Source organism: Mustela putorius, unplaced genomic scaffold (genome assembly GCF_011764305.1).
Source record: "Mustela putorius furo isolate JIRA1106 unplaced genomic scaffold, ASM1176430v1.1 tig00000253_pilon_pilon_pilon, whole genome shotgun sequence".
NCBI classification, from domain to species: Eukaryota; Metazoa; Chordata; class Mammalia; order Carnivora; family Mustelidae; genus Mustela; species Mustela putorius.
In genome coordinates, this window is record NW_025421329.1 from 4,628,189 (window position 1) to 4,699,010 (window position 70,822).

General features: G+C 43.8%; 2 protein-coding genes and 1 non-coding gene across 8 annotated transcripts; 1 reads left to right on the forward strand and 2 right to left on the reverse strand.

The window, feature by feature from the left end:
• Nucleotides 1-5,275: 5,275 nt before the first annotated feature.
• SNX5 (sorting nexin 5) lies at nt 5,276-33,920 on the reverse strand. Of its 4 annotated transcripts, none has more exons than XM_004754180.2 (14): nt 33,781-33,920; nt 33,459-33,537; nt 21,315-21,419; nt 19,344-19,454; nt 17,489-17,610; nt 16,038-16,161; nt 14,416-14,511; nt 12,961-13,066; nt 12,800-12,875; nt 11,782-11,821; nt 11,604-11,690; nt 9,915-10,074; nt 6,641-6,726; nt 5,276-5,476 (listed from the first exon to the last, which is right to left on the reverse strand). In XM_004754180.2, exons 2-14 carry the CDS (start codon nt 33,507-33,509, stop codon nt 5,426-5,428), a joined length of 1,215 nt encoding a protein of 404 aa, XP_004754237.1. In that variant the 5' UTR covers nt 33,510-33,537; nt 33,781-33,920; the 3' UTR covers nt 5,276-5,425. The 4 variants fall into 4 exon arrangements, 3 of the variants coding, with proteins under 3 accessions (XP_004754237.1, XP_004754236.1, XP_004754238.1); XM_004754179.2 differs by having other exon boundaries at nt 33,459-33,541; nt 33,781-33,918; XR_006606300.1 differs by lacking the exon at nt 5,276-5,476 and adding an exon at nt 8,010-8,148 and having other exon boundaries at nt 6,689-6,726; nt 33,459-33,541; nt 33,781-33,918.
• On the reverse strand, nt 26,671-26,908 carry LOC123391616. The gene has a single exon (XR_006606311.1). It is a non-coding gene; the product is annotated as a small nucleolar RNA SNORD17 (small nucleolar RNA).
• Nucleotides 33,826-50,619, forward strand: MGME1 (mitochondrial genome maintenance exonuclease 1). Of its 3 annotated transcripts, none has more exons than XM_013057075.2 (5): nt 33,826-33,961; nt 34,889-35,468; nt 38,264-38,480; nt 48,953-49,085; nt 49,470-50,619. In XM_013057075.2, exons 2-5 carry the CDS (start codon nt 34,955-34,957, stop codon nt 49,629-49,631), a joined length of 1,026 nt encoding a protein of 341 aa, XP_012912529.1. In that variant the 5' UTR covers nt 33,826-33,961; nt 34,889-34,954; the 3' UTR covers nt 49,632-50,619. The 3 variants fall into 3 exon arrangements, with proteins under 3 accessions (XP_012912529.1, XP_012912527.1, XP_012912530.1); XM_013057073.2 differs by lacking the exon at nt 33,826-33,961 and adding an exon at nt 33,998-34,203; XM_013057076.2 differs by lacking the exon at nt 33,826-33,961 and adding an exon at nt 34,336-34,795.
• Nucleotides 50,620-70,822: the final 20,203 nt, after the last annotated feature.

Below are 70,822 nucleotides of genomic sequence, written 5' to 3' on the forward strand. Positions count from 1 at the left end.
ATCAAATGGAGAATCATAGAAGGTAGAGAAGGGTCACAATCAGACTTGGGTTTTAAAATGAAGCGTTAAGGGGTGAAGGTAGGAGGAGGGGCTTATCTGGGATGGAGCTAGGCTGCCTGTCCCAGACCTGAACCCCCACCCCCTCCCCCCACAAGGACCCTTGCAGCCCACCACAGGGCATCTCCACCTCCTGTCCCCAACTCTGAGGCAAGTCCCATCTGGCCAGCTCTGTGTCCCCTGCTCCTCCTAGTGGGAGCAGCGCTTTAACAGACAGTGCAAGAGGAGTCCAAAGCACTACAGACACAAACCAGACTTAAGAAAAACACTCTGAGCAGGCCCCGTGGGGACCCAGGGTGTTTCCAGCGTTTCCCTCAGGACTGCCCGGACGGGATTTCCTGTCTTCTGGGGCATTCGCTGAGCAGGCCAAGATCAGCTTCACGGAAGGAAGGAAGGAGTGGGGCTTTATCCATCGCCTATCTGCACACGGTCCCTGGCTCCTTCTCCTCTGCTCCCCTGAGGGTCCTTTCCCTGTATCCTTCCGCCTCCTCCTGCCTGTTTTTCAGCCTCTAAACACAGGCTCGCCCACCTGCCTCCCAGCACAACTGAATTACAGGCTTGTGTGATACAATCAGCAGCTCCGAGGAGCAGAGGCCCTGAGAGCCACAGCTGGAGCCAGCTGGAATCTGGAAGGCTGCCTCTGGCTTGAAGTTTCCACACTGAGCAAAGCGCTCTGAAGAAACCTCCCTTACGCTGGCAGGACAAGGCAAGGGGAAGCTGCAGCTTTCAACTATGCCAAGAATGACTGTGTGTATCAGGCTGGAATCAGGGTCATCCCCAGCAGCAGTTTCTATTCGCTATTCTGGAATCTTGCCTTGTCTTGGGTTCATCACCAAGGGCATGAAAAGTTCCTTCTGTGGCTTTGCCATGTGGAGGGGACATGGCAAAGGAAGGACAAACAATCTCCGTTCCATCTGCAAACAACTCTACAGTGACAGGGGAGATCTGCAACGTGGCGGCTAGAAAAGTAAGACCAGTATCGGACGGTTCCTGAAACAGGAGCAGCCCACCAGCCACCACCCCGCCACGTAATCCCTGCAGCAAAGTTCAGGAGGAATCCCATGCCTGGAGGGCCCAGATCCCTCCCAGCTGATTGAGGCTAAAAAACCCTTCGGTGGCTGAGGGTACTCCCAGTGAATTAATGCAAGGGCTGGAAGGCAACCGTTAGAAAAATGGCTGTGGGCTGGGATGATGCATCTCCTTTTCCTGAATGTTTTGAGTATTACAGGTCCCACAGTTTAACAAGCTTTAAAGGAGTTTTCTAACTCATAAAAGATCGAGTCAGTGGGGGGATTTGGCTCAGTGGGTTAAGCCTCTGCCTTTGGCTCAGGTCATGATCTCAGGATCCTGGGATGGAGCCCTACATTGGGCTCTCTGCTCAGCAGGGAGCCTGCTTTCCCCCCTCTCTCTGCCTGCTCTCTGCGTACTTGGGATCTGCCAAATAAGTAAAATCTTAAAAAAAAAAACAAGTGAGTCGATTAATATTAAAACCCTCCTAGAATGACAACAGACTTGTTTTATGAAACCTTGCGGGAAGGGGGGGATGTTGGCTGACAGAGGGCTGGGGAGTGGGGGGATGGGCAGTGGAAGCACAAGATGCCAGAGATGTTCAGGAGACAGGGCCATAGAGACCCGTTCCAGAGAGATACCCAACAGCTAGGAACTTCCAAACTCCACCCCAACTCTGGCATCCCTAAAATTCCTGTCTGTAAACCACACTACACATATGGCTAGGTGGAAAAGAAAATCAGGCTATTTAATAACTTTTGAAAGTTTTTTTTAATCAATGTGTTAGTAACTTTTTTTTTTTTTTTTGACAGAGATCACAAGTAGGCAGAGAGGCAGGAGAAAGCAGGCTCCCTGCTGAGCAGAGAGCCCAATGCGGGGCTCGATCCCAGGACCCCGAGATCATGACCTGAGCCGAAGGCAGAGTCCTGGGATCAGCCCTGCATCAGGCTCTCTGCTCAGCAGGGAGCCTGCTTCCTCCTCTCTCTCTCTGCCTACTTGTGACCTCTGTCAAATAAATAAATAAAATCTTAAAAAAAAAAATATGAAGATTAAAGAAATAAGTAAATGCCCTTTAAATGGCAACAAAACCAACTTCTAATAGGGAACCTTTGCTCTGCCCATCCAGGCAAGGGGAGCCATGTGTCCAGGGGATGGGATGGGGAAGGGTTCTCCTGGCCATCCTTCCAGGCTTGTCACTTGGCCCAGCTCTGAACCAGTTCCCTTCCCATTACCTCACAGCTGTCTGACACCAGTCCCAGAGGGAGCAGCCTCAGCAACAGACACTGTGTTTTGGGTTAGCAGGGATCAGACGCCCACCTGAATCCTGGAGAGGACTGCTGGTCTGGAACACCCCACCCAGAACTTCAAATCTCAGGTCCCATAACATTTCTCTTCCTGCCTCAAAATGATCCTTTGAGGAGCATCTGGGTGGATCAGTTAAGCATCTGCTTTATGATCAGGTCAAGATCTCCCACCCTGGGACTGAGCCCCACACCCGGCACCCTGCTCAGCAGGGAGCCTGCCTCTCTCTCCCTGCTTCTTCAAAGGAGTGGCTCAGCCAGTTGAGTGCTAGCCTTTGGCTCAGGTCATGATCCCAGGGTCCTGGAATTGAGCCTCATGTTGGGCTCCCAGCTCAGAAGGAAGCCTGCTTCTTCCTCTCCCCTATAAGTATTTTTAAAAAACAAATTAAAAAAAAAAAAAAGGGCGCCTTGATAGCTCAGTGGGTTAAGCCGCTGCCTTCGGCTCAGGTCATGATCTCAGGGTCCTGGGATCCGAGTCCCACATCGGGCTCTCTGCTCAGCGGGGAGCCTGCTTCCCTCTCTCTGCCTGCCTCTCTGCTTGTGATCTCTGTCAAATAAATAAAATCTTAAAAAAAAAAAAAAAAATGAACCTTGGAGCAACTGCAGGACTACCAGGCTTCCCTGCTTGGTTGCACCCGGAGAGGGCCCACAAGGGGGCGTGTGGCTGCCCTGGGAGACTCTGCCGCCTATAGGCAGGCAGAAAGCTGATGCTGCAATGCACTCTCCTATCTGCAGGAAAAAGCTTCGAAGTAAAATCCACCCCTTAAAGGGCTGAGTCTAGCATGCTTTCAGTGAACCTCAAAAGGTGGGCAAGGCAAACGGTGACACCCCAAAAGATGAGGGCGGGCCAAGTGGGGAGGTAGCTGACCCATAGCTTGCTCTGGTTTTACATACCACGGTGGTCTTCCCTTGTCCGTCACCTGGCAACCATGGCTGTGCAAGCTACAATGCAACATCCCTAGGATCACCAGGGCTCGCTCACTTTACTGACACCCCTACAAATCATTCCAAAGTGACCCCAATTCAACCAAAGGCCTTAAAACACTTCAGAAAGTTCTAAGTCCACCTCCACACTCAGAAGGTTCCTTAGCAGCTAGTTTGCAGCTTGCCTTTCCCCGGCAGAGGTACACATATAGGTCACCTTTGCTCTGCTCCCCCACCCACACAGGTTCTGCAGCGTGTAGGACAGACATGCCAGCATCTAGCACAATGACTCACCTTCATGTTCCAGGACGTTGGCTACCTCTCTACGGTCCACCTGGTTCCTCGGGAATACTGAGTCTAAGATAGCCCAAAGACAGGCATGGCTCTGTTGATGGACACCGGTGGGAAAGGGCTGGAAACACTCCTCACCCACACAGATCCCCATGGTTTCCTGGAAATGACCAACAGGCCCAGTCATGACTAAAAGACAGTTAAGCCTTGAAGCATGCTGTGCCAGCAGCTGGAGTTCCTTAGACCAGTTGTGACCCAGGGATACTAAGTCACCTACCCCAACAACACTTAACATTTGTGCTATGAACAGTATAGTGTGGGGCTTGTCAGGTTAAGCAGAAGATAAATATGGTCAGAAACCAGACTGGAGTTAAAACTGCTTAAATTCATTTTGTGCACTATGCTTCCTAAATATCTGACATGGAGAAGCAAGCTTCTGTGTCTGACCCATTTATAAATTTAGGTGTGCAAGCTAGACTTCAGTCACGGTTTAATAGAAGAAAAACAGCTCCCAGTGATGTTCAGACATCAATATTCTGCAACCTTTGTACCAGTTACAGCTAATCGAAGAACAGGGTAGAGCACCTGGGTAGCTCAGTCGTTAAGTGTCTCCTTTGGCTCAGGTTGTGATCCCAGGGTTCTGATTTTGAGCCCCACATTGAGCTCCCTCAGTGGGAAGCCTACTTCTCCCACTCCTACTCCCTCTGCTTGTGCTCCCTCTTTCTGCCAAATAAATGAATTGAAAAATCTTTAAAAACAAAAAAACAAGAAACAAAAAAATCACCAACTTTATATATAGGGAAACTCCTAACAGGTACTACCTTAAATGCTGAGTTATCACCAACAACATGAGCTATGTGGCCTGAGAACACTGTATCACTTACGCTAAGCCTATAAGAAGTGCAAACCCAAATTGAACCCATGAGCAAGCCAGGCAAATCCAGATAGGGACCTTTAGTCATGATAGGGACCTTCTAAAACACTGGCCACCAGTAGCCTCAAGAACAGAGACTAGGACGGTGGGCAGAGACTAGGACGGTGGGCAGAGACCTTGAAGCCCTAGGGCACACTTGAGCTTTCTTTTCCACAAAAACACTCCGTATGGTAACATGATTTATTATTTTATTATACACTTTATAAAAAGTCCACACACACACACACACACACACACACCCCTCCCCCTATGGTCAGGAAGAGGGCTCACATCTTAACATAAGCAGGCCGTATTACTTCTTACACCCTAAGTTATTTCTTGCCCCTCAAATATACCCCAACTACAAAATATGGAGCTGCAAAGGGTATATAAAGACAAATGAAATTTTTTTGTTCTTGTTATAATAAAATCACTTAAGGTGACTAAAGAACCATGAGTGTAGGGGAGGGGGATCACAGTAAGGAATGGAATGTGTATACTACCTGCAACAAGCAGCTGACTTCTCTGTCATCAGTGGCACCTACTCTAAATTAACTGGTTTGTAGGGATATGGGCACATGAAACCATGAGAAAACATGCACCAGGCCATTGCTTATACTTGGTTCCAGAAGGCACGTTTCCTGCACTCTTTAATAACTAAAGGCAAATTACAGGAAGACCCAGTATGTAGATTCTGACCATTCTGAGGTATTAAATACATAAGGAAAAGATTAGTTATGTCCAAGTAGCATGCAATAGAAATATTTTTAAACCAACATGGTTAAGTGTTAAGATTTTTAGAAATCAAAATATTTATTCACATAATTTTAAATTGAAGTCAAAGGTACTAAATCTTCTGTGGTAATGATTTAAGTGCAAGTGATGCTGGCTTTCTTTCACATTCGCCTCCTTCATTCAGAGAAAAGGCAGATCAGTTGTTCTTGAACAAGTCAATGCAGCTCTGCAGGAGGGAGACATTGTTCTGGAAGACAAAAATCAAGGTAGACCAATGCATCTCTCTAGAGTCCAGACCTCCTACGTATCTGTAAGAATTTGACTCAAACCCACCAACTTAAAGCTTTTCATAAGAGATTTAAAGCCAACCAAACTGGGTTATCTTTTTCTTCATTAAATCACAACTGCACCTCATGCTACAACGTGCACCCCAATTTCATGTTGGTGAGTTCGTCACCCTCTGAGAGTCTGGGGCTGCCACCTGGAGAGGCTCACAGCTGCCACTCCAGGTCTGCTCTCAATTCAATCCTGCCAATTTCGCTGTGAACTAAACTAAACACTACAGAAGAGTTATTCTTGAAACTGAAGGCCTTGGAAAGACCAGATAAAAAGGTGTAAAAATTAATTATGAGTGAGATTATAAATTATGAATACTCATAAAGGTCTAGCACAAATTCCTTTACAAAGTTCTCACTTAAAAGAAATTGAGAAAACTCTGAACACCCTGAACACCATGGGTATGATTTACATATACAGGACACTCTAAAACCCCAATTTAAAAGGTCATACACAACAAGACTTGAACTTAATCAAAAAGTAAATAAACAGTGTGGTCAAAATAAAGAAACTCAAAATACACACGTATGTTCAAAGTCTTCCTGCTTAACCAATGCTGACTGGCCAGCGGCAGTTCCCTCCTACTGTGGCTCCCTGCTGATCCTGTAGCCCTGGGCCAGACAGCACTGCCGGACTCACATGCAGCTGCACCCAGGAGCTGCGTGAAAAGCCATGCCCAGAAACAGCCAACTGCTCCGGGTAACACTTTAAAGGCTCTTTAAGGAGATTCTAAAGCATACCCAACACTGAGAACCATTTTTCTCCACCTGTTCTGTACCAAATTAAGCTACAAACCTTAAATATACAAGGAAGTTCTTCCTTTCTAAACAAAAAAAAAAATTAAATATCCTGACACTAATATGCTCTTCTCAAAAACACTATTTCATCATATTTTACAGAATTTTGGTTTGCAGAAGAAAAAATAATCTAACAAGTAACTCCTGCCTATATCACAAGAGATTAATACCAGAAAGCAAACCTCATCTGTCAATGATACTGGGATGGTGAGCTGGGAAAATAACTGGGGCGGGGTCTGGCCTAAAAAGCTGGCTTAATTTAAAGGAAAAACACTTACCCTGGCATGCTTTATTTCCAGTTCAGACATTTCAATTAAATTCTTTCTAAATGCTGCCACTCTCTTTCGTTTGAAATTGACTAGTTCTAGAAAAGAAAAAAGTTACCAACAAAAGCTGAACAATTTTAATCTTTAATTTCCAAACATCATTCTTACATATAATCTCCAACACTTTGATACACACATTTTCTCCTATTTTTTATTATCTCTGCAAACTGGGACACGTACCTGACATTTTATGGACAATATAGTGATGTGCCTGCCTTTGTCTTTATGTATTCAAAGATTTTATTTATTTGAGTGAGAGAGAGAATATGAGCAGAGAGGGAGTGAGAGGGAGAAACAGACTCCTCTGCTGAGCAGGGAACCCAACTCGCCGCTGGATCCCAGGACCCTGGGATCATGACCTGAGCTGAAGGCAGATGCTTTACCAACTGAGCTACCCAGGCGCCTGCCTTTGTTTAAGATTTTATTTTATTTATTTATTTTTTAAATTTTTATTTATTATTTGACAGGCAGATCACAGAGAAGCAGGCAGAGAGAGAGGAGGAAGCAGGCTCCCTGATGAGCAGAGAGCCCAATGTGAGGATTGATCCCAGGACTCTGGGATTGTGACCCGAGCCGAAGGCAGAGGCTTTAACCCACTGAGCCACCCAAGCGCCCCTAAGATTTTATTTTTAAGTTATATCTACACCCAACGTGGGGCTCGAACTTATAACCCTGAGATCGAGTCGCATGCTCTTACCTACTGAGCCAGCCAGGAGCCCCTGTCACTGCCTTTAAAATGAGCACTGCACCCAATTACTGAACATCAAAATTTAGAGAATGCCACGGACTACTTGGGAGAATCTACGAAATGAGCAGTCTTGCCCTAAACCTCTAGCTACCAGTACTTATGGAAAGAAGGCTGGGGAGGTGGTGAGCCACACATACATAACCTGCACCTACACCCATTTCTTTAAATTATTTTTAAACTTTGAAACTACTGCTTACGCTCAGACAGCTTCTCTGTAGACAGAGCTATACAATGTGCCCTTTACATCTGTTGTTTCCTATCACCAAACACTATTCGGGATTAATGCCCCATTAGAAATTAGGGTAAGTCAATAAGTACTTTCTCCCCTGGATTCCTTCCATAAACCCAGTTCTGCCCATCACTCCTTTGGTCAAAATCCTCTCCAGCTTCAGCTGGGGGTCCAGTCCTCAGGAGCAAACTTACCCACCTGTACCAGGTCTAATGTAGCACTGGCCAAAACAAAGATCAAGCAGCCAACATTTAAAAGTAAAAACTTGCAAAACATATTATCATGATGGGTTAATTACCTTGGATATACTAAATAGGTCTTCGCAGAGGCCAAGATAAACTCACCTTTCCTCTAGGCCTGCACCCAGGACCAGGACTCAACGCTAACCTGTCTCATCTCCCGTTGATGCCTGTTCACACCACCTTCATTTGTACTATGCTCGTTCAACTGACTATCAGTTCAGTCATGAATTTCAGGAAGAACCTGGACCAGAGGCAGACAAGACCCATTCACTGCAGTATTCTACATAATACTGTACTTTTAAATACAGTATAACCAGACTTACATTTTGAATAAAGGGGATAAAATTTAATACAGGAACAAACCTTAGGCAAGGACAGGCCTAAACTGGCACCGCTATAAAGACTTGTGGTTTTTCTTTAATCTATTCTGAAGCTGTCAGAGCTAGTAAATTCTGGCCTATGTAATATCGTAAGATTTCAACCCAGTAGTTTTTTAAATTAGCTAATTAAACAAAGGGCAAGATTTATTTTACTATGCTAGTAAGGAGGTTCCTTTGAAAAATAATCCAAAAGCCATGTGCACATATCTGCATGCCCTTTTCAAGATTTTTGTACAGAGCAGCTCTGACTCTTACAGTTAAGAAATTACAGTACTGAAAACAATGAGCCAAGACAATGGAACTCTACTGCTCACTGCTGGTTATCAGGACATTATCAGATAATGTCCCGGGGGGGGGGGTAGAAATGTTCTCAGAAAACAAAGTCCTAAAATGAGACAGGGATTTTTCAAAGAAACCCAAGTTTGGGATGAATCAGGTACAGAGTATCACTACAATTACATTCACATCAGGAAAATAACATTCTTGGGTGCCTGGGTGGCTCAGTCAGTTAAGCATCTGCTTTCGGCTCAGGTCATGATCCCATGGTCCTCATCAGGCTTCCTACTACTCTGTGGGAAGCCTGCTTCTCCCTCTCCCTCAGCTGCTCTCCCTGCTTGTGCTCACTCATGTGCTCTGTCAAATAAATAACAACTTAAAAAAAAATGACTCTAATAATGACAAGGAAGGAATTGCGGAAAAGGGAAGGCTTGTGTTTAAAGGGTAATGATGCCAAGGGTGTAGGAAGAGAATGCTAGAACTGGGGAAAAGGAATCACTTTTCTGCAACCATCACAGTAAAGGCTGGCTCAGACAAGAATCAACACAGACTAAATTTAGGGAGAAAGTATGATGAAGAGCAGGCTATCTGCAAGGTCTTAAATTGTCTCCCCACACACTGCTGATTAGCAGCACAGGGAAAAAAATTAACTATACAGTGAAGAAATTGGGTAACACCTTGATTGGATAATCAAAATCAACACCACAAATGAGCAGAAAATGGAACATAAAGTGCCCTCAGATGCGACACCTGAAAGACACAGAACTCAGTATTCTGCTGGAAATGCACAAACAGAACCTATTCATGACAGAACAGATATTCCGAAAATGAGGAACACTATTCACTATTTAACAGAGCCTGTGGTCCCCAAAAAGGCAAATGTCCTTTTAAAAAAAAAGGCGGGGGCAGGGATCCCTTCCAAATTACAGGAGACATAAGAGCTATGGTAGCCTAATGGCAACCCTAGACAGGAATATGTTGTTGGGACAAACAACAAACTGAGACTAAGACAACAGGCTGGAGTGTATTTTATCTAAGTTAACCAAAGTCAGTAAGTATACTGTAGCGATATAAGAGAAATACACAACAAAAAGGTTTTTTTTTAGGGATGAAAGGACAACAGACAGAACTTAATCTCAAATGACTGAAAAGGGAAAACAAAAACAAAAAACAAAAAAACCCACCCCATGTGCATGTGCAAGTAAGGAAGCAGAAGAGGCAAACTGGACAACTAGGGGACTCCTGGAAAAGAATGCAGAGGTGTTCTCTGCATTATCTGTGCAACTTTTCTCTACAAGTTTGAAATTACTTCCAAATAAAAAGCAAGAAGTAAAAAGTAGGCATGTTCAACCTTCTTTTGCAGATTCAGAAAGCTGTTCAAATTTCTGGCAGCATTCCTGCTGGTGCGCCTCAGCCAATTTGACATCTTTGCTTTTCAACCGGGCCTTATCCAAGGCTTTGTTTGAGTTCTCATAGTCAGTGAGGGCTTTGGTGCGTCTGTATAAGAGATCCTGAGAAAAAAATTAACAGACAGGACATGGTAGTTAAACTTATCCTGAAAGATTGCTAGAGACCAAAATAGGAAAACTAAGTATCTAAACTACTCTAAAATTAAAAAATAAAAAAAAAGTGGGGGGGGGGGAGGCAGAGGCAATGCAAGGCCTAAAATGTCAAAAGACAACAATCTAGTCCACTTCTACCTCCCCCTTTCTATTGTGTGTTTTGTTTTTCATTTCAAGATTAGCCTGGGGGCAATAATCCTTGCAGCACTGTTGAGGGCTTTTTGAAATTCTTTGTATGGATTAAAAACACCCCCCCCCAACAAAACAAAAACCCCAACAGTGAAAACTAAAGGATCAAATCATTTCCATGATTCAATCATGGAAAGCAGTTTCAGAAAATTAACCACCTTCTACCAGAACAGAAAGCACTGTTGGGCGTGTCAAGTGATACGACTAAACAGTGAGGCAGCAGAAGAAAGTTGTTCTAACCTCACCCCACTACAAGGCCTGCCTCAAGTCCATCAGAGGCTCTCATCTGAAATAAAGACTATTTGCAATCTCCAGCCAAGTACAAGTTACTTCCTTATTTAAAACAGAACAGGTATGGGAGGTTCAACATACATGTGTTTTAAAAACCTGGGTTTATCATCATTTCAAGTCCATTAAAAAAGGAAATAAGAAATATAGTCTAATGTATATAAAAATATAAAACTAAGGAAATATGTCAAAAGACAAATTAACTACATATGAAACTATGAGTAAAATAATGAATTTCTACTTCCTAATGACACTCACGGCAGTGTTATGCCCAGTGAACGCATGTTTCATTCCCAAAGGTCATTTTGCTTACCACTTCGTCTTGTTTTTAGTAAGTAATTATTGGTTTATAGACTCAAAACTGCAATTCAATAAAAACTCACAAAATCCCCAAACCTTTTCTCCCTCAGAAACACTTGTGTTCAGTTTTACCACATCCAATAGCCTATAATCCCCCAAATTTCTATCTGTTCACTTGGCACCACCCCAACTGCTCCTGATACAAACTAAGGATACAATGCCACAAAAAGGTATGATACTGCAGAAAAATTTCAATCTAAAATGGAACCAGAAGCTATGAAATGGAGAATCTCACATGTGCCCTCAAAAGAACTAAGAGACTGATTTCAAATGCCCAATTTACAGAAGACCACAAGATACTTGTCTCCTGAGTTATCAACTCACTTCTTGGCAGAAATATCCTCCAGCCAAATGAACTTACTGTTTGGATGTCCCTCTCTTCACACTCCTACTAAACACAAGCCCAGCCCAAACCCTTAATGCACTTGCCTGTAGCTTGCTACAGCATCTGTTTCCTGAACTGCAATTCCCAAATCAGCTCGATTTCTGGCCAAACTATCTCAGTTTACTGAATTTATTATTTACACAAACAATCCTGACAAATACCCATCTCTTTTCATTTTCAACAACGAAATACATCTCTAACATGAAACCTCTTCTGGGTAATGCAACGTGGTCTTGTATTATAACTGTTGCCTTACCTTAGCAGCCTCTATGTTGAGCATGTAGTATCGGAGAAGCTCTGTCAGCTTTAAGTCTTCATCGGAGGAGACTCGACTTTCTACTTTCTAATAAAAAAAAGTAAAGGTCACCATCATCTAAGCAGAAATCTACAGATGATTAAATCTGTATTATGAAGACCAACATAGAAATCCTTACCCTAAGTTTTTCAAATAGCTCAGCAACCTTCAATAGGTACCTGAAAAAATATACATGATTTTGGCTTACGGTCTTAAATCATGTATGAAATAGGACCTTATCAGTTAAGACATGAATGAGTAAATGCAGGAATCTGAGCCACTGGTGCTTTAGAATTAATTTATCAAAGCAGTACTTTCATCACCAACTGGCTCAATCTAGCAGAGAAGATGGGTTACAGAACTAAACACATATACAGTGCCACACTTGTGGCTATCAACCTCTCAGTGCCCCTAGGCCACCCTGCCATGCAGAAACTGTATTCCAAGATAGTCTTTAATCAATGTCAAAGCTGAGTTAACCAAGGGCAGGTTCTAATGAGCTGCCACCATGGGTATCCCAAAGACAGAAATACGTTATTTAAATAAATAAATAAAAATTTTTAAAAAGCCATGGTTTCATGTGACAGTAGCCAGACTTCCACCTTCAAATCAGAAATACCACCACCTGCTATACCAAGCAAGCCCTAGGTGTTAAGTAGAATGCAGCCTCACACCAGAAAGGCCCAGGATGAAGAAACTGAAAAATTCATATAAAAAAGCTCAAAACCAGACTGGGGTCACTGTACTCGCCTTAAGACCACCTTAACCAAAACCAATCTCTTAAGACTTATAAGGGCCCTGGACTTAAGTCCGTCTAGGTGAAACACCATTTGCCAGAGAATATATAAGGCAAACTTCATTCAGACACAAATCCAGAATTAAATCAATATAAAAAGGAGACAGTTTGACAAAAAATAAAATCTTTGACAAGAGCTACCACATTTGGTATAGAAGTGCCCGCTGAGTACACTACAAATATCTTAAATGTGTCTATGTTCACAGGGTGTGTCAAGATTTGAGTCCTAAAGACCATACTATCCTCTATCTTGATGAGCTGGTACTCAAAAGCAGAAGTGAAACCATACAGTCATTCTTCATTATACCACTCACGAGTTGTCAACTGGGAGTAGGTAAAATGCTTTTCCAACAAAACTTACTTTTTGATGACCGTGGGCTCTTCTAAAGCCAAGCTATGCAGGCAGGCTGCAGTGTGGATATAGTCATCTGCAACATCTGCAAAAACAAGGACAGCCCTTTTTATATGAACAGAGCTAGTATATCAGCAAAGCTAAGCATCTAGTGGGTAAATGGTATTTACTTTTATGAGATCGGGTCATTTTGTCAGCTTTTGCACACGAATCCTTGATCCTATTATAATAGTTAATGAGGAAATTCTTCTCTTGCTCAAAGAAGTCATCTACCTCCTAAAGGGGAAAAAAGAAATTTAAGAAGCAAAACTCTGAATAATATGAATGTATTTTTCATAAGAAACATTAAGGAAATAAGCTCAAGCGTAAGAACTTTAACCTCTATGGACCAGAAAAACCCAAACTAACAAGACAGCATTTCATACCCAAGATTAGCAAAACTCAAGTGCTAGCAGGAAATGTCAACAGAAAAAACCATTTTCAATAGCCATTCAACAACACCCAGGAAAAATGTGGTATCCTTTCTAACATCCAACAATCCTGCAAGAGAAGTGGTTCTGCCTGGCAGGTTGCAACCTAGCAGTAGATACCTACATATTTGTATGGGCGGGGGAAGCGAGGGGGTGTATATTTGGTGGGCACCTATCAGGGATGCCAAACATTCCATGTTATATGAGGACAGGACAGCCCCATTCACCTTAAAATGCACCAAGGAGAATTTCCTAGAGCTTCCAAATTCCTGACAATGCCCTCTACTCAGCACCTATACCCTGGGCTTGTTGCTCATGCCCTCAACAGGTGGCAATGTTAGACACAAGCTGGTAACTCAGTTAAAAAGTAGAAGGGGCTGAGAAGAGCTAAATATCAATTTAGTCTTTTAAGACAGTTTTGTCCAACAGAAATATGTGAATGACATACACTATTTAAAAATTTTCTAGTAGCCACATTATAAAATAAAACAAAAAAACAGGTGAAACTACTTTTAATATTTTACAGTCTTGGGCGCCTGGGTGGCTCAGGTCATGATCCCGGACTTCCAGGATCGAGTCCCGCATCGGGCTCCCAGCTCCTTGGGGAGTCTGCTTCTCCCTCTGACCTTCTCTCTCATGCTCTTTCTCACTCATTCTCCCTCAAATAAATAAATAAAATCTTAAAAAAAAAAAAAATTTACAGTCTTTTACAGTCTTTTCTTCACATCACACAAATAAAATTAAAAATTTGGTGAGGCTGGGACTACCGAAGTGGACAGTGTAGTTCTGCAGAATGTCATGAAATACTATAATCTTGTTGCTTATTTTCTTTTTAAAAAATAGTAACTGGGGTTCCTGGGTGGCTCAGTGGGTTAAGCCTCTGCCTTCGGCTCAGGTCATGGTCCCAGGGTCCTGGGATCAAGTCCCACATCGGGCTCCCTGCTCAGCAGGGAGCCTGTTTCTCTGTCTCTCTCTGACTGCCTCTCTGCCTACTTGTGATCTCTGTCTGTCAAATAAATAAAATCTTTACCCAAGATTTTTAAATTACTTACATTTCTGTGAAGTTAATACATTTGTTTCACAAATATCTCTTGTGAAGAAATAAAAAGTCAGCTATTCACAAGAGTTTTCTGCAACAGCTAAAAAAGCCCTTACCTTAACTCCAGAAAAAAGGACCTCATCAGCACTTTTCACCACACTTTTGAAAAAGCCACCAAACACCTCTTTGGTATTTTTCCGCCGAACACTTAGCTGGGGGGAAAAAAAAATAAAGAAAAAAAAAAAGAAAAAGAAGAAAATTATGTAATAGTTTATGGTATACATGTTTTTCTAAGTGCTTTTGACTTTAAATATCTTCCAAGTGATACTGTGTCCTAGTACAGGAACACACATACAATATCTTTCATTCCATCTTAGCCACCAGGTCTAAATAGGAATAAATAGCAAAATTTAAACACTGGTCATAGTTCTAAAAAATGTATAACCCAAGATATTCTGGAAAAATACATGGCACTAAGTCTCAATGGCTTTTATTTTATGTTGTATTTATTTATTTATTAAGAAGGTTTTACACCCAACATGGGGTCTGAACTCATGCACCCAAGATCAAGAGTTGCATGCTCTTCCAACGAACCCAGCCAGGCATGAGATAGTGGCCTTTAGAAATCTTTCCTTGAATTATTGTAATGTCCTATGCTGCTGACTGAACTTTACTGGTTTGAAGATGCTGAAGAAATTTTAAGTAAGGGCCTACCTCACACATATCAAGAAGTAATTAAAAAAAAAAAAATTAAAGGAGGGAGAAAACAAAAAAGGTCAATGGGAGCTCCTGGATGGCAGAGATGGTGAAGTGTCTGCCTTCAGCTCAGGTCATCATCTCCAGGTCCTGGGATGAAGCCCCAGGTCCAACTCCCAGCTCAGCAGGGAGTCTGCTTCTCCCCCTCCTTCTCCCCCAGCTTGTGTGTACACACACCCACTCTCAAATAAAAATCTTTCAAAAAGGGGGGAGGGGTGCAAAACATATAATTCCTTCCAACAAACAGGTAACCAAAAGCAAACGTGAACTGAAAATTCCTCTCAATCCCCAAATTGGGGAGCCTGTGTGGCTCAGTAAGTTGGGTGTCTGACTTCCCACATCAGGCTCCCTGCACAGTGAGCAGTCTGTGGGAAGTCTCCTTCATTAAAAAGGGGTAAAAGTAATCTTCAAGCACCATTTTATAAAAGTATCTTGAAATGGGGAGGTGGAGAGAGTATCTAAAAAAGGATTTCACTGTGCCATTAAAAAACTCAGTACTTTATTAAAAAACAAAACAAAACAACAACAACAAAAAAACTCAGTACTTTAAAGTCAATTTTCCAGAAAATTTATCAGGACATCAAGTATATTTCTATTAATTTTTATTTTTTTAAAGCAATCTCTATACCCACTGTGGGGCTCAAACTCATCACCCCAAGGATCAAGAGGTGCATGCTCTTCTGATAGGCAGCATGGTGCCCCTCAAACATTTAAAAAAAAAAAAAATCAGGTGGGGGTGCTGGGTGGCTCAGTCACTTAAGCATCCACATCCAGCTCTTGATTTCAGCTCAGGTCATGATCTCAGGGCTACGGAACAAGCTCCACATCGGGGTTCTATGCTGGGTATAAAGCCTATTCTGGATTCTCTCACTCTCCCTCTTCTTCCTTTCCTAAGGGGGTAGGGGAGAGAAGAGAGAATAGAAAAAAAAAATTGTCATGTGCATTTTCACTGGATCATGGAAATGGAACAAAAATGCCTTACATCCTGATCATATTCCAGGAACACATGGAAGTTGCGATCCTTACTGAGAACAGGGTGAGAAGAAAGCCGCTGTAGAAAAACCTCATGAGAGGATACAGTCTTCTTAAAGACCGCGAGATACTCACTGGAAGAGAAACACACAAGGCATTAGGCTGGGACCACTTGACTAAATAACCAGTATTGGTCCCAGTTATCACCACTGTTCTGCTCATACCACTTAAGGAAAACACTCAAACTAGACCAAAACATTCTGGTACAACCTTTTATGTAGTTAATAATTAGGCATTTGCCATTTGGGAACCTGTGGGGAAATAAAAAAGGAAGGAGAAAGTAATACTACAACAGGAGCTGAGAGAGCAAGCCTACAAAGCCCCAATCTACATGCAATGACTGCTAGTATTTAGCAGCCACCGAACACTAGCTTTGGTCAAACAATCAAAATGCCTTAGTCCTGCAGCCACATAGAGAGCACTCAAGTCTAATAAGGCTTGAAATTATCACACGTTATAAAGTTATCTCAACCTAGGCATTACAGATCACTCTAAACTTCTTAGTGGTAGGACTTTAGTCTTTTGTGCTCAGTACCTTATCCTCAGAACAGGCCATGACAGGTACTCCAGCATGTGTGGAAGGACTTAGTACCTGGAGCCATGTGATCACCAGCCCCAGAGAATATGGACACTGGGCAGAGCATGGAGGACAACTGCTGAAATGGGAGCCACACTGGTAGTGTGAGCGGGGAGAGAGGGTCAAGAGAAAGAAGTGCAAGGATAATTTCATGATTAACTTTAATATAAATCCCCAACTGTGATACATTTTTGTTTGAAATACTTATAAGCAAGTTAAAAGATGCTTTCTGTGAACTAGGACTTCTTTCAAACCATCCATGTGATTGTTATTCAGAGTGCTTCTCGTAACCACATCATTGCAATCTAGTTTCAGCTATACCCTAGTCACCGAACTTCAGGAAATGAAACTTAGTTCATTATCAGCAGCCTGAGGAGTTCTTTATCTATACAGACAAAGGCTTTCTTCTTCACCTTGCCAGACCAGCATTCCAAAACAAGCAGTCCACCTGGGGGAAAACAATCACTCTATCCAGTGTCCATAGGGAATCAACTGCAAAATGCAGTTCTACAAGACCACGCATTAGAGAATTAATTAACTCCATACTTAAAGAGAACTGCCAGCTTCTTCTGATTTCTATATACATCATCACTTTGGTCCTTTTCAAAAGAACAGAGTCCTGGGGGTGCCTGGGTGGCTCAGTGGGTTAAGCCTCTGCCTTCAGCTCAGGTCATGATCCCAGGGTCCTGGGATCAAGCCCCACATCAGGTTCTCTGCTCAGCACGGAGACTGCTTCCCCGCCTCTGCCTACTTGTGATCTCTGTCAAATAAATAAATAAAATACAAAATAAAAGAACAGAGTCCTATCAAAAAACCCCACTTACGCTTCCAGCTCTTGCTTCATCTTAGCAAATTCTTCTTTGGTCATAGACCCTTCACCCTCTCCCAATTTCTGCATTTTTTCTCGAGGGCCATCAAAGTCAGGCTTCGTAGGAGCAGGTGGAATCTGTAGGAAAAGCAGGTTAAACTCAAGAGCAGTCTTATCCCGGCAGTGGCAGTGATATTCTACTCAGTGCCTACGCACAAGGAGGCAGCCAGCCCAGTGGGGCTAACAGGTCAGCCTGTTCTTCTCTTAACCTTATTATTCCTCTTGGCCATATAAAAGAAGTCTCCTCCCCACAACTGGACACTCAGACTGTCATTTTTTCAGGTTACCCAGTATGGATGATTTATAGGGGATAATAGTGTTTAGCCTGCTTCAATGTCCGTTTAAAGTGTATATATTACAACCAGTGCTAAAATGAAGTCAATGAAGCACCATCAAGATTAGACTCTAGGGGCGCCTGGGTGGCTCAGTGGGTTAAAGCCTCTGCCTTTGGTTCAGTTCATGATCCCAGGGTCCTGGGATTGAGCCCCACATCCGGGAGCCTGCATACTCCCCCCACCCCAACCACCTGCCTCTCCACCTACTTGGGATCTCTGTCAAATAAATAAATAAAATCTTAAAAAAAAAAATCTTTAAAAATAAAATTAGGCTCTAACATTAAAGGCAATTTTTTAATTCCAGTGGATAATAAAAAGATTCCAATTTTAGGTGAACAGAATATTCTCAGGCACAAGCTTCAATACTACTTTTATTAGCACAAAGACAACTGCTTCTCCTACTTCTTGAGTGGACCACAACACTTTTGAGAAATCTACTATACACCATCATCACATCACTACTGAGGTTTACCTAGAAATCAATTCTACTTGATGCCCAAAAGTACTAGAGAAAATACCAAACCCAAAAGGTAGAGAAGATTCAAGCCATGAACTAATTAGCCTATTATACAGGTCTTAATGATGAAGTTCTAGAACCTAGGTGAGGTTCGGTGGGCTGGGGTCCGGAGCCGATGACCGAGATAGAATTCTTGAGACATCTTTGGTGCAAAATGGTGGTTTATTAAAGCACGGGGACAGGACCCGTGGGCAGGAAGAGCTGCTGCCCCGGGTTGTGAGGGTCGGCATGTTATATACCTTGCGGTTGGGGGAAGGTGAGGGGAAGGGAAGGGAGGTTTCAACAGAGTTTTCACATATTAAGGAGGGCCTACAAGGTGCCGGGGGGGGAGGCATTGCCCTTGTGGCTTGATCAATGTTGTATTTAGGTCAGGCATTAACATCAAGATAATTGGGAGATTCTTGGTGGGGTATTATGATCCTGCTATCATTTACATTCCCTTCTACCTCAGCCTCCTCCAGTTTATGGTGGGAGGGAGACATTAGGGCTTCAGGAACTGAGAGTTATTTGCCTCTGGAAATTTGTGCTATTGATAAGGTAACCTCCCTGTTTAGGTCTCTAGGACATCTGCAGAGCAAGGGAGATTCCTGTTCTGCAGGACTGCGATCCCTGCAAGTTAACTATTTATCGTTTTATGGCAGTCATGGGTGCCTGAGGAATGCTACACATATCTCCTCTCCGGATGAAGAGGGGGTGCAAGGCGCCAGCTTTTGCTTTGTCCTCAGCCAGCCTCCTGCTCCCTCATCATTAAGACTGTATGCTTCACCTCATAGCTATAACACAACTCTTCTGTAGTTTAGCCATTACCAATAGCACGTGCTCTACTTGATAGATGAAATCAGACAGTTTTCACAACCCATTATAAAAAAAATGGGTAAAAGTCTCTTTAAACAAAACAAATACGAGAAGGTAGAAGAAACTGGCTTCAGAAATTATCTGCTTTTCCAAAATGCACTTACGATAAGCCCAGCATAGTCTGCAGTTTCAATAAGAGTGTCATGTAACCACACAAAGTCTTCATGTTGCCTTGTAACAGAGAACTCCGGATTCTGAAACGTGGACAGCGTGGTCTGTGAAAAACAGTAAGAAATTAACTGTAACCACCACTTTTTGATAGAGTGTTTCGGGTTTCCTGGGCTGGTGCTATGGGAAAATTCTGCATGACAAAACATCTCAGTGAGACCCAGTCAAGAACAAAAGCAGAAACACTGAGAACAAAAGCAGCAACATGTGATCTCCTTACTATAATAAAAGTCACCCCTGAAGGGGCGCCTGGGGGGGTTCAGTGGGTTAAAGACTGTGTCTTCAGCTCAGGTCATGATCCCAGGGTCCTGGGATCACCCCATCTCTCTGCTCAGCGGGAAGCCTACATCCCCCCCCTGCCCACCCCCACCCGCCTCTCTGCCTACTTGCGATCTGTCAAATAAATAAAATCTTAAAAAAAAAAAAAAAAAAGTCACCCCTAAAGATTCAACATGTTCTTTAAGGAATTCTTTTCACAAAACTACCTCTCAGGTCAAGTCAGGCAGATATAATCATATAGTTGTCACACTGCCTCCTGAGTGAGGTATGCTAATCAAGCCACCAAGGTATTAAGAGAAATCAACAGGGGGAAGGACCATAAGCATAGCATGTCTCTATGCTAGAGATGTGCTATAACCCAAAAGCTCTATCATCTTCAGTCTTGATTTCATAGTGCCCAACGATGGCACTGCTTTGCACTATACAGCTATTTTGCCCCAATTTAAGTTTAGAAATTAATCAATTTCAATAATAGTTGAGTCACTGGTTTTCTCAACAGCTCTTCAAAATGTTAATAAAAGTTTTGTCGCATGGTAGCAAAGGGGGGAGTGCAGTTTGCCCAAGTCAAATTGTGCCTTAGCTATTTATTTTACTTAAACCTGTGGCAGTTTCCTCACCTGTGATAATACAATAATACCATAAGGTTATTATAAAGAGAAAATTAAATACATGTCAACTCTTTACAACAATGCCTGGCATAAGACAAGCATTCAGTGCATTTTAACTAGTATGGAAGGAGAAAATGTTCCTGAAAGGATGGATTCTGAAACATTTTATTTACTCTCCACATTTTTTAGACTGGCATATTGCCTTTGTCAAATTAAAAATCTGTATATAAGGCGCTTGGATAGCTCAGATGGACTCTTGATTTTCAGCTCAGATCATGTTCTCAGGGTTGGAGATAGAGCCCTGCATTGGGCTTCAGGCTCCATGGGGAGTCTGCCACAAATTATCTTTCCCTCTCTCTCGGCCCACCCCCCACCACCCCCGCATTGTGCTCTCTTTCTTTAAAATAAAATCTTTTTAAAAAACTGGATGAGGGGCACTTGGGTGGCTCAGTGGCTTAAGCCACTGCCTTCCACTCAGGTCATGATCTCAGGGTCCTGGAATCAAGTCCTGCATCAGGCTCTCTGCTTTGCAGGGGGCCTATTCCCTGCCCCCTGCCTGCCTCTATGCTTACTTGTAATCTCTGTCAAATAAATAAATAAAATCTTTTAAAAAGTGGATGAGGAAAAAAGTGTTCTGAATCACAGTAAACAGAAGAGGCAAAGACCAGTAACTTATTAAATACCAGAAAAAGCAAGCACTTCTCCCTCATGCAAAGAAAAACAAAGGGGGAAGATCTAAGCTGTGCAGATAGTGGCTCCACACATCACTGCCTGGTCGGCTTCCTCATGAAGCAGAGTACAAGCCACCCAACATTAGCAATACCCACGCACTGGGGCTCCCCAACAGTGGAAAATGCTGAAGCGAGAACACTTATCTGATGCTCACTACAAGCAAGATGAGGTATGTTCTCCCTCAGCAGTAGTGTTACACAGCAAACCAACAATCCTTTCAGTTCAGGACATCTCTTCTTGCCCACTGTGAATCACAAAGCTACAACACAGCATTACTTTGTCACTTACCTTGGTGTGCACGGTAAATTTGACCTTCTCTCTCTCACTGAGTGCATCAGGTATGTCAATCTGAAGTGAGGGATCAACATTCAGGTCCACAGATACAGATCTCAGCTGAAAGACAGTTTTTGGCTATTAGTCTCAACTTCACTGTAGTGTTAAAAGTATCCCTCCAAAAATGCAAGCTAGGAATTAAAAAGTATTCTATACAAGATCATTTATAACAATAGCTCTTACATTTATTTGAAATTGTAGGGAAACCTGCTCTTTAAATGAATAGGTAGGTCGAAAATATTCCTGTATTTCTGAATAAAGGAACAAGATGATTTTATACCTATGTGAAAAATACACTTAACCAAATACTTCAACTATAGTGACTTGGAACTAGACAGAATAAATGCCCCAACTACAAAGAACATTCAAGAGGCATTACCAGATAGTACACAGAACTGAAGTAACTTAGAAACAAAACAAAACAAAACAAAAAAAACCCACAACCACACAAAACGGCCATGTGGTATGGGATTCCTAAGTATAAAAGAAAAATTAGCTCAAGAGAACCAATTAATAGTCAGAGATTGTTTCAAAATGATGAAAAATCTAGACACAAGATGTAGATTACAAAAACAAAGGCCTCAATTAGGAAAATAAAGATTTTATTTATTTAGTTGACAGAGATCATTAAGTAGGTACCCAGGCAGCAGGCAGGCAGAGGGAAGCAGGCTTCCTGCTGAGCAGAAAGCCAATGCAGGGCTCAATCTGATCCTTACTGATCTGATCCTTACCGGGAACTGAAGGCAGAGGCTTTAACCCACTGAGCCACCCAGGCCCCCAAAATACCACATTCTTGACACATGAGAACAAGTGTGAACACTGCCCCGGAAGCAAAGTAACGGATTTTGTTATCTAGAAATTCAGAGGAAAGAAATACCCAATTTCTTTTCCCAGTTTAAGAAGAATTTTGGAAGAACTAGACTGTTGGGGGAATGTGGTTAAAATAGCTTTCCTACTAAATCTAAAACATGATAAATGTCCTAATTCTGAAAGCAGACAAGCTGAGGGTCAATCTGAAGATGTGATACAAACACAGCATGACATTGCATGCAGAATAAGCAGCTCAGGGACGCCTGGGTGGCTCAGTGGGTTAAGCCGCTGCCTTCAGCTCAGGTCATGATCTCAGGGTCCTGGGATTGCATCTGGCTCCTTGCTCAGCGGGGAGCCTGCTTCTCTCTGCCTCTGCCTGCTTGTGATCTTGTCTCTCTCTCTGTGTCAAATAAATAAATAAAACCTTTAAAAAAAAAAAAGAGTAAGCAACTCATCCCCCTCTCACCCAACTAGGAAACTAGTGCCAAAGCATCACACTCTAGATTACTGAATCCGGGGAATGCCAAGTGAAGACTGGCATTAAGAGAATAGCAGAGCAGGGAATACGAAGTTACTTCCCTCTGAATTTCCCTTTGGAATTTTTCCCTTCAAAATTTGAAGTTTAACACCAAGTGAAGCTTAACTTCAGAAACTAGGAAATCTGGTTCAATCAGTTCTATAAAGATTAAATATATTCACATACCAAAAATGATTATTTCTCTCTCCTCTCTATCTTAGAAGAGATCATCAGTACCCTCTTTTCCTTATGAGCACTGCAAACTAAAAAATTTTAAGCTGCAAAAATCAGTCAGCCCTTGAACAATGCCTCTCCTCTAAGAAAAAGAAGCTTCAAATAATAAAGAATAAATAGTTCCTACTCAAAGCCTTCAGTATTAACAAGAACACAGTATACTTAATAGTCCCTGACATCTCAACCTCAATATTTCTCCCAAATGGATTCTTAATTACACCTATGAAATATTTGCTTGTTTGGCTTAATTTTCACATGTCCATTTATGAGATCTCTGCAAACAAGAGATAAGGCTTCAAGGTCAGGAATACTTCCTTTTATCACAACTTGACTGGAGCTGACATAGTTCTGATAAAAGCTTCCTTCCTTCTGTTCATTTGTCACTGGCAAATACAGTGTTGGAAAAGACCTCGAAAGACACACAAAATCTGATTGCAGAGAATACTGGCCATCCCACCTATCGTATATTTCTGGTAGTCCAGGAAATAAAGTAGGCCAGGTGTAAAAAAGAGGCAAGAGATACTGCTGGAAAGACAGGGTAGCCCATAGGACAGGTCTAATGTACATTCAAGCAGCTGCTCTTTCCTAAGATTCCAGCTCCCAAGAAGTCACAAATCCTGGTTCCTAGTCAGCTCTCAATTTCTGAACACCAAAGATTCAATTTTAGCCCACTGCAAGTGAAGCAAACTCCATGAGCCTACCAACTCCACATGGACTACATTTTGAATTAAGATTGAAGGACCCAAAGGAAACTTAATCTAGTAAATGGGGTTCATTTAAGCACCTCAGTCAAAGCTACAATCGAATTTCCCAACTGCTTTTTGTTCCACGCAACAAATTATTCTGGTTTCCTCTCTTCCCATAGGTTCAACCATACAGAGGTAAAACCCCAGACTACTTACTATATTACTACCTTCTTTTCTCGTCAGCACAGAAGTATCGGGTTTTGTGGGGGGTTTTTTTTACAACAAGGGCACAAAGAAATCACAAAAACCACTGGAGGCTTCAAAAGACTTTCCATCATAGGATACCAAGCATCCAAGGTTCTCCAACATATAATCATTTTTGCTGGGACACATCACCTTAGAATTCAAACAAAAATCCGACCACCTGACATGATAGTCTTATCCTCCAAAAAAAAAAACCCCAGATAACACAGTAAGTCTGCATTTGAGGCTTAAAGAATTGTCTGAAAAAGAAGATACTAACAAAATTCCACACATTCAGGCCATCACCAACTGAGAGTCCTCATTTACAAGCTAAATGAACCTTCTTGTTCTGAAAAAGCATATACCCCTCCAGATAATGAAGCAGATAGATCATCAAGGAGTAAAAAGTTGTGAAATGTTCAAGGCTTCGAAGTCAGCACTGTATCCTGAGTTACAGAAGCACAAGTGTGATTAAAAGGTCAGCATTCCTCCTGCTTAGTCAACAAAAACCCGACTGCCCCATGCCACAATGCTTGCTAAATAAATCACCAGGATGGAGAGTATAAGGATTGGCACCCCTCCATAAACATTCCCCATTCACCCACCTCCATCCCCTTTCCTAAAGGAGTATTCAGAGTACTGCTTAGCACTGCAGGCCAACACTGTCCGTCTTTGACTTGGGCCACAGATGCCAAAATGCCTAGAAGGAGGCAGACTTCAGAACTATCTGACCTTAGGCATATTAATTTTTCTGTTTCCCAGTTCCTTAGGTACCTCCTCAGTATCCAACTTAAAACGTTACCTATTCTCAAACAATGGAAGTTTTAAAACTTTCTTTCGTAGATTTCTATAGAAACCACTGCATCACATACCCAAAGTTTCAGATAGTGTTTCAGACCCAAAGTACTCCCCTACCAGATTAATTCTTACGAAGATTACAATAATCTTTAAAAAGAGAGGAGGGGTAGGAAACAAGCACTGTTCCATTTAAAATGCAAATTTTTAACGGTTTAAAAAAAAAACCTGAATGCTATGGGGCCTGGGTGGCTCAGTTGGTTAGGCATCTGCCTTCAGCTAGAGTCAGCTTGGATCTGGTCCTGGGGTCCTGGGATAGAGCCCCATGCTCAGTAGGGAGACTGCTTCACCCTCTCTCTGCTTCTTCCCTACACTCGTGCTCTCTCAAATAAAAATCCTTTTCAAAAAATCTGAATGCTTGCTAAAAGAACCTGAAAAAGAGAAAAACTGATACAGAATCCCTGTGCACTTCCTTACCTATTCATCACCTTTACAGCTGGGGTACCTGATACTACTACACAACAATTCTGCAGACCTCTGAGCTGCTAAGGACCAATTCTGATCCAAATCTTACTTATAACTCACCCTGGTACAAGATACCACCATCTGCAAAGCTCCCTTTACAAATGGTTTAATGGCTTACAGTGGCAAAGGGTACCCACCTATGTGACTGAAGAACATTAAAAAATACTTACATCGGAAGTAGTAAACGTTATGGTGACAAAAGACTCCAGTTTACACTAGCAACATACAACCAAAATGACAAGATAACACAGTGAGAAGAAATTATCTCACAGCAATTCTGTTCTGCTAAAATGAGGGCTAGCTGAAGAGCCATTTACACTAACTACTTTGGATGAGGGGGTGGATGAAATGATGGGTATTAAGGAGGGCACTATTATTGAGCACTGGGTATTATACTAAGTGATGAATCACTAGACTCTGTTCCTGAAACCAATGTTACACTGTAGGTTAACTAACTGCAACTTAAATAAAAATTTGAAAATAAAAAACAAAACCAGTTTTGGGACACCTGGGTGGCTCAGTGGGTTAAGCCTCTGCCTTCAGCTCATGTCATGATCTCAGGATCCTGGGATCGAGCCCTGGATCGGGCTCTCTGCTCAGCGGAGAGCCTGTCCCCGCCGCCCTCCCCCCTTGCTCTCTCTTTAGAATTAAGATAAAATAAAATAAAACCAGTTTGGTACACAGGAGGAAGCTGGATATGCTAGCACATGCAACAACAATGTGTCTTCCCTTCAAACTGTTTCTTTCTCCTAAGGCTTTTGCTTTGTAATCCCTCCCACTGCCTAGGAACTAAGACCACTATCAGGGAGGGAGGCAACATGACACATTATCCACTAATGGTGTGTTAACAGCATGGAGCCAAAACAGCGGCCATGAAGCCTGCTCTGTAAACCAGATTTTCGTTCTGATCACAAGAACCAAGAAACAGGCTATTTCAGCTAGAAAGGCATGCACACCTTGCCTAGCCCAATGTTCATTAGTGCGGAAATAAATTTTAAAAAATGCTCAGCTGCAGACTTACTGTACATTTGTAGTTCTGAAAACAAGACTCACATGATCATACTTGTGAAACACACTCTGCTACTATTTCAATTCATAAGAAGTGCTCTAATACCATATCCTCCTCCAAAGCCCTCTTCATGGTTCAAGTAATTGCTTACTCCAAGCGTTTGTTACAGTGTTCCTCCATCCTGAAAAGTAACCAAAACCTATTTGTTATCTGTATTCAATTCCAGCTTTTCATCATAGCACTGGTGCATGAAAAGCAATTCAATCAACTCTAAGCAATATATGAGCTCTGCTTTTACAGGTATTTGTCACATCTCCTGCCTCCTTCTCCCCACACCAACTGGGTCTCCCCTTCTGCAATTCAGTCCTGCCGTTATCATCTTAGTCCTCAAAGATAACAGAACCAAAGGCTTCTGGAAAACTTCAGTCTACAAACACAGGTAATAGTTATGAAGTCATACACTTTTAAAACTAGATAAAGGGCTGCAGCCAAGTGATCAGATTTCTACCACTCATCTTGGTGAGATGGGACCCAGAGGGACTCATCCCTGCTGACACCATACCATTCTAACCAGTAGTCTACCAACACACAAGCTGCCCACGGTAGAACACCGCAGACTGCAGGGCATTTGGAGGCTACATAGCCCCAAGTTCCTAGAACAGGAACTGAGACTTGGAAGAAGGTCAGTGCAGCGCACTCAGCGAATGGATAAACTGAATCATCACTTCACAAAGCTGCAAGCCTATCTATGAACTAGTCAAATTCCAACAATAACCAGAAAGAGGTTAAGTTCAATTACTGGCTTAAATACCTTAATTCAAGAAATCCATCTATGTGCCAGATGCCTAAATTATTTTCAAATGAATTCACAAAACAAATGGGTTAAACTGTATGATCTGTAATGATCTTGCAGCACAGAAGTTCTACTAGGAAGCAATAAACCAACACTACAGAGGAAGTAGTTCCAACAAATCCATTCAGAACTCCAAGTCCTCTGCCTCTCCACCAAGGAAAGGCTGCTCCCAGCAGTTTCTTGGTCTACCAAGTCCAGGGCCCTCTGAAACAAACCTGACATTTTACACATTAGTCACCTTGATGAGGGTGTTTAGAAATATTAACCACCATGGGGGCTTAGGTAGCACATATACTGCAAACATTCACTGCCTGATCCTCATGAACTTACTTTATGATCAACCCAAGATGAAAAAGACACAGATTTGAGATTAAAAAGAATTTACCTTACCACCAATGATGTGGTTCAGCAACATGGGCAGAGAACTATCTGAGGTTAAGCTGTGTCATCTATATTTGAGACACAAATCATAGCATACAAAAAGAGAAGGCTCAGGGTGGTATTTCTTCTGCTTTGAGTCAGAGGTAAGGCACATTTCCCAGATCATTCAGATACAAAGACTGCAACACCAGCTTTTCAAAATTTTATCATTTAACAGCTCCCTGTATCCATTTGCACAATGTTCAAGCTTTGTAGTGCTCTCCATGAAAGGTTAAGTGAAAGCCTTGGAAATTGGTGACATCTGCATTTGTACTCTTCACAATTTACACGGACCCCAACAAAAGTTGTAAACCATAAACTCTTCAGGCAGAAAATGCACACTGCAGCAACTATCTTGAGAAAATTACCCTTTCTCTCCAGACCATAGTAGTACCTTAAAGTTACACCATATTTGCAAAAAGACAAGCAGGAGGGAATCAAGCCAAGGACCCAATTTCTGAAGCGAAGAAGTTCAGTTATTTCTCTGCTCCTCCAACTACAACTTAACACACTCCCTGCTGTGTATTTATGGTTTGCATTTGGGGTGTGAAACAGCTGATGATTTCTACATTCCTCTTTTAGGGTGAAGATCTCTTTTAAGAGTTAACTCATTGGCCAATTATAAATAGGTGTTAAGAGGTAAAGAAATAGCTTTTTGGAAAGCTAAATCATGCAGAGAAACTTCAATTTATACTTGTGAGAAGTTTGCCACATTCATGTGAGACAAGATGTCCTGCAGCGGTCTTCCTGCCGTTTCAAAAAGTAAAGGCAGAATTTTACAAAGCTCTGAAATACTTTCCTCAAAAGAACTGGGTTCATTAGAAGTTAGGCTGTTTCCTTAAAATACTATCTAACTTCACTGCATGAGCCTTTCACATTGGTTATTTGAAGAATTCGGAGTACTAACCTACAGAACTACTCTTGCCTAATTTCTTCAAGCATTCAGGCCCTGACAAACAAACCAAGATGTTCAAAAAGCAGGGTATATTGCACCAGTTCTAAACACAGCACACTTCTCAGTGAGCGTACATGGCCCTCAACGCTCTGCGAGTGCGGTGTCAAGAGCCCCCAGCATCCTCAGGTTTCCACAGTGGCAGTGAACTCCACCATGGTAAACACAGCTGCCCCTGAAACCTTCAACTGCCCTGAACCTGCTGAAGAAATCCACCTTTTTCCATTTTTTTTTTTTTTAAGATTTTACTTATTTGACAGACAGAGATCACAAGGAGGCAGAAAGGCAAGCAGAGAGCCCGATGTGGGGCTCAATCCCAGGACCCTGAGATCATGACCCGAGCCAAAGGCAGAGGCTTTAACCCACTGAGCCACCCAGGCGCCCCTTTTTCCATCTTTTGATAGATTCCTCAATACTGGTGAGAAAGCTATTTCCAAAGTTGGTCAACAATGCTTACGTTTTTATACAGCATTATTATTTTCTTAGAATTTATCAATCCTAGATCTAACAAAATTTGAAATGGACTTACTAAGTATTGGTCTTAACACAACCTGACCCACACATCTCATACCATCTTAGGGAGAAAGTGATTCTAAAGGGACATTTGAGGGTGCCTGGGTGGCTCAGTGGGTTAAGCCGCTGCCTTCAGCTCAGGTCATGATCTCAGGGTCCTGGGATCGAGTCCCGCATCGGGCTCTCTGCTCAACAGGGAGCCTGCTTCCTCCTCTCTCTCTCTGCCTGCCTCTCTGCCTACTTGTGACCTCTCTTTGTCAAGTAAATAAATAAAATCTAAAAAAAATAAATAAATAAAAAATAAAGGGACATTTGACAATTCATAATTTTACTCTCACTACTGGAGGGAAGGGAATCATCACCCAATAGAGGCCAGGGATACTGAACCCCTACAATGCACAGTACAGTTTACCACAACAAAAAATTATCAAGCAAAAAATGTGCACAGTATTTAGGCTGAGAAGTCCTGCTTTAAACCAAAGGTCTGGGGCACTTGGTTAAGCATCTAACTTAGGTCATGATCCCAGGGTCCTGGGACTCAGTGCCACATCAGGCTCCTGGCTCAGTGAGGAGTCTGCTTCTCCCTCTCCCCTACTTATGCTCCCTCCCTCTGTCTCAAAATGAATTAAAAAAAAAAAAAAAAAAAAAAAAAAAACCTCTGTATTAGATGTTTAGGTTTCATCAAAGGAGAATCTCGATACAGAAAATTCTCCCTTGACCATTTCTCCTCACAGCCAAAAAAAGGAGAGATTATGACTTCTAAAGTAGTAGTCACAAATAAGGATCCCAAGACACACTGTACAAGTTACTGATCCAGAACTAAGGTGTGGGCAGCTCCAATTAAGTCATACTTCTGGCGTGCAGTAAACTAAGAGAAAAATGAAGTCAGGCATTTGGTATAAACTTCAGTCCACAAAAATTAGTAAATTTGGACTTGCTATAGTATTTTTAAAAGTTCAGTATTGTTCCTATAACAAACTGTAGGTCACTCCTCACCCAAGCTGAAGAGAACAGTGTCCCTACAACTTCCACACCAGTTTAAAAAGACACAGGGCAGGATTAAGCATCTGGGATTGAGCCCCACATAGGGCTCTCTGCTCAGAGGGGAGTCTGTTTCTTCCTCTCCCTGCTGCTTCCCCTGCTTGTGTTTTTTTGTCAAATAAAATCTTTATGCACAGGACACCTGGGTAGCAGTCTGTTAAGCATCTGACTCGGTTTCAGCTCAGGTCATGATCTCAGGGTCCTGGGATTGCACCCTGCAGTCAGGCTCCAAGCTCACTTAACAATTCTCTCTCTCCTCCCGCTCTGCCCCTCCTATTCATGATGTCTCTCAGATAAATAAATAAAACTTTAAATAAAATAAAAACAACTAGCTGCAAACCTGAGTAGCACTATAAACATTAATGACGGGCGGAGGAGACACCACTCAACCAAAATTCACAAAACCAACTACTGAAGGGCCAAGCTGTAATAGCTGTACACAGAGAAGAGTATCACCTCATAGCTTTCCTTATGTGTTAAAACTTAACTGGACTCTGGTAGCAATTTATTATTTAAAAAAAGGTCCAGGGGCGCATGGGTGGCTCAGTGGGTTAAAGCCTCTGCCTTTGGCTCAGGTCATGATCCCGGGGTCCTAGGATCGAGCCCCACAGCAATCAGGCTCTCTGCGGAGAGCCTGCTTCCTCCTCTCTCTGCCTACTCGTGATCTGTCAAATAAATAAAAGTAAATTCTTAAAAAAAAAAAAAAAAAAAGTCCAACAGGCAATCAGGACCCACATTCAACTTACCATAGGTTTGCTAGACTACAGGAATGAGACTCATCAACTTAAAAAGATAGACACTGACTCACTAAGCAGAAACTCACACATACTGCCCACCTATTTTAATGACTTTTTTACAAAGGGAAGGCCCAGAAAGCCTAAAAAAATACATAATGACCGAAGACCAGGATAACTATTTTTGCAGGAACAAGGTTCTGCATAAAACTCCAATTTTTTTCTCCTACCCACAAAAAACTCCAAGACACTACAAGACACTACAGAACTCTGGAAGAATGGGGTATCTCAGTACTAGTTTATCATGATGATAACGCCTAAAATGCTGTCAACGCTTTAACCTTTTCAAGAGCGACTTAGTGGGCGCCTGGGCGGCTCAGTGGGTTTAGCCTCTGCCTTCCGCTCGGGTCATGATCTCAGGGTCCTGGGATCGAGGCCCGCATGGGGCTCCCTGCTCGTCAGGGAGCCTGCTTCCCTCTCTCTCTGCCTGTCTCTCTACATACTTGTGATCTCTGTGTCAATAAATAAAATCTTTTAAAAAAAAAAAAAGAGCGACCTGGTAAAACCTTACTTTTCTAAAAATCAAAATACAATCTTTCCTATCAGTAGAGGATGAGTTAAAAAAAAACAAAATTTATCATGTATCTCTTTTCCTCAACTGCTTTCTGGGAAAGGAGACAAATCCTAACACCCCCAACTAACGGATGTAACTAAGCGGAAGGCTACCAGATACAAACCAATACCCCTTTTGGTTTTGCTGAACAAGCTGAAAAGAGTACTTAACTGCATGAGCATTCAAAATCCTCAAGTCAATTATGTTCCCTACTTTACTAGTGATCTAAACCCCATCCTTATCCTCATGTAAATTCCAAAGTGAGAAGTTCACATTTAAGACATTTGCTGTAAAAACGTAAAATACTTCACTTGGCTAACAAAACTGTATTATGGCAAGAAAACAGTTTGCCCAAGATCTGACTTCCTGTTCTCATTTTTCCCAAACTCCCTTTTCCTGAATAGTGAAAAACACTTATACTTGATCTGCAGCACAGGGCTGGCTGTGGATCACAGATTAAGCAAGCAAAATAAGGGAGCCTCCTTTTGAGGCTCAGTTGGTTAAGCATCTGCCTCCAGCTCAAGTCCTGATCCCAGGGTCCAGCTCACTGCTCAGGAGAAGTCCCTTCACCTTTTCCCTCCGCCCCTCTCCACTATGTGTGGCTGTATTTCAAATAAATAAAATCTTAAAAAAAGAAAAAGAAAAAAAAGAAAAGAAGCAAGACGAAGCCAAGAGTTAGAGTGGTATTATTAGGCTTTTTTATTTCCTGATTTCTGTAACTTAATAATAATGCTGTATAATCCTTTCCTGTATCCACTAAAACAGGCAGGAAATTGCCTTTATAACCCCCAGTTCTGTCGGAGCATGAGTGGTGGGAAAATTACTTTAAAATCCAGCTACAATATAAACACAGGGAGGTCAGTTGAAGGAGTTAAGTCCTTTTAAATAGCTGTATAAAACAGATTCTGGATCAAGAGATGAGGTACCAGATTGGGGGGGGGGGGCAAAAACTACTGTCAACATTCCTATTCAAGCATCTGAACTCCTATAAAGAAAACTACGGCTATAGTATTCTAGAAAGAATCATAATCTCAAGCTCCCACTTTCGGTTAAACAAGAACACTTTGCTTCAACTCTCAGAAATAAAAAAGTACCCCCATCAAGACCCTACCCTCACACACCAAGTTGCATTTCAGTAACTAACGCGGCAAGGACACCCCTGCCGGAAGAACCCAGCTAGCTGTGTTTCACCTGGCTACTTCCTAGTTGGAAAACAGTCTCTCCCCACGTGCTGCGTCGATCAAAGGTTGCCTCGGACTTCTGAGTAGATGTAACGCTATTAAAATGCCTTCCAGGTTACTTACACTTGACAATACCTTGTATTCTTAGGGGTTTTTTTCCCCCATTTTCTGTCATAAAAACTTTCATGATTCCGCACGTAATGCGTCTCGTACCCACCTTTATTAATTACGAAATTAGCAAGTGTAATGAGAGACCTCTCTCAATCTTTAATTGGCCATAGTAACCCGAACTTATTGCATTATCTTTTAGGACTCAAGATTTAAGGGGCATGGGGCTAGCTTACACTAACTCAAGTTTTTAAAAGGAAAACTAAGTTTAACAAGTATTTCAATACCTACTAAAAATGACGAAATTCCCGCAGTGACGCATCTGGCGTTTATAAAGTTCTAAAGAACACGCTTCAGATTTAATTTGATGGAATTTCCCCAGTAATTGGGCCAAAAAGCTTTCCCACAGAGGGGGAGGGGAGCGGGGTGGGGGAGAGACTGGCAGTTCGAAGGCAACCGAACCAAAATATGCCATTTACTGCACGTCAAGTGCATTTCACGTTCACCGTCGAATCCGTACAAAGCCAGAAGCTTCCCTAACTTTTTACTTGAGAGTACTTTCTCGTGTCTCCAGGGAGGAGCTCCAAAGACCCGCCACGCGCCTTCCGTACCCGACACCCGGGCGTGTGCTAGCAGGGACCGGTCCCGCGACCCCGGCTCTCGCCTCGGGTCCGCAGTCCTCAAAGAGGAAGGAGCCAAGGGCACCGCGGGGTGCGGCACGGGCCTCCGAGTGGCGGTAGGGGGTGGCCTTCGTGGAGAAAAAGGGCTGCATGAGCAGCCCTCAAGGGGTAAGGGAAGGAATGTAGGGCTCCAGGAGGTCGGCGTGGCCTCCCGTCCTGGAGCATGAGGGCGAGGAGGGCCTCACCTTGCTGCGGTCCTCCTCCTGCTGCTGCAGCAACTCGGGAACCGCGGCCATGGCGACGCGGGCCTCGAGCGGGGGCCGCCTGGCTGTGCGAGGAAAGAAGAAGCTGGGCCGCCGCCGCCTCCGGGGCGCCTCTCAGGGGCGGCCGCGGCCCCGCCTCCGCCAGCCTCCCTGCCCGACGGCGGCTGGAGGCCTCCAGATTCCGCCACCATCCCAGCAGCCCCGGGGAAGGCCAGCAGCGCGACACGTGCTCCCCCAGGGCGGCCTCCCCCGTCCCCGCTGCCGTCCATCTTGGAGCCGGGCAAAAAAGCTACGCGTGGCCTACCCTCGCTCCGGGCCACGCGGAAACCGCCAACCGCAGGGCCGCGACAAGGACTCGGAGCAACGTGAACGCTCTCAGCAATGCGCGTCTCAAGAAAGCCCGCGCTCTCGCGCGGGGCAATTTATTACTCAGCCAGAGTTCAAGATGGCGACGGGCTGTGACGTACACAAGATATCGTGAGAGCGTAAGGCGCGATTTGACAGAACGCGCGCTAACTCCGGAGGGGAGGGACTCCTCAAGGATCGCGGGAGTGTCTACGGCGGTGAAGGAGAGGCTAGCGGCAAGGCGTCAGCGCCGCGGGGCAGGCGGGGACCGCCGCCCCTTAGGCGGGGCCTAACTCGATCTCTGAGCGCGGGACCGGGGAAAGTACGGGTCTGGAGAGGTTGTGGGCGCGTTGGAAGTTGAGTGAAGTCTGGTGCTTCTGAGGTACCTTTCCTGGCCGAGAGCTGGTTACTGTTTAAGCTGTTTCTTCCCTAATCCTGATTCCCACAGCAGAGGCCCCAGCCGTCCGGTCCACATGTAGGACCCTGGTTCCACATGCAGGGCGTGGTTCCAAATGTAGGGCGGAGCGGAAGGCCCCAGTCTTGGGATCACGATGATGGGCCCCGCTGACCACTGCTTACCCGCGCTTTCCTGCTGGGACCGTTCAGAAGCTCAGTTTCCGAGTCTGTAAAACCGTGTCGCAGAAGTAACCACCTTAAAGCGTGCGAGAGTTTAGTGAGAAGTCTTCTCCTGGAATACTTAGCAAGCAGGGAGCCTGGTATCTAGGGATCAGCGGTTCACCTTGACCGTCGTGGCCGCTATGGGACGGACGGGCTGTAGCATTCTCTTTTTCTCTATGTCTCACAGGCCTCCCTTCTTAGGTGTCCCGATTCTTCGGATTGAATATTAGCGACGTCTTGCCCCCAAGCTGTACTATTTCACATTTAACAAGTACTGGTCGTTCTGCCTATTAACGAGAGTCTTTCTTTGGAAATAGCATTGTCCAGACATGTCGGAAAAGCTTAATGGAATGCAGGTTAACGTGCCTTACCGTACTGATGCAGCTTCCATTTTAGCCGTTCAAATATTTAATGCATGTGGTATCTAACTCCACTTTTCTCTTTAATAGGAGTGCAAAGATAAAAGGCCCTCAACATTGCCAATAGACTAGAGGGAAGTGAGAAAGCATCTAAAGATGAAGGCGTTTCAGACCATCTGCAGGCAGCTTAGAAGTTCAAAGAGGTTTTCTCTAGAACCAACCGCCCATGTGGATTTCTCCACTTCCTCTTACTCATGCAGCCGGAAGAAAAAAGTGAACCCTTATAAAGAAGTGGACCAAGGAAAGTACTCTGATTTAGTACAATCTGTCTTGTCATCCAGAGGCCTTGCTCAGACTCCAGAATCATTGTTTGAGGAAGATAATTTACTTTATGGACCTGTGAGTAAGTGTAAGCCCCCTAAGCAAGATGAAGAAGCAAGAGTTCCACGAAACTGGTGTCCTCTCTTCAATCCAGAGAAAAGCATAAAACCAAACGCAACAAGTACTCCTACAGTTCCTTTGAAAATCCCTTTGCAAAGAAATACAGCACGTAGTGTGACCAAGATCCTTCAGCAGACCATGACATCAGAACAACTTTTCTACTTGGAGAGGTGGAAACAGCGGATGATTCTGGAACTGGGAGAGGATGGCTTTGCAGAATATTCTTCAAGTAATTTTCTCAATCCTGGTTCTGTATGGTTACTGTGTTTTCTAGACTATAGAGCACCAGTGTCGAAAGAGTGAGGGTGTTTTTGACCTGAACTAGTGAGGTGCTGCTTTCAAATGATAAGTAGCATTAAATAGCACTTAATCTGAATTAACTCAATCATTAACAACCCTATGCAGAATATATACTATTATTCTCATTTCAGATGAAATGAAACTGAAGCACAGAGAGCAAGTAGTTTGACTAAATGATTTAGAAAATTCTTTTATAAGCTACGAACTTAAGTATTAAAGTTGCCTGTTTTCTTTGATTAAGGAAAACAGTCACCTGATAATGGAATTCTACTTGTTTGCTAGGCAGTCTCTTCAGAATGCGGTGACTGCCCCTGGCTCTACTTATCCTCATTGACGTGTAAATTTAAAGACAGGGAGTAAACCAGAGCACACGATTTGTGTTTAGATTTTGGTAAAGTGAAATAATCTGATGCTCTTGTTTAGTAACTGAGAACAAATAAACTTAAGCTTTCAGCTCCTAATACTAACTTCTTGGGTGAGGAGAATAGCTTCCTTAAAACAGGTTTCATTCGAAAGAAAGGTGAAAGCCCATTGGCACAGGTGAATTAGCTGGTCCCATCAGAGTGATATAGTTGTCTTTTATTAAAGCTAGGTTTTTTTGGTTGATCATTCCTTAGCCCATGCTTCCCTGAAAGCAGTACGTATACCCCTTGTGGCTGGTAGAGAGCACTTTTAATTTCGAGAGTAATGCACTAATTTTGTGGCACCTTAGAAAAAACTGTGTGGGTAACACATTAAATATGCCGCATACGTTAAGTATATAGACAGCACCTGCATATGTCAAAAAATGGTCAAGGTCCTCATCCTTTAGAACATTCCTCAGCTCTGGTGGGGGAGGAATATATGCAGGAGCTAACTGCCTTTAGGTAATAAGTAACAATCACTATCTATTTTTTGCTTTCTAAGCAAGCAGCATAAAATGAAATCTAATGTCATCTTAATTTTCATATTTTGTACTACTAGGATTTAGACTTGACATTGTTTCCTCATGGGAAGTTGTTTTTGATTTTCCTTGAACCTGGAATATCATAGTTTGTGGGGATGCTGAAATCACAGATAAGTAAAGGCAGAAAGCTGCTAGGAGTTTGGGAACCTAGGACTTTGTAGCCCTTGGCACAAAGTAAAAAAGTACTCTGGAGGCCTTGATAAAGGAAAGGAATTTCTGTTGGGAATGTGAAGGTGCTTCACTATCCCAAGCAGAAGTAAAACAATGGTTGTTTTCCATATAATTCACTTTGTAGATCTATTACTCTGACGAGTTTCTCAGGATCAATTTTAAGAAACAGGCAGAATCACTTTTTTTTCATAAGGGGCAATCACATGAGGTTTAGGGCCATGCTCCCCCCTACCTATAAAGAAGGGAAGAAAAGAAAGAAAAAGCATGTCATAGCCCACTAAATTGATTAATGGGTCAGGAGAAGGAGTTTTTTAAAACACGGTCTTGGTAAATTCTTTTCCCCCTGCATTGAAATTACCTTACTAGATCAGATTTTCCTAATTTTCTATGGGTCTGTCTCCATGCATATATATTTCCTACTCTAATCCCTAATTTTGCCTTCCTCATTCTGTTGTATGATGGACTGGAATTGAACATGGACTCTGGTGCCAGGCTGCTAGTCTGCCTTTTTGCTTTGGGGCAAAGCATTGTGTAAGCCTCATTCATTAAACTGGGAGTCATGATTGTTACCTTGCTGGGTTGTTGTGTTTGAAAGTTAAATAATATTTTTAAAGCACCAGGGTCACTTCTTAGCACAATGCCTTCCCTTTGTTTCCTTCTCTTGTCAAGGATGAAGTGAATATGTACAATTTCTTGGATTTATTTGTATTTTCTTAACTTAAAAATGTATGAGGATATACAGATACCAAATCATTATGTTGAATGCCTGAAATGAATACAGCCTTATATGTCAATTACATATCTAATTTTTCTTAAGCATATGAGGAAAAATTTCAGGATAGAGCAACTGTCTTAACCTGTTTTAGTCCCCCCAAAAAGTGCAGAAGAGTGTTACATATATCCTCTTACCCCCAAGCCCCAAAACGTGCAGTTTGTTTTTAATTTGTATGTGACTTGATTTTTATTCCTTGCCATTCATTAGGCCTGTTAGTGAAAGGATTCCCCCACTATGTTCATTAATTTGGTGTTGGTTGTAAAAAGAACTGTGAACAGAAGCACAGTTCCTTAACTTTCTAATAATTATTTCTCATAATCAGTTAAGTTACTAAAACGGATGCTTAAATTCATAATATGATAAACTAGGTGTTGCCCTAGATCTTCAACTGTAGCTTTGGCCTAATTCTACTAGAAATTATTTTGATTCTCTTTATTGTTCTAACTATTTTAAGTCCCTTTACTCTTTTTTTAAGATTTTATTTATTTATTTGACAGAGATCACAAGTAGGCAGACAGGCAGGCAGAGAGAGAGGGGGAAGCAGGCTCCCCGCCGAGCAGAGAGCCTGATGTGGGGCTTGATCCCAGGACCCTGAGATCAGGACCTGAGCTGAAGCCAGAGACCCAACCCACTGAGCCACCCAGACGCCTCTTAAGTCCCTTTACTTTTCAAAGTACATTCTTAGATTTCAGAAGAGGCTAAAATGTGGTATCTTAGCAGTTGTCACTTAAAGGTAATTCATATAATTTCTAATTTTATTGTTCAGAGGTTTTTAAGTATTTGTTTTTTAGACTTTGTTCTTGTTTGTTTTTTCCCCCAATTTTCTTTTCAGACATATTTTTACAAGGGAAACGGTTCCATAAAGCCTTGGAAAGCATACTTGCACCTGAGGGGGACTTGAAGGAAAGAGAAGAAAATCTCGAATCTGGATATATTGAAAGTGTCCAGCATATCTTGAAAGATGTCAGTGGAGTGCGAGCTCTTGAAAGCGCTGTTCAACATGAGACCCTAAAGTATGTAGGTCTACTGGACTGTGTGGCTGAATATCAGTAAGTATTAGATTTTTTTTCTATCAAAGTGTGGAGATAAAGTAATGCAGGGTGGAACAGATGATGCCTGTCAAACACTATTTTTTCCTCTGAACTCCTGTTTCAAGGTACAGCCCTGTGAAGTTAAAAACCTCTATGATACATAAAAGAATTGGGAATGGGGCAGGAGATAAGAGACACATGGGGAAGAGCCTCATAATTCTTGTAAATTTGTGTTCCAGAATCAGTGTTTGGTAGAAAAAAGGTAAAATTTTTCCATATCCAGCATGTTCCTCCTTCCCTACTCCCAAGCAAGCTGCTAACCACTAGATCCAATTTGATGGGGCACCCAAGTGGTGGGCTCAGTCTATTAAGCGTCCAACTCTTGATTTTGACTCTTATCTCAGGGTCATGAGATTGAGCACTGGGTTGGGTGTGTGCTGAGTGTGGAGTCAGCTTAAGACTTTTCTTCCTCTCCCTCTGCTCCCACCCATCCCCCTGCAACTCATGCACATGCTCTCTTACTCTTTCTCTCTCTCTAAAATAAATAGCTTAAAAAAAAAGATCCAGTTTGATTCCTGCATTTTCTTTCCCTTTTCCCTAAAAATAGCACCTTGATCTGTTAGCCCTGAAAATCATTTCTTTTCCTGGCTTCCAGGTGGTAGTTGACATGGGTAGGGACTCTGAACTTACTAAAGCTTTCTGTGGTTTTTAAATTGTTGCTATGTTACTGTTTTTCCCACTAATTCCAGATTCCAAGGGGAGATGTAACCTGCAGATACCCTATTCCAAAAAATATATATATATATATATGGGCTATACACCAGGATAGGTAAAAATCTGTGAGTGTAACTCTTGGAACTCTAGTCAAAATTTAAATTTTAAAAAAATTGACAGAATATTCATTAGTCTGGAAATTGTTCAGGGCACCTAACAGTTTTATGCCATAACTGCCTTGTATCTGAGAAGAACCCTGTGTGCCTAGAAATTTAATAGGCTATTTTTTGTTGCCTTTTAGATTAACCAAGGTAGCCATAGGCAGTTCTACCTAAGGCTTTCAAGAAGTTCCTGACACTGAGGGAGCCTGGGTGGCTCAGTTGCTTGGGTGTCTGCCTTCAGCTCAGGTCATGATCCCAGAGCCCCTGATCAAGTCCTGAGTTGGGCTCCCTGCTTAGCAGGGAATCTGCTTCTCCCTCTGACCATCCCCTCACTTGTGCTTTCTCTCTCTCTCTCTTAGATAAATAAAATCTTTAAAACAAAAACCAAAAAAAACCACAACAAAATCAAAAAAAGAAGTTCCTAACACCAGACACTTCACAGTGCTGTCCACAGTACTGATGATTGTTTTCTGCTCTTCAAGTGGAAAGGATCAACATTGAGAATATGTCCATTGAATATTTTTGGAAATTAAGGTTTCAAAAATTTTTAAAACATTTTTAATAGGTAATATATGTAGTTAACCCACGCTACTAAAAGTAAGTCTCCCATTTCCACTTTTTCTTTTAAAAAGGTTTTAATGTGGTAAAATATTTATTACCATTAAATACATGCAAGATGTTGTACAACCGTCAATACCATCCATCTCCAGGACATGTCATCTTATAAAACTGAAATTCTGTGCCCATTAAACAGTGATTACTATACTCTCCCCTGCTTTCAGCCCCTGGCAACCACCATTCTACTTTCGGTCTCTGTAAATTTAACTACTCTTTGGTACCTCATGTGAGTAAAATCAAAGTATTTGTCTTTCTTTGACTGACTAATCTTTATCCTTGTGCTTTGATGCACAATTTTTAGAGCTTTTCCTGTAAGCCAATTGGTGTATTTTGTTGTTGTTGCCTGTGCCTTTGGTGTCACATTCAGTAAAATCACCACCAAATCCAGTGTCATTAAGCTTGGGTCCTATGTTTTCTTCTGAGTTTTATGTAGTTTTAAGTATTCCCTTTAAGTCAGGGATCCATTTTGAGTTAAAATTTTTATCTGGTGTTAGGTAAGAGTCCAACTTTATTCTTTTGTGTGTGGATGTCCAGTTTCCCCAGTACCATTTGTTAAAAAGACGGTCCTTTCCTCATTGAATAGATGTGGTGCCTTTGTCAAAAATCTTGTGATGGTGTATGTGAGGGTTTCTGGGCTTTCTATTCATTTCCATCAGTCTATGCATCTGTCTTTATACAAGTACCATACTATTTTAATTACTATAGCTTTGTAGTAAGCTTTGAAATTAACAAGTGAGAGTCCTCCAGGTTTGCTTGGTTTTTTGTTTTTTTTGTTTTTTTGTTTTTGTTTTTTCAGGGTTATTTTGGCTTTTCAGAGTCCCTTTTAGATTCCATGTGGATTTTAAGATTGGTTTCAATTTGTGCAAAATCATCATTGAGATTTTTATAGATTGTATTAAATATGCAGATCACTTGGGGTAATATGAACATCTTAAAAATATTACATCTAATCTGTGAATATGGGGCATGTTTTCATTTAGGTCTTTTAAGTTTTTTTAAATTTTTCATTTTTTTCAACAGTCATTTGCAGTTTTCATTGTGCAAGTCTAAAGTCTCCTTGGTTAATCCCCAAGTATTTTGTTCATTTTGATGTTATATGGAATTGTTTTTGTAATTTCCTTTCCATATTGTTCATTGTTTATGTATAGAAATGCACTGGACTTGTGTGTTGACTTTGTATCCTGCTACTTTGGTGAATTTATTTATATAGTCCTACCAGTTTTTGTGTGTATTCTTTAGAATTTTTTTTTAAGATTTTTTATTTATTTATTTGACAGACAGAGATCACAAGTAGGCAGAGAGGCAGGCAGAGAGAGAAGAGGAAGCAGGCTCCCTGATGTGGGGCAGAGAGCCGGATGTGGGGCTTGATCCCAGGACTCTGGGATCATGACCTGAGCTGAAGGCAGAGGCTTTAACCCACTGAGCCACCCAGGCGCCCCTATTCTTTAGAATTTTTAACATAAAAGATCATTCATCTGTAAACAGAGATAATTTTACTTCTTCCTTTCCAGCTTGGTTGCTTTTTTATTTCTTTGTTTTACCTAATTGCCCTGGCTAGAACATCCAGATCTGTTAAATAGAAGTGATGAAAGCAGGCAGCCTTGCCTTGTTCCTGATCTTAGAGGAAAACCTTACAGTCTTTCACCATTGAGTATGCTGTGGGCTTTTCATATGTATATGGCTTTTATTATATTGAGGTAGTTTTTTTCTATCCCTAGCATTTTGAGTATTTTTTTCATAAAGGGTATTTCATTTTGTCAGATGGTTTTTCTTCATCAGTTAAGATGATCAAATGGTTTCCTTCATTCTATTAATAAGGCATATAACATTGGTGGATTTTTGTGTTTAACCATTCTTGCATTCCAGGAATAAAGCCCACTTTGTGATGCTGTATGATTCTTTTAATAAGTGCTGAATTTTATTTGCTACTATTTTGTAGAGGATTTTTACAACTTTGTTCGTAAGGATTATTCTGTAGTTTTCTTGTAGTGCCTTTGTCTGGCTTTGGTATCAGGGTAATACTGTATTCATAGAGTGAATTACAAAGTTCCCTACTTTACAATTTATTTGGGAAAGATTTAGCGTTGGTATTAGTTATGTAAATGTTTGATGGGATTCATCCATATGAAATCATCAGGTCTAGAGCTGTTAGTTGCCAGGAGATTTTTGATTACTGATAAAATCTCCTTTCTAATTATAGAGCTGTTCATTTATTCTATTTCTTCATGATATAGTCCTCATAGGTTTTGTGTTTATTTTCACTGATTTTTTTTCCTATTGATTTTCTATTCTGAAATTCATTTGTCTTTAATCTCTTTTATTTTCTTCTATAAGTTTTGGGTTTACTTTGTTTTTTTGGTTCCTTAAGTTGTAAGGTTAGGATGTTGATTTGATTCTTCGTTGTTTCTTTTTTTTCTTAGATTTTTTAAATTTTATTTATTTATTTGACAGAGATCACAAGTAGGCAGAGGGGCAGGCAGAGAGAGGAGGAAGCAGAGAGCCCAACTCAGGACCTTGAGACCATGATCTGAGCTGAAGGCAGAGGCTTTAATCCATTGAGCCACCCAGGCGCCCCTCATTTTTTATTAATATAAGTATTTATTGTTGTATAGCTTCCCTAACACTGTTTTCACTGTGTCCCATAAATTTTGGTATGCTGTGTTCTCATTTATATTCACCTCTAAGTATCTTCTGATTTCCCCTGTGACTTCTTTGGTTGGTTATGTTAATTTCCACAAATTTATGATTTTTTACTCAAGTTCTACTTCTTTTACTGATTTCTAACTTCATCTTGTAATTGGAGAAGATGCTTTGTGTGACATCTATCTGTTTAAATATGTTGAGACTTAATTTATGGCCTAGTATATGGATTGTGGTTGAAAAGGTGTGTATTCTGTTGTTGGGTAGAGACTACTGTATATCTGTTAGATCTAGTTGGTTTATTGTGTTGTTATAAGTCCTTTATTTTCTTACTTCCTACTGTCTGGTTCTATCCATTATTGAAAATTGGTATCGAAGTTCTCCTACTATTATTATTGAAGTGAATTTCTGGGGCACCTGGCTGGCTTTCTTGGAAGAGCATGTGACTTTTTATCTCCAGGTCAGACCCTCATATTGGGTATAGGGATTACGTAAATAAATAAAAGTTAAAAAAGAACTGTATTTCTCCCTTCAATTTTGTCAGGTTTTGCTTTATGTTATTTTGCTAACCTGTTACTAGGTGTGTAAATGTATATAATTGTTATACTTCTTGATGTATTGAACCTTTTATTAATATATAATATCTTTCTTTGTCTCATTTTTTTCAATTTAAAGATTATTTCTTCTGTTAGAGCCACCTTTGCTCTCTTTTGGTTTTTATTTGCATGGAATATCTTCTCTGTCTTTTCACATTCAGCCTATTTGTGTCTTGGGGTCTATGGTGAGTCTCTTGTAGATAGCATATAGTTGAATCCTGTGTTTCAGCCATCCTGCCAATCTCTGTCTTTTGATTAGAGAATTTAATCCATTTACATTTAAACTAGTTACTGATAAGGAGATACTTTTGTCATTTTGTTACCTATTTTCTATAGGCATGATATCTTTTTTGTCTCATTTCCTGTATGTTTCTGTCTTTCGTGTTCTTTTTTTTTTTTTTTTTTTTTTTTTTTTAGTTTATTTTGAGAGAGAGACAGAGTGAGAGAGAAGGTCAGAGGGAGAAGCAGACTCCCCATGGAGCTGGGAGCCCGATATGGGACTCGATCCTAGGGCTCTGGGACCATGAACTGAGCCGAAGGCAGTTGCTTAACCAACTGAGCCACCCAGGTGCCCCTCTGTTTCTTTTTTGTAGTGAAACATTTCAATTCTTTTTTTATTCCCTTTTGTGTATATCTATAGCTATTGTCCTTGTGCTTACCATGGGGATTGCCTTTAACATCCCAGTTATAACACTCTAATTTAAATTTGTACCGTCCTCAATGACATATAGAAACTATTCCTTTAAACAACTCTGTCCCTACTTTTCCCTTTTAGTTGTTGTCATAAAATTGTCTTTATATATTATGTGCCCCAAAACATAAACTAATAATTTTTTTAGGTTTATTCATCTCTTTAATTATGTAGAAAAAAACCCACTCACCTATCCATGGGGCTCTCCCTCTTTGCTGCATGCAGTCTCTGGCACCTGAGGTGCATGGCTCATTGGCAGCAACAGGATACTACTGATACTACTGACAGGTTAAGGGTAAGGGTTAGAAAGGCAGTCAGCATAGTTTCAAAAGTATCTTGGACTATGTCTAACTCAGGGTTTTACAGAAATAGCAAGAATTTACTGAATCCAATAGAGTGGGTAGTATTGTGGATTTACAAGTATAAGGAGATGTGGCTGGAGTAACTGAGACAAAAGGAAATGGCCAACGTGGAGCATGAATAAAAACCAGCTCTGATGGGGCAAGAAATGATGGAGAGACTCAAGTCAGAGGAGCTCCTGTTTCAGCAGCAACAGCTAATATTCTAGCTGGAGTTGGAAATGCAAGAAAAAGACAGGAGATTAGGAGAACTGCAGAGAGCTCAAGAACAACTAGAGAAGGAGATGAGTGGAGCGCCTAGATGGCTCAGTTTGTTAAGTATCCACATTCAACTCAGGTCATGATATCAGGGTCCTAGGATTGAGCCCCACATCAACCTCCCTGCTTCTCAGGGGAGTCTGCTGCTCCCTCTCCCTCTGTCCCACCCCCCCATGCTCATGCTCACGCTCTCTCTGTCTCAAATAAATAAAATCTTTTAGAAAAAAAGAAAGAAAGAAAGGAGATGAGAATGAGTAGAAAATAACAGTGAAGGGGCACCTGGGTGGCTTGGTGGGTTAAAGCCTCTGCCTTTGGCTCAGGTCATGATCCCAGGGTCCTGGGATCCAGACCCGCATCGTGCTCTCTGCTCTTCAGGGAGCCTGCTTCCTCCTCTCTCTCTGCCTGCCTCTCTGCCTACTTGTCATCTTTATCTGTCAAATAAATAAATAAAATCTTAAAAAAAAAAAAGAGAAAGAAAATAACAGATAATTCCCATCAGGAGGATACAGCAGCAGTCTTAGGCAAAACACTAGTTGAAATCAGTGCTCTGTATAGGGCAGCTCACTTGAGCAGAGTGAAAGAACATGATGAACCAGTGCTATCTGATGTTTCACAAAACATTGATCAAGATTTGTATGATCAATCAACCTAAGAGCAATATTTTTTTCTGCTTGTTTCAAGGTTTAAAAAAAACTGTAGAAAACAAAAAGTGGAGTTACAAATCATTGTTACAAGAGTGCTTACTTTTTTTTTTTTTTAAGATTTTATTTATTTGACAGAGAACGAACAGGGGGAGCGAGCAGGGGGAGCAGCAGGCAGAGGAAGAAGCAAACTCCCTGAGAACCAGGAAGCCGGATGTGGGACTCGATCCCAGGACCCTGAGATCATGACCTGAGCCATAGGCAGACACTTAACTGACTGAGCCACCCAGACACCCATATTCATTGTTTTTGTTTGGGGTTTTGTTATTGTTCTCATAGGCTATCTCTGTGTTAAGATCAGCCGGAAGTATAAACTCAAGGTCTTCTCAAGTCTTTCTGGGCCTGTGCCCTTCCCTGGACATACACAGTCACTTTCTTTTTCTTGTCGGTGCTGTAGTCTTTAGTATCTTAATTCCCAAATAAGGGAAAAAGAGAAAAATGAAAGGTTGGGAAAAGTGGGCGTTGGCCCTTTAAGTCCTCTATAAGTAATTTGGCTAGAGGAAGAGGGGCTTGTAGCAGTGGGGGGAGGTGCAGTAACAATGGCCATCCTGTTCATCTATACCTCTGAACTGGAGCAGCAGTCAGTGATGAGAGCACAGATCCCTGACATTTGGAGGATGAGGCCCTTTTTGTCTGCTCTTATTCCCACAAGCTGTGTATGTGCTCCTCCAGGATCATGTGCACAGCTGCCTGCCCCTTGAGAAGGGGTGGGAGGAATGGGTAGTTGGTAAGAGCTGAAATTGACCAAAATTAACCAGAGTTTACCATCCAAGGCTTCAGTAGGCTCTAGATTTCCAATAATTATATCAAGCAGATTCTGCCATTGCAGTTGTTGTCTAGGTGGGCCTACATATTTCAGGTGCTTCCTACTCTTCCATTTTCCCAGAATCCTCCACCCCTACTCTGATTTTAAGTTCTTGTGATCTTGGGGCACCTGGATGGCTCAGTCTGTTAGGCACTGAACTCTTGATTTTGGCTCAGGTCTTCATCTCAGGGTAGTGAGATCAAGCCTGTTCGGTTCTCTCCCTCTCTCTCTCTTCCTTTCCACTCCCTCCCTCCCTCCTTCCCTAAAAATAAAGTTCTTATGGTCTTGAAGTACTTTATGACTATATGTTACAATCATTTGTCTCCACTCCCACTTATTAACACAAAGTGCCAAACCCTGCTTTATTTCATTTTGAAACTATTTTAGAGATCTTTCCTTATTAGTTTATGTAGATCTGCAACATCCTTTTCTCTTTTAAAATTTTCCACCACTCAAAATTAATTTAACATAGTCACATCTGCTTCCGATTTTTTTTAATATACCATAAACTAAGCTCACATCACCTATAACCACATCTTCCCTCCTCTCACAGTCCCCTTGCCAAAGACAATCACTATGTCCTAGGCTACTTCCTATACTACTTAACACACCCACAAGACTAACACCGTTTAATGCATGTGTAAGACACTGCCAGTCTACTTTCCACATACATACACAGCACTGTATAGGATACATATACAGAATACCATGTATTGTTACCTACATGTCTATAAGAGTCACAGTATATAGAAATTTCTACATGCATAGTATCACAAAGCTGGGAAGATATTTGGCCCTGGAGCCAGGCTGGCTAAGTCTGGTTTCTAGCTTTTCATCTTAACCTTAAGCTAGTTAGCCTTTCTGTACTGTTTGTTCATCTCTAAAATAAGACAAATAAAAGGACTTACCTCATAGAGTTCTTAAAGAGATTAAATGAGATATTCTCTGTATAGTACTTAAAATGCAAACTACTGGATAGATGTTAGTCTGGTGATTTTGATCTTCTCTCTTTAACTGTTATTTGGTATTCCTTTGTATTAATGAACCATATCTATTTCCCTCTGGGGAACATTCAGGTTATTTCTGGTTTTCCACAATTACAAACTGCAGCAGTGTACATATCTCCTTGTATATGGCTGTGAGGTTCACTTGTTGGTTCGGTGGATCTTATGTACAGTTTGGATAAATTCAGTTGATCTGAAGTAGGCCTGGATATGAATACTTATATTTTCCAGACTCTTGTCACTTGCACCTGGGATATCAACCTATTGCTCTCCAATGCATACTGAAAAGGACAGTTGCTGGATTAAAGGGAACAAGCATTTTCAGTTGTCCCAGGTGTGAGTGTGCTTATCTGTATACACCTTCAATGACACCATATAGGTGCTGTTTATCAACATTGTCTCTCGTGGTTTCAGTCAGTATTTCACTTAACTTAGGCTGAGCATCTTTTCATTTGTTGTGAACTGTAACTGTCTTAGTGCAATTTTAATTTGGGTTTATACTACTAAAAATCTCTTTTACACATTATTTAGTTCTGTAAATTATAGTATGTTGCAAGAAATGGTGGTCCATATCAAAAATCTTTATTTTAGGTATTTTGATTTATTCCAGGTTGAGAGCTGTGAAGCCCCCTGGGGATACTGGGGCCCTCTCTTCATTTTCATAGATTATATTGGTTTTGTAATATTGCAGAGACAGTAAAGCTACCTCTAGCCCTGCACTGTCCAAAAGACTACCCACTAGCACATACAACAATTAGATACTTGAGTGTGGCCAATCTAAAATGAGGTATGCTGTGAATATATAAAATAGACTTCAGTGATATACTACAGAAAAGAATGTGATGTATCCCATTAATAACTTCTTAACATTACATAATGAAATGATAATATTTTGAGTATGTTGGGTTAAATAAAATATTAAAATTTCACCTGTTTTCTTTTTTGATGTGGTTACTAGAAAATTTGAAATAACATATATAGCTTGCATTTTATATCTTTTAGACAGTGCTACTCTAGGCTGACTTTATAAATACCTTGCATAAGTTCTAGAACTATGGTGGCAGGTGGGTAACATGCATACTTTGTACAAAAACTCCCTCTAAACTGCTGGTTTTGAAACTGAAGTTCATGAAAGACAGAATGAACAGATAGTCACCAGTTATCAGTCTGCTCACCCTGTGATCCTTCTGATATCCGCACTAGGCAAATATAAACCCCACTGGGAGAGGGGTAATGGGGAGGAATATACTGGTTATTTGACTTTATTTTAAAGTGGCAAGAATTTTTTTTATCTTTCCCAATACCCCTAATAGTAAGACACCCTACCCTATATGTAAACTTTCAAGGCAGGGACCAAGTTTTCTTATTTGTATTTCCACATATAATCAGTGCCTATTAAATGCTTATGGATTTGAACTCCAGCTTTGGTTCCTAGCAAGAGAATTTCTGAAGCACCATGATGCTTTTGTCCTTTATGATGGGGATTGCTACTGATCTCTTGTGGTTCATCCTGATAAATACTTGAATTAAGATCCAACTAAGATAGTGATAGACATAGTTTCAGTTCCCATGTCAACTGTTAAACAAGGCCATGGAGGTCCAAAGGACTTTTGAGACAGTTTAGAAACTGGAACTATGGGAAAGTTCCCCAGCACTCCTGCATGGATCTGCACCTGTAATTCTTGCTGGTGTGCTTCCAGAAGCATTTCCCATCATATCCCTGACAGGCCCATTACTGACCTGAATATAGGACTCAGGAAAGAGAACATCACACTTCTCCAATCCTCAGGAGTAAAGCTCAGAGGAGCTAGCTGTCTTTTTGGAAAGTGGAGAATAGAAGCAAGAGTCATTGAGTGGTAATTAGTAAACCATACCTAAGAAGAGGCATAAGGTTTCTCAGTTTGAACTATTACTTACGAAGACTTCCTTTTCTTTCTCTTTAGGGGCAAGCTGTGTGTGATTGATTGGAAGACATCGGAGAAACCGAAACCTTACATTCGAAATACATTTGACAACCCGCTGCAGGTTGTGGCTTATGTTGGTGCCATAAATAATGATGCCAACTATAGCTTTCAGGTTGGGACACTGAGCCTGTACTTACATAAAGCCTTGCTCGATGCTTATCCATGGCTACTTAACTCCTCGTGATTTTTATTCTGTTTGTGTCCCATTGTTCACTTTGTTCCTTGTCCTTCTACCACCTTAAAAAGCACGTCCCCTGTTCTGAGCTTTCTGTCATTGTTAATAGTGCTTTAGTGCTTACAGTCCATTCCTCAATATCTTACTTGTCATCTTTGTGTTCTTATGTATCCTGGCATAATCTTTCACCAAACCCTCTTAGAAACAGGAGTTATTACTGTAGATTGTTTTATTCTGAGTTTGCCCTAGAGCAAAAAGGAAATGAACCTCAACTCTGGTCCTACTGTATAAATGTTGGAACTGCCCTGTGTTTCTTCCTAGGTTCAGTGTGGCTTAATCGTGGTGGCCTACAAAGATGGATCCCCTGCTCATCCACATTTCATGGACACTGAGCTCTGTTCGCAGTACTGGGCCAAGTGGCTTCTTCGACTAGAAGAATATACAAAGAAGGAAAAGAACCAGAATGTTCAGAAACCAGATTAAGGGACAGAATGATGTCTGGGAACATTCAGTGGTTCCTCACAATCTGGGAAGATCTATTGCCGCTTAAGGTAGAGATGCCACAGGATCTGAAAGTGGAAGTATTTGTTGAAATCTATAACAACCAAAAAGATCAAAAAAACAGAGAAATTTAGATGTTAAGGGTTGGACTTGAGCACATAAAAGAAGCACAAGTAAGCATGGTCTATCATTTACCTAGAAAAGCAAAGCAGGATTCTCACCATGTTGGTGGCTCTTGGACTCCTCTCTATAACCTGTTCCTGAGAAGGATGTCCAGTCCTTGAATTGAGATTGGAGGGCTTGAGGCTTGGCATGCAAGAAGTTCCCCAGGTACCCCAGGAGGAAAAGGGTCACAAGCGCCCAGCTATGTGTGGAGGGAGAAATCGCATCGGCCCACTCCTACTGCTAATGTGAGTTCCTAAAACTAGTTTTATATATTGAGGTTTTCTGTATATTTCACTTGGGGGAAAAAAACTTCCATTTAACATTTTTCAAAAAAATTTATTTTTTTTCATATAAATGTGATTCCTTAGCCTCAGGTAAAACATTGCTCTCTGGAAAGATGGAGCATTTTTCACATGGTTGACAATCCCACTTAACATACCAGTGAATAACCCTTAGGAGTAGCCAGACCCCAGTCTGAGCTTTGTAATTATGGATATTTTAGTAGCTCTGTTCTGGTTTGAGTCGATGAACCATGTACATAAAGAAAAAGTATCATTTGTGAGATTCTTCAGCTATGGAGAACAGTAATTTTTGTGTGTTTGATAAGTAATAAAAAGTATTAGTTGTCACTGGGATCGGGAAACTTAATAAATAAATGCCCACTATAGCTTTGGGGGAAGGGTCCCTGTTTTATGGAATGGGATAGCATTTAAGTTATATTTGTGGTCTTAAAATAGTAGGGTGCTATAGTTTTTTCTTTAATTGGCCATTAATTATAAGAAATAAAATATAACGAGTAAAGTAATGAGGCTCTTGTTTCAGTTTCTGTTTACTTAGATTAGTGTGTTTATAGAGTAATTTCATAAACCTGGAAATTGTTTAGATTTTGTATTTAGAAGTTCAGAATTCAGCTTTGCCACGGGCCTAGTAGCTTTGGTGTGAATTCTGTGTAAGTACATACAGGAAGGAGGCATCCTCTGCGATCGCCACCTGGCAAGGAAAGTAAGCTTCAGATACGAGGAAGGAGGATTGCAGGGGAACTTTCACTCATACACACCTCTGCATTCTCTTCAAGCAGCAGACATTCACGTAGCCTGTCATTTCCAAAGTCAAAAGTCAGGTGAGATCATTAAAAGTTGTAAGAGCATGGGGCGCCTGGGTGGCTCAGTGGGTTAAAAGCCTCTACCTTCGGCTCGGGTCATGATCCCAGGATCCTGGGATGGAGCCCCATGTGGGGCTCTCTGCTCAGCAGGGAGTCAGCTTCCTCCTCTCTCTCTCTGCCTGCCTCCCTGACCACTTATGATCTGTGTCTGTCAAAAAAATAAAAGTTGTAAGAGCAGATTTTTCCTACACTGCTTTAATAAGCCTCCCTCCAGAATTGAGGAGATTAGGCTCAGCAAGACAGCCTTTTTTTTTTTTTTAAGATTTTATTTGGCACAGGGAGAGATCACAAGTAGGCAGAGAGGCAAGGGGAAGCAGGCTCCCTGCTGAGCAGAGAGCCCAATGCAGGGCTTGATCCCAGGACCCTGAGATCATGACCTGAGCCAGAGGCAGAGGCTTTAACCCACTGAGCCACCCAGGCACCCAAGACAGCATTTTACTTGTTTCCTAGGGTTCACAGAAATGCACCTTGGACCTGGCGCTTTACACCAAATCTCCCAAGCTAATGGCATTAAGAGTCCCATGGAAGACCCTCAGAGTCTGACCAGGCAGACAAGGTTGTATGAGAACAACCAAAGTTAATCCCTGGGCAGACTTCCCAGAAAGACATAAGAAACCAGTGTCTCACTACAATCCTGGTAGTCCTCAGATCTCACCCATTTAAGAAGTCTCAATCCTCTTGAGAGGGAAATGTCAATGAAAAATTATTTTCCCGGCTAAGTCATAGGAGGAGAAAGCCAAATCTGAGTTTCTAAATGAGACAACTTCTTAAGAATTACCGTGTATATCACTAAGATGTGGATACCACCTGTTCCCCTAAGTGATGTGGCATATTAAAATCCAGTGAAGGGGCAGATAACCCACTGGGTGGCTCATGTCATGATCCCGGGATCCTGGGATTGAGCCCCACATCTGCTCCCTGCTCGTCAGGGAGCCTGCTTCCCCCTCTGCCTGCCTCTCTGCCTCCTTGTGATCTCTGTCAAATGGATAAATAAAATCTTAAAATAAAATCTAGTGAAATGAAACACGATTTGTGATGAGGGATTCTCTAAATGAGGATAATTAAAAATATATTTTTTAAAAATGTTTATATATTCAAGGGCCGCCTGGGTGGCTTAGTCAGATAAACATCTGCCTTCCGCTCAGGTCATGATCCAAGTCCTGGGATGAGTCCTGCATCCGTCAGGCTCCTGGCTCAGCAAGAGCCTGCTGCTTTTGCGTGCCACTCTCCCTGTTGTGTGCGCGCAACACACATCTGTCTCTCTGACAAATAAAAACCTTTAAAAAGAGCAAGAACACAAGGGAGGAGGGCGGGGAAGCCAGACGGAGAGGGAGAATATTCCTCAAGTGAGCAGGGAGCCCAGTGTGGGGCTTGATCCCAGGACCCCAGGGATCAAGACCTGAGCCCAGGCAGACATATAACTGACTGAGCCACCCAGGTGCCCCTAAAATATTTTTTGTGAAGAGGCTTCCTCATAGCATAGGATATAGTATTACAGTCTGGGGCTTTGAGACAATCCATTAGGTTCAGAGCTATCCACATACCCTTTTCCTCTGCAGTTCTACACATTCTTAGTGCATTCAGCCACTGACAAAAGCTCCATGCTGGCTGGCACTAAAAACCAATTTTCAATTTTATACAAAAAAGTTTTATCTTCCCTCTTCCCGTCCACCCTCCACCCCCCAGACCTGATCTCTTGCTCAGAGCCATTATTCCCTTTTAATTGGAGAGCATTAACCTCTGTAAACCTATTACAGTTCTAGGAAAACTTGTCACCATATGACCTGTGATTTCTTATGTGTTGACTCTGGTAAATACAGGAAGAGGGTTAGTTGTAAGTCATTGTGTTTCTAGGTAACCAATTTGCCTACCGGCTTTAAATGTAGTTAGAGAGGGGTAATTTGTTTGAGTCACTGTGTCTTTCCACCTGAGCAATTAAATACTTGATTATAACATGCCTTCCTCTCCACCACCACCCCCCGGCCCCCCGCCACACACCACAAGTAAAGTTGCAACTTTACTTAAAAAGAAACACTTCAGGGGAGCCTGGGTGGCTCAGTGGGTTGGGCCACTGCCTTCGGCTCGGGTCATGATCTCAGGGTCCTGGGATCGAGTCCCGCATCGTGCTCTCTGCTCGGCGGGGAGGCTGCTTCCTCCTCTCTCTGCCTGCCTCTCTGCCTACTTGTGATCTCTCTCTGTCAAATAAATAAAAATAAAATCTAAAAAAAAAAGAAACACTTCAGTGGTTTGGAGCTGGTGCCCTAAAGAGAACCACTGTCTTAAGTCAGTCACTAAGCACAAGACAGAACGCTCCCTGCCCCCCCCTCCTCCTTCCCTTCTTTCCAACCTCAGAGGCCTTCCATCCATCAGAGATGCCCCTGATGGAGCAAAAGGTTTGTATGGTTGCTTGACAATAACAGTTGTCAGGTTTGAGGAACGCATTTGTGAGGATCCAATCATAAAATGATGTTCTGGGTGCCTGGGTGGCTCAGTGGATTAGGCCTCTGCCTTCAGCTTGGGTCGTGATCTCAGCGGGGAGCCTGCTTCCCCCCCTCTCTCTCTTCCTGCCTTTCTGCCTACTTGTGATCTCTTTGTCTCTCTCTGTGTCAAATAAATAAATAAAATCTTTTTTTTTTAAGATTTTATTTATTTATTTGACAGAGAGATAGACACACCAGGAACACAAGCAGAGGTAGTGGGAGAGGAAGAAGCAGGCCTCCCAGAGAGCAGGGAGCCTGATGTGGGGCTCGAACCCAGGACCCTGGGATCATAACCTGAGCTGAAGGCAGATGCTTGACAGCTGAGCCACCCAGGTGCCCAATAAACAAAACCTTAAAAAAAAAAAAAAAAGATACTCTGGATTAGAGTAGGGTTTGAGCTTCACCCTTTTTGCTCAGGATACAAAAGGAAAGAGAAAATACTAACACATTACAGATAAGCTTAGAAGTCCTTGTCTTTTGTTTCCCTCCTCAACCCTGACACACCATTATAAATTTGGTATGCATCTTTCCAGTGTATCCTTTAACAGTTTGAATCTCCATGCTGGTCCCCATAATATGCAGATTTGCTTCTGTCTTTTTGATAGTTGCTTGCTTTATCTCCACATTTGTTTTTGCCAGGTTGACCACTTGTAGGTCTAGTGCGTGGTGTTACCTGCTCTCCAGTATTCCCTCAGGCTTTCTTGTCTCATCAACAGGGTTAGGCTAGCAGACATTGCGGCAGTGAACACCCTAGCATGTGCGTGTGTGTGTGTTTCCTGGTGTACACGAGCCACATGCCCTGTACTGGAAACAGGGCGAGCTTTGGAGCTCTGCCACTTACTAGCTCTCTAACCTGAGTCAAGGTGCCTGAACTTTGGGTGCCTGGATGTCCCCTGTGCAAAGGGAGAGGGAAATAACCGTGTCTGCCCACATGGAGTTGGGAGGACTGGATGATGTAAGCGCTTAAGACAGGTCCTGCAGGGCACACAGTCAGGTCAAAATAAACATTAGCCATCATCATCCTCAAATCCAGATCAAATCTATGATCAAATCCAGACGTGTCGGGGTTGGGTCACATGGTGTGTGCAGCGTGAAAGTGACTCTCAAATTCCTCCAGCATAGTACTATCCACTTATGCTTCAACCAGCGCTTGCTGACATTCATCACTTTCCCACATAGTCACTAACAAGAATTTTAAGACTTTTTATCCCTCTTTTTTTGCCAACATCATGGGGTGAAAACGGTTACTTTTTATCTTGAGCAGAAGGATTGCGTGAAAAAAAACCTGCTTTAAAACGGGACTGCCATCTAGTGGTGGGAAAGGTAAACTGCACTTATATGGCACAAGCCAAATCCGGGTGGACCTACTGTAGCTTGGGGTACTTTGTCACCACGGCGGGTCTAGCTGCTTTAATTCCACTGTGTGAGGGTTCTGTTATCTTCCCCTAGTTTTTTAAGCAGCTCGTGATTTTCTCCTCATTTTTTCCAGTACGGCAACATGGAGACCCGTCTGCACAACCCTGTGCATGCGGCCTCACAGCCCAAGGAATCTGGGTCACTGGCTCAGAAAAGAGGAACGAGATAAATTAGGAACGAGACTATTTACAAACTGGCAGGAGACTGTGGCTCCTAGCAGGGCGGGCTTTCCTTGAGCGATCCTGACTCCCCAATGGAGAGGTGGTCAAGTGCCTGCATCAGCCTCATTCCCTCAGGGGGCTGAGCAGGGTCCCAGTGACCATCCTTCCAAACCCAGGACTTGGACTGTCTGCTGTGAAGGCTTTTCAAATCATCGTCTACAAAGATTTAAAAGTGCATGGCAATGTTAGAGGTTAATCATCAAAGACATAGACACTTCTTATTTATTTTTTTAAAGATTTTATATATTTGAGAAAGAGTACAAGTTGGGGGAAAGGCAGAGGAAAAGGGAGAAGCAGGCTCCCCACTGAGCAGAGAGCCCTATGCGGGGCTTGATCCCAGACCTGAGCTGGCTTAACTGACTGAAGCAGCCAGGCATCCCACATAGGTACATTTTTAAAACTCTGTACAAAAATGTTCCATGAAAGATAAAGGTATAAATAAAGCAATGTCACTGAAAAATTTATGCAACATGTATTTAATTAAGTACCGTTACTAAAATAATGGGATATTACAAGTTGAAGAAAGAAAACAGTCTCGACAACAACAAAGGTCGGTTGTGATTAGAAACACCCACTTGGGCTGATCTAGACTGTCCCTCAGCACCAGGCTCCTGCCCATTTCTAAGCTGTTATTCGTGTGGATACCTTTGCCTGAAATAACTTCCCTTCCTCTGTTCAGCCAGATCTTCATCTTCAAAGTGCTTCGGCCTGACCCCCTCTCTCCCCTTAAGTCTCACTAACGCTACAGGGGAGGAGACAAAGTAGTATAGAAAGCACAAGTCTCAGAATCAGGCAGACATCGAAACTGGCCTGCTGCCTGTTTCTGTGCAGGCTGTGAGCTAACAATTGTTGCTCACATTTTGAAACGGTTGAAAAAAAATCAAAAGTGGACTCAATGACACAAGAAAATGATAAAAATTCTAATTTCAGTGTCTAAAAATAAAGCGTTCTTGGAACACAGCGACCCCCACTTATTTACATGTTGTCTAGGGCTGCAGAGTTAAGTATGTGCAGAGAAGGCTGTATGACCCGCAAAGCCTAAAATGTTTGCGATCTGGACCTGTACAGAAGTTGGCTGACTCCTGGTCTGGACGAGAACTGATGGTGGCTGGAGCAAGAGAGGTGGCGAGAGATGCTGGCTAACGGCCAGATTTGAGATGTACTTTGGGAGGCTTGCCTGGCCCCTGGGATGAGTAGGGTTGAGGAGGAGGTATAAAGGTAGCTCCTTGCTTCGGGGCTGGAGCAGGTGGGTGTTATTTGCTGGAATGGGAAAGATGAGAGTGAGAGAACAAACCAGGTGAAATCCTAGCTCTTCCCCCATTGCCAGCACCATGAGCTAGCTCTGCTGTGTTAAGAATCACCCTGACATTAGTGGCTTAAAACTTATTTCTCATGAGTCAAGGACAGGATCTGGTATAGGGACTCCCCTGGGGGCAGGACCAGCTAGGATGGCCCATGGTTAGCGCAGGACCAGCTGGGGCCATGGAGATGCCTGGCCCTGAATCTCCTGTCCTCCAGCAGCCTGGCTCACTCAGAAGGCAGTGGTAGAAGGGTTCCCAGTAGCCGCAAAAGATTATGCTCCAGTGCACTGTACTTTCCAAGCCTGTCTGGGCTGTGTTCCCCGATCCCCCAATGCCCAAAGCAAGTCATGTGACCAAGCCAAGAGGGGCGTGGGGTGATGAGCAGGGGAGCTGTTAATTACCCTTATCACCTCTCCATGAGAGAAGCCAAAAAGTCACATTGCAAAGAGGGTGTGGATCCATGAAAGAAGGGAAGACCTGGGTGCATTTTTACAATCCACCAAGCTGACCGGGTGACTCAGGCAAGTTACAGGAAGTCTTTGAGCTTTGGTTTTCTCATCAGTAAATGGACAACACAACAACAACTTCATAGAATTGTTATAGGGATTAGAAATAACAAATTTAGGGGTGCCTGGGTGGCTCAGTGGGTTAAGCCTCTGCCTTCAGCTCAGGTCATGATCTCAGGGTCCTGGGAAATTGAGCCCGGCATCAGGCTCTCTGCTCAGCAGGGACCCTGCTTCCCCCTCCCCCTCTGCCTGCCTCTCTGCTTACTTGTGATCTCTCTCTCTGTGTCAAATAAATAAATAAAATCTTTAGAGATAACAAATTTGAAGCCCCGGCATAGAATAGATACCCCGATAGTAGCTATTTTATTGTGATAATGAACAATGATCAAGTTTAATTCCTATTGGGTACTAATATTTCCTAAACTTAAGTCCCTTGCAGCCACTACCAGGATTTTTGCTGTCTTTGAGGACCACTTAGACTCTTATTTACACAATATTTTTCTTTAAACAAGTTCACTCCTTTTATTTAAAGAATTTTATTTCGGGGGCACCTGGGTGGCCTAGTTGGTTAAGCATCTGCCTTCAGCTCAAGTCGTGATCCCAGAGTTCTGGGATCAAGTCCTGCATCGGGCTCCTGCTCAGCGGGGAGTCTGCCTTTCCCTCTCTACACCCTTCCATGCTCTCTCTCTCTCGCTGTCTTTCTCTCTCAAATAAAATCTTTAAAAAAGAATTGTATTTCAAAGGCAAACCACAATAAAAGCAGGCTGTGCTTGCCATAAATTGAAGGCAACTGCAAAATAAATACAGTGAAAATGAAGCAGTGCTATTAACCCTAACTCAGCAGTTCTCTTGCTTTCCAAAGGCCAAATCTGAGGCCTGCTATCTCTTTGTTAAAGATCATGTTCAAGGGACACCTGCGTAGCTTGGTTAGTTAAGAAGCCGATTCTCTGATTTCGGCTCAGGTCAGGGTTACAGGGTTGTGGGATCAGGCCCCTTGTCAGGGTCTGGGCTTAGTGGTGTCTACTTGGGATTCTCTCTTTCCCTCTCTCCCTCTGTCCTCACTACTTAAGAAAAAAAAGGGTGGGGGGTTTCCAAGGAAAAAGGTGCCAAAGAAAATCTGCAGAGGTTTCCTTCCCGTACAACCAGCAGGATGGATGATTCTTCTGCTGTTCTCTCCAGGGCGGCACATAAAATGTGCGGTACAGAAATGGGTCTGAAGTCATTTAGGAAACACCAGGGCAGACAGAGACAAGGAGAGACCTGCTTCCCACCCTCATGAAGGCCCAGTGGGCCTCCGAAGGGTAGGAAGACAAGGGAGACACACAGGACCTGGGGCAAAGACCCAGGGGTGCCTCATGGACCTGCCACTTTCCAGCCATTTAAACTTGGCCCAACTCATTGACATTCGGGGGACCATGGTTTCCTCAGCTGTAGTCAGGAACATCCTACCTACCTCACAGAGTTGCTGTAAAGACAATCATGAGCCTGTTTGTCACAGTGCTTCTCCATCTATAAAGTACTATTTAAACAGAGCAGATAATTAGCTGAGACTAGGCATGAAGAGGTGGGCACGAGGAGATGGGCCCCCCTGGGCCGTGGAGGAAGGGAGAGGAGGCTTGTCAGCCACTGGGCACAGGGCAGATGATGAAGTGTTGTCACACTGCCCTCCCATGTGGTCTGAAAATCAAGGAACCAACCAGTCGCAGAGCCCAGGTGGGGAGAGGGGGCCAGGGGCCTCCCAACCACTTTCCAACTCCGGGATTTTCTGATGTCACCAAGGCCATCAGCCAGTTCTCCCTTCTAGCCTGGCACCTCAGGAGTAACCGCAGCATTGACTGAGCAGCCTCAGCCCCCTTCCAGTGTAGCCTTCTGTGCTGAAGACCCGGGCACAGTTCATGGCGTGGAATTCCAGCCGTCCAACACCTCCAGAAGCAGTCACCATCATACGAGTGCGGTAGTACAATATGTAACCCCAAATTCATATCTGGTTCTCAAGACTCCACTGCTGTTCCCTGCTCAGCAATTGTTCCAGTATCCTCAGTGGTGACCTGCCCCCCACAGCTTTCAGCACAAGCCTTTGCATCTGTGTTCATCAATCCACTTTGTAACCATGTTCCCCACTAGCCTATGAGCAAGGGTCCAGTTTCATATGCACAACACCTGACTGGGGCAGGCGATAGGCAGTGCTGCTTGGGGGACAGCAAACGCCATCTGGTCCTGCCTGTGCCACCTCAGTGCTTACTGTATGTGATCAGCGCCATGAGCTGGATGTTGGTGTCCCCTGCCCACAAATTCATGTGTAGAACCCTTAATCCCAATGTGATGGGATTGGGAAGCAGGGGGACTTTGGAGGTGTTAGGTCACGAGGGTGGAGCCCCGTGAGTAGAATTATTACTGCCCTTCCCGGAAGAAGCCAGAGAGCTGGCTTGCCCTCTTTCCACCAGAATATGAGAAGTTGACAGTAGCCTGCAACCCAGAAGTGGGTGCTCGCTAGAATCCAACCATGGAAGCACCCTGATCTCAGCCCTCCAGCCCCCAAAACGGTGACACAGAAATTCCCACTGTCTATAGTGCATTGTTCCAGCAGCCCAGACTCAGAGGGCTTCTGGAAACCTGAGAACTGCCTGAAAGTTTGGTCTAGCTGCAGGGCAGGCCTAAGTTCTGTGGACTGAGGGCCTCTAGGCAAACCCCTTAGCCAACAGGAGAAACAGGAGTTGGTGGATGAACCACCCAGGATCCTCGCCCCTCGGATGAGACAGCTCTGGGGCGCACCGTGCCCAGATGCCCACAGCGGTCACCTGCTCTGGTGGCCACACCACACCCCGTGTAGACTTTCTCCTCTCCCCTGGTTCACTTCTGCGCCACCCGGTCACACCCCCTGGGGTCAAATGAACCACAGTCTTGGGGTCTGCTTCTGGGACAGTGGGGGAGCTGGCTGACTAGGTAGAGGGGGACGCTCAGCCGCAAAGAAAGAAATGGAATCCAGCTCACCCGCTGTCCCTGAGCACATGCTGCGGCTTCCGCAGTGTCTAGACTACGCTGGAGCACGTGCACAGCCAACAGCTCTGGCACAGGAAAAAGCCCTTCGCAGCTGTCCCCACCATCCTGCTATTTGTCATCCCATCCATCTGCTGTCCCCACGAAATGCTCACCCACGTCAGCTAAAATGGTGCACTGGGCTTGGAATCAGTTGAGAAAATGTCAGGCCGATGGAACAGAGGAGAGAACTGAAATAGCAACTGTACGGACTGTGGGGACCACACCAATCTGCCCCTTCGCCTGGGAGGAAGGAGTCCCCGAGCCCAGAGGCCCCTCCCGGGAGGTTGGCACCCAGTGGAGGGAGCGTGGTGGGGTGGGGAGGGTGGGCCCTGGGAGTCGTGAGGAGCAGGGGCGGGGCCCTCCCCTCAACCCTCCCACCTGGCCCCTGGGTGCTCTTCGCCCCTTCCTAAGCCTGGCTTTGTGTCAGCTCCTGCTTCTTGCCCCCTCTCTGGGGACATGGGGGGGGGTCCCCAAACACAGAACTGGAGTTGTTGAAAGTTGCTGCTTATTTTTAAATGTTCATTTTAGTCTTCCAATCGGCGTTTCCTGTCAAAAGAGTTCAACAAAAATGTGTTGATTTCATGCCGGGTCAATGGCAGGAGGTACCTCGTGGGACAGTTTGTGCCCCCCTGTGCTGGGGAGGGGCTGCTCTTCCTCAAAGGAAAAGGGCCCTTCTGAAACCAAGACTGTTCTGATCTCAGAAAAGTGGATACTTATTACGGTTCATTCAACACGTTCATTCATTCTTATTTGTTCATTCACGAGTTATTCATTCACGGAGCGCCTGAGACTAGCGAGGCACCATCTTGAGCTCCAGGAATAAAGCCGGGAGCCTAAGGAAGAAGATGTCCCACCCCGTGGAGATCATGGTGGAGGGGAGGGAGAGCCGGCAGTAAAGAATGCCCATACTAACGTCAGGAACTGGGAAGGGGAGTAAAAAAAAGCAGAGGCAGGGAAGGGACAGAGATCAGGGCTTGAGCTGGGCGGTCAGGGAATGTTCCGGGTGTCTACTGCTGCAGGACAAACCACCTCAAATCGAAGTGCTTCAAACAACCATCTTTGCCTCATCTCCTGAGATGCTGTTGACTAACTGGGTCCAGCTGGGTGGTTCCTCTGTTCACCACAGATTTTTGCTGGGGGTGTTGTCTTCTGAGGTCTCTCCCAGTGGGAACGTCCAAGACGACTCACTCACATGTCTGGTGTCTCCGCAGGGATGGCAAGAAGGGTGGGCCCCGCTAGGATGTCAGCACAGCCGGGCCCCTGTCTCCAGGTAGTCTCAGGCCTTTCCCTGCCTGGGTGGCCTGTCCAGATGGCCCTTCCACCTGGCCTTGCCAGCAGAGTAGCCAGACTTCTCCCACAGCATCCCAGGGCTCTCCAAATTCAAAAGCAGGTGCCAGGCCATCTTAAGGCTCAGGCCCCAAGTTGGCACGGCCTCCCTTCTTGCACATTCTGTAGGTTACAGTGGGCCACACGCTGACATAAATTCAGTGTGTATGTGCAGGGGGCTGCACAGGGGCGGTGGGCACTGGGAGGCAGGGCTCGGTGGCCGGGGCACATGGGAGCAGACCCCAGAACAGAGGGGACGAGTGAGACAGTCAGCGATCTGCCGCCACACAAAGGCCCTGAGTCAGGAGCGGGCTTGGGGTGTGTGAGGAGAGTAGAGTCCACCATGTGAGGAGCAGGGCAGTGAACTGTGGGGCCCACAGGCAACTGGAGGCCAGACCACCTCCATGGCACAGGCCCTACAAGGGGACTTGGGAGCAGCTGTAGTATGACGGAAAGTGCGCGATGTGAGGCCACGGCGGTCCTGACTGGGTCAAGGCTTCCCCCCAGCTTCTCACTTTGGCCTTCTGGGATCACACTATTGAACTGTGGCCCCCTTCCCTGCCACTTCTCTGTCCCGGTGATTGTCTCCCTGCACTCAGCACATCTTCACCCGGGACTTAGACTCATTTCTCTTAGCTACTGTCCCCCTCTCCCTCCTAGCACGTACACTCGAAACACGCTGGGGTTTTTGTCCATTCTATCTGCGGGCCGGCTGCTCATATTTGCTACAGGAAGGATAATCAGTGAATCTACCCCCTGCCCCCTGGGGAGACCGTTCATCTGATAAATACTGAGCGACTGGATTGATTTGGCGACCAACTAACTTTTAGAGCTGGACTGCGCTTATCTAGAAGTTACCTTCCAGTAAGCAGTTATCCAGGGAAAAAGAAGAAGAAAGGGAAAAAGCCTTCAGAGCAGCTTCAGTAGCGACTAAAGGTCACAGGACAGCCCCTCATTTTACGATTCTAGTGAGCTTGATAAGCCGGTTATTGAGCAAGTGTGGCCCGGAAAGATCCGGTTTGAAGAGAGAGGGCCTCTGCCAGGGCAAGAGGGAAAGCGACACCTGCCAGCAAGGGGAGGCAGAAAACTCCAAATGCACCGAGCAGGTGTGGAGCCCAGCAGCCCCAATGTGGGCCCGTGACCCACGGAGGCCACGCCCCCCAATGTGGTCTGATGACAGGCCACCTGTGGAATGACAGCTAAGTCACTTCCAAAAGGTCAGACTGTGCTCACTCTGGGCTCTGCTTAAGGTGAGGAGGTCACCTGAGAAAGATTTCTATTCCAAGCACCTCCACCACCTCTCGCCGCATCCCCCTTTCCTAAGCAACTCCTTTTATTTCTTCACTGGGCGGGGGCGTTTCTTCTTCATGCCCCAGCTTCTGCACTGGCTTGCTTGCCCAGGGCTCTTCTCACGGCCACAGATGATCGTGGCCAACCTCCTGGATTCACCTTTACTCATCTTGCTCTGGTCAAGCAACACTCACATTCCACCTCCACCCCAGACACCCCACCATCAATCTACTCACCTTGTCCTCGTGCCCACGAGACCTGAGGCCATCTCTGATTCCTCCCCACCAGCAAGCGATGCGCAGTCACTCCATCTCAGTAAATGGCACCACGATGTTTCCAGACACTCGGGCCAAAAACTTGAAAGCCGTTCCTGACTCCGCACTTTCTTCTCATAACTACAGTGCATGCCTTTCATGACACAAACTAGAAGTGTCCGAGACAAGCCAGGATGTGTGGGCTGGCCATTAACCCACATCCGGTTCATCAGGAAATCCAGCTGGCTCTATCTTTAAGTTCTTCCCATCTCCTGCACTACAGCCCTGCCCCAAGCACTCATCCTGTCCCATCTTGATTTTTGCAGTGGCCTTCTAACTGGGCTCCCCACTTCCATCCGTGCCTCCCACCTCCAAATCTGTTCTCACAGCAGCCACAGCAAGCCCACTAAAATCTAAGTGAGATCACGTTACTCCTCTGCTCAAAGTTCTCAATGGTTTCCCAGTTCATTCAGAGGAAAACCCTCAGTCTTTCCCAGAGCTTTGCCTTTGCTGTTCCCTGTGCCCGGAACATCGCCGGGGAACCCCAGCGCATGCTCCCACACTTCTTCCAGGCACGCATCCCGGTCCCAACATAAAACACCAATAATCTCCACCACCATCACCTGTGCAGCCCCACCCCAGCCTTCCTCACCTGATGCAAGAGATTGCATTTTCTAAAAATGGCCAGAGCAATTTGTATGGTCCCACAGACTCTTCTAGAACCACTCCTCCCATCAAAAGGGAGTTTAATTCCCCCTCCCCCTCAATATGGACCCGCCTTAGGAACTCACTTTTAACAGATAAGATGTGGCAAAGTGACACTACAGGGCTCCGGAGGTGGCCTCTTCTTACACCATATGTCCTCCTGACTCTGTCTCTCAGGACCTCCTTCCTGGAAACCCACTGCACCGGAAGAAGCCCAAACCAGCCCGCCCAGAGAGACCAGATGGGGAGGAACCAAGGCCGCACAGCCACCATTAACCACCATTAACCAGGAGTGAGTAAACATTCTGGGGGTTCTTGGGCCCTGGGCTTCAATTCTTCTAGCTCAGGTTCTGGACATCAGAAAGCAGAGAAAAGCCCCCTTCTTGCCCTGTTCTGTGCCCTGTCCAAAGCCCCAGCCCACAGAACTCCTAAGTTTTGGCACTGTTGGCTACGTGGTCATAGTAACTGAAATATCAAACTTCATTTTTCTATGAGCTACCACCGTATACAGTTTTGCTTATTTCTTGTGTCTCCCGGAAAAAGAATGGGAACACCTGGAGGGCAGGGACTTGTATCTATTCTCCCCCGAGCCTCAGTATCTAGATAAGTACTTGGCACCCAGTGGGCACTTGGTAAATACTTGTTGAACAAACGAGTCTTTGCTAATTAAAGAAAACTGCTCCGTACTATAATTGCAACACCTTCTGCTGAGGCACGCGACCTTTTCCTGAAGAAAGCGTTCTCTGGTGTGTTTTGGACCAGCTCCCTGTTAAAAAATATCTCTTGTCAGCCATCTGGAAAATGATAAAGTTGGATCTATACCTCCCACTATACTCCAGGAAACAGTCCAAACGGATCAAAGATTTATACGTGATAAAACGAAACCATTAAAATCCTAGAAAAAGGCACGACAGAATTCCGATATAACCTTGGAGTGGGAAGGCCGTTCTAACGACGACTCAATCTCTCACAGCCATAAGAGAAGATGGATCAATTCAAACCGCATAAAAATCACAAAACTTCTGTTTGACCGAGAAAAAGCAGTATGAGCAAAATCGAAAGATAAATGACAACCTGGGAGGAAATCCAGTAGCTCCTACCACAAAGAGTTAAACTTCCTGGTATCTTTAAACAAACAAACAGACTCCTAGAAGTTGGACAGAAAAAGAGGCCAACAACTCAGTAGAAACGTGGCCATTCAAGGCAATTCGCAGAAAGGGCCCTTCGTCACCTGAGAAAATGCTCAGCATCTTTCTCTCACACGTGATGAGAGAAGTGTAAAGTAAAATTACACTGAGAAACTACTTCTCGCCTATCAGATTGGCCCAAATCCCAAACCATGGTAAACGACATTGGCAGGGCAGCGGGGAGAGGGCTGCTCTCACGAGTCGCTGGTGGGACAGCCAAGTACCCTTAGCCCTAACAGTGACATTTATTGGGAATTTGGGGGAATTTATCCCACAGATCGGTTGGCATATATGTGAAATAACGTATATATGAAATCACCCACTGAGCGTGTTTCAGAGTGCCCAAACACGGGAAACAGCATAAACATCCATCAGTACAGATCGATACCCTAGATTATGGTACTTGCATGTGACACAATACTAGAGAGCTAAAGAAGAAAGAGAACTTTGTTGTCCTATTATAGAAAGAGCTAACAGATGCATTATAAAAAGGAAGACGCAAGGTTCCAAACAGTATGCATAATGCTATCTGCTAATTTAAAACGACCTGGAGAACAACAATACTTCTATTCCTGTTTGCTTAGACATGAGTAAAGAAACTCAAGAAAGTTACACAAGGGGCGCCTGGGTGGTTCAGGGGGAAGACTCTTGATCTGGAGGGTCATGAGTTCAAGCTGCAAGTTGGGATTAGAGATTACTAAAATAAATAAAAACAACAACGAAAAAAGAAAGTTACACAAGAAGCTAACAGTGGATGACTACAATGGTAGAGATGCGTGGCAGATGAGGAACAGATTTGGAGGGAAGACATGCATTTTAATATATATATTTTTTTATTTCTCCCCAAACACGACATAATTTTGCAGTGAGTGATTTACTCCTTTAGCTCTGAAAGAGGTCCCTTATCCAAAAGTAAATAATCCATGGAGAAATAGCCGGAGCTTACAGACCTCAAGCTTTTTCACCTCTAATAGTCCATTCCTGTGATTAAACCCCTAGCTGCTTAGAGCACTGGCAGCTCAACAGCCCAGTGATCATGTCCTTTACCCTCTCCTCACCAGGATAACCCAAAGCCAATGACTGGTTCCCAGGCCTCAAAGAAAGATAGTCTCTATAGTACCATTCGCTCTCCAGAGTTCCCCTGGGATCAAGCTGAGGTTAGACTCTAGCTGAGCCCACATCTTTGCCTGGCTTCTTCCTGTTCTAACTTGTTTCCATCTCCTCCTTACTGGTTTTTCCCGAGAGCCTCTCTCAAGAAATCACTTTGCCCAGAATCCCTGTCTTGAGCTCTGCTTCTAGAAACTCAACCTAAGGGACACCTGGGTGGCTCAGTCAGTTTAGTGACTGCCTTCAGCTCAGGTCATGATCCCAGCATCCTGGGATCGGGTCCGAGTGGAGAGCCTGCTTCTCCCTCTGCCAGCCGCTCCCCCGCTTGTGTTCCATCCCTCTGACAAATAAATAAATAAAATCTTTCAAAAAAAAGAAACTCAACCTAATATATCAACCAAATAAACCACCTGAACTGTTAACAGATCCCTTTCTCCAAACTGCACCACTGGTAGGCACTTTTATTTATTTATGTTATGATTTTATTTAGGGCTGCCTAGGTGGCTCAGTCAGTTAAGCATCTCCGTTCAGCTCAGGTCATGATCCCGGGATTCTGGGATCAACCCCGCATTGGGCTCCCTGCTCAGTGGGGAGCCTGCTTCTCCCTCTACTACTCCCCCTGCCTGTGCTCTCTCGCTCTGTCAGATAAATAAAATCTTTAAAAAAAAAAAAAAAAAAGATTTTATTTATTTGTCAGAGCGAGAGAGCACAAGCAGGGGGAGCGGCAGGTAGAGGGAGAGGCAGGCTCCCCGCTGGGCAAGAAGCCTGATGCAGGACTTGATCCCAGGCGGCTCAATCGACCGAGCCACACAGGTGTCCCCTGACCAGCACATGTGTGAGTTTCCACACTGTGCTGACCTAATACCAACCAAAAGCAAAAATACTGCTGGCTGGCCTTTGTACAAGTTCATACATGGTTTCCAATGAGGGATAAAAAATATCGACAATAACTCACGCATGCATTCATTTCTATGCCCACCACCCATGAACTTAAGGTCCCGAGACTCCCAGCCTGAGAACTAGTTCCCCTGAAGTCATGATCCCAGACACTTTCACTGGATTCTGACAATTGGCTGAGAGAAGACAGGCAAACAGGGTTGGGAGGAGAGGGCCAAAGGCCCATGTGAATGTCAGCTGGCTTTGCCTGCTGTAGCAGAGATTCGAGACGTCCGCCACGATCCGATCCGTTCCTTGGTCCAGGCATACAAGAGTGTTATGACTGAGAAGGCTGCATTTTCCTGCCGCTGCGGTAATCTGGCAAAATCCTCACCCTGGAATGGGAGTGGAAGGGCTGTGTGCAGTGTCCAGGGCGGCAGCTTCAGATAGTGGATGTGACCCTTCCACATTGGTACCAGACCCCGCACCACCCTGCTCAGGTCTTAGCCCTTGGCCAACCCCTTAACTCTACCTGAGAGCTTTTCCTGGCACAGGAAGCATGCTTGGCAGGGCAGTTGGAAGGCCCCCAGTGCCAGCACCCTCAACTAAATCCCCAGGGATGGGGAGTTAGTGGGCAAATGGTTTCCTACCCTCTCGAGGGGGGTTACAATGAGGCACATCTATACTATTTGCTAGAAATCCCCACTAGGATCAAGCTTCAGTTGCCACAGTAGGAACTTCCTTGGTTATATTCCCTTTATTGGCTGTGTGCTCTCTCCTACCACATTTCCCCACTCCCACTACAGATGGTTCCTGACTTCAGCTTGAACCCTTGCCTCAGAACCTGTGGAGAAACCCAGAGCAAGGTCAGCCAAAATCCACACAGACCCAGTTTCAACCATGCGTATGTTAGAAGTGTCCTAGGGCATGGTAGAGCAACAAAGAAAATAAGTCCAGGTCCCTCGGGGACCTGGGGGGTTCAGTTGGTTGAACATCTGCCTCTTGATTTCTGCTTGGGTTGTGATCTCAGGGTCATGGGATTGAGCCCCACATCGGTCTCTGCACTGAGCCTGGAGTCCATTTGAGATTCTCTCCTTCTGCATCCCCCTCCAGCTTGCTCTTTCTCTCTCTGAAATAAGTAAATAAATAATGCTTTTTAACAAGATTTTATTTGGGGGGCGCCTGGGTGGCTCAGTGGGTTAAAGCCTCTGCCTTCGGCTCAGATCATGATCCCAAGGTCCTGGGATCGAGCCCCGCATCGGGCTCTCTGCTCAGCGGGGAGCCTGCTTCCCCCCCCTTCTCTCTACCTACCTCTCTGCCTACTTGTGACCTCTGTCTGTCAAATAAATAAATAAAATCTTAAAAAAAAAAAAAAAAGAGTTTATTTGGGGCGCCTGGGTGGCTCAGTGGAATAGGCCTCTGCCTTTGGCTCAGGTCATGATCTTAGGGTCCTGGGATCAAGCTCTACATCGGGCTCTCTGCTCAGCAGGGGGCCTGCTCCCCCCCCCCACCTACCTCTCTGTCTACTTGTGACCTACTTGTCTGTCAAATAAATAAATAAAATCTTTTAAAAAAATATGCTCATAGATCTCTCTCTCTGTCAAATAAATAAATAAATAATCATTTAAAGAAATAAAAATAAAAAGATTTTATTTATTTGAGAGACAGAGAGAGTGTGCAAGGGGGAGGGGCAGAGAGAAAGGGACAAGCCCAATGCGGGACTCTCAGGACGCTGCGACCATGATCTGAGCTGAAGGCAGACAGTTAACCAACTGAGCTGCCCAGGCATGCCAATAAATAAGTCTCTAAGAAAAAAAAAAATAAGTAGTCCAGGTCTCTGAGTGATGGCATAAGGACAGCCACCACCAATCCAGAACTGTTGGCAAGAAATTATCTTCTCTCTTCTTTAACCCACAGAATTTGGAGGGAATTTTTTTGGAACAGCTGTGCCTTGTCCTAGTCAGGAAAGCTCACCAACACCCATTTCCTCTCTGGTCACGGCACCTACTTTTCTGCTGGGAACCACTTTCCTACTCCCAGGCCAGTGACCTGTTCACACCACCCTGGCTTCAGGGGAGGCAGGAGCATACAGCTCAGGCCTGGCCAACAAAGCCTATACCCCTTATCTCTCAGAGCACAGCGATGGGATCAGGGATGGACCCAAGAGCCAAATCAGGCCACTCAGAGACAAGAAGCATCAGCCCCAAATCAGACCCTTTTTCTGCAGAGCTGCTGTACTATGGGACAGGAGTCCAGCAGTGGTGGCCATGAGGCCCCCACCTGAACCTGTCTGAGAAAGAAGTCACCTGTGGGAAAACCAGATGTAAAACAGAGAGAAAGATGAGTGATACCATGATTTAAGCACCTAGATCCAGCCATCCCTGAAGCTGAAACAACCCTAGATTTGTCAGCCAATACATTCTCTTTTCTGTTAAAGCCATTTTTTTTAAAGATTCTATTTTTAAGTAATCTCTACACCTGATGTGGGCCTCAAACTTTGTCTATCAAATAAATAAATAAAATATTTTTTTTCTTTTTAAAGATTTTTATTTATTTATTTGACAGACAGATCATAAGTAGGCAGAGAGGCAGGCAGAGAAAGAGGAGGAAGCAGGCTCCCCACTGAGCAGAGAGCCTGATGCGGGGCTCGATCCCAGGACACTGGGATCATGACCTGAGCCGAAGGCAGAGCTTTAACCCACTGAGCCACCCAGCTGCCCCACATAAATAAAATCTTTAAAAAGAAAAAAATAAATAAACAGTTTCTGTCAATAGCAGGTCCCAGGGCAACTGGCTGGTTCAATTAGGAGAGCATACAGCTCTTGATCTCAGGGTCATGAGATCAAGCCCCATGCTGGGCATAGAGCTTATTAAAAAAAAAAAAATTAAAATATGTGAATATATAAAAATCCATCCCTAGAGAGAATATCTTTCCAGCTGGTTCACAGTTCCCTGCGCAAAACAGGACCCAGGCCAGCTTCCCCAGACAGTCGTTTAGATATTCCCCTATCGTTTTTGTTGTCAGAATTACCCAGATAACTGTGGAAAACAAATCAAACACTTTCTAGACTCCTTTCCCTGTACCAAGTTCTAGGAGACATGACAGGATGTCAACAATTGGCCCCTGCCCCCAGGGCAGAGCCCTCAGTGCTGGCCATCCCAGGAGGCCGTAAGAGCCTTCACAACTTCCTACTTTGCTGTTCCAGGTCCCAAGTGCATCCCCAGTCACCGTGAACACTTGGACGTGGCCATGTAGACCACATGGTGCTGTGGTCTCAGCTCTCAGGTCTTCGTGCGAGGCCCAGCAGGACCACATCCACCCAGCAGGATGGTTCTGGGGCACTGAGTGCCGCCGTTTAGAGAAACCAGAGGTGTGAGGATCTCCCAAAGCCTGCCCTAGCCTCATGCCTGCCTCTCCTTTAGTTCTAATTGAACTTGGTGGGGGGCGGGGGAGGTGGTTCTTTCCTTTCTTAAGTGTGGGGAGAGGAAAAGTGGGATTTTGACCGGGTTTAGGATTCTTGGCCCTTTCCTCCCACCACCAGCCGATGGCCCCTGCAGCTGCCTCATCTGCTCCTGGGCACTGGGACACTGACCCCTTCAGGAGAGCTCTGAGGATTGCTCCAGAGAACGCTGCACAGCCAGGGGTGCCCTACATCATAGATGCTCCACAGAAGGGTTTATTCACTCCCTTCAGAAAGGGGAGCCGACTGGCAAGACCGATGTTAACTCAAGTTAGAGGCCACGCCACGGAAACCGTCCAGATTTGGCATGATGCCTGGCCTGCGGTGTGGGAAAGGAGGACATCGGGGGAGGGAGTGAAGCAGGCAGAGAGGTGGAAAGAGGACGGAGAGGAAAGCAGACAAAGCAGGGCCATCACCCAAATGCTCCCCAGCCCAAGCAGCAGCCTGGTCCTGATGCAAGATCTTCCTCTTCCGGGGAGGAAATGAAGCTGGGGCTGTCAGACCCAGGGCAACAGGGGAAGCCTGCCGAAGGACTGCGGGGTACAGGAGATGAGCACTCCGCTCAGTTCCCACAGCTCCCTAGACTGGGGAAAATCCCTTTCTCAGCCACCAGGGTTCCCTGAGGGTTTGGGCCCTTCCTGCTACCCCCCTGTCACCGAAGGACCCTGGAAACCACC

Coding starts and splice junctions, on each gene's coding strand:
- SNX5 (XM_004754180.2), bottom strand. CDS start 33,509: ATGGCCGCGGTTCCCGAGTTGCTGCAGCAGCAGGAGGAGGACCGCAGC. Junction 19,455..21,314: donor AATTTACCGTGCACACCAAG/GTAAGTGACAAA, acceptor TGTTTTTCACAG/ACCACGCTGTCCACGTTTCA. Junction 6,727..9,914: donor TTCTGAATCTGCAAAAGAAG/GTTGAACATGCC, acceptor TTTCTTTTCTAG/AACTAGTCAATTTCAAACGA.
- MGME1 (XM_013057075.2), top strand. CDS start 34,955: ATGAAGGCGTTTCAGACCATCTGCAGGCAGCTTAGAAGTTCAAAGAGG. Junction 35,469..38,263: donor CTTTGCAGAATATTCTTCAA/GTAATTTTCTCA, acceptor TTTTCTTTTCAG/ACATATTTTTACAAGGGAAA. Junction 49,086..49,469: donor ATGCCAACTATAGCTTTCAG/GTTGGGACACTG, acceptor GTTTCTTCCTAG/GTTCAGTGTGGCTTAATCGT.